The sequence below is a fragment of the Lucilia sericata genome, unplaced genomic scaffold, assembly GCF_015586225.1.
Source record: "Lucilia sericata isolate MDLA Ls3-8-SP2 unplaced genomic scaffold, ASM1558622v1 Contig000915F_arrow, whole genome shotgun sequence".
In the NCBI taxonomy this organism is placed as follows: Eukaryota; Metazoa; Arthropoda; class Insecta; order Diptera; family Calliphoridae; genus Lucilia; species Lucilia sericata.
The window spans coordinates 14,243-86,331 of record NW_023994902.1 but is presented as its reverse complement, the minus strand read 5'-3'; the positions used below and the strand labels follow the sequence as shown (position 1 = coordinate 86,331).

Genomic DNA, 72,089 nt, shown 5'->3' with positions numbered 1-72,089 from the left:
TCTCTCACACATAGAAATTATTTTAAATACAGAACTTAGGTTAAATTTAGTACGCTCTGTAACAGTCTGTTAAGTGGTAGTTTTGTTTTTAATTGCATATTGTATGGCGTAATAAAAGTAAGTCTAAGATATTAAGGTGAATTGGAATCAATCCATAAAATTTGATAATTTATGAAACCAGTTTAAGGTGGAGGGTATTTAAGATTCGGCAGAGCCGAATATAGCACCCTAACTTGTTATTATTACTATTTGCTAATGTGAAGCATTACTATTTACATCAACCATTAAATCAGTTGTTTGTTTATCTATTTTTTCTTTTTCGTTGTCTTCCGTCTTGGCGCACTTGAGAGAAGAGATCTCTCGTTTGTTGTTGTTTTTGAATCTGTTGTTTGTTTATTTATTTTTTATTTTTCGCTATTATCTACACAATTGTTTTGTTTTGGCGCACTTGAGAGAGGAGATCTCTCGTTTGTTGTTGTTCTTACACTTAAATAGTTTTTATGATTTTTTGGATCATAATTATTGTTGTTGTATGGTGAGCTCATAACAAAGTATGCATTTTTTCCATTGCTACTGAGCCTCCTCCTTTCACTTGTTGGAGAGTTAGAGAAACTCATGCACAATAACACAAACACTACACTTTATTGAAGGTATTGTTGTTATTGGTAGCCGTAGTGTCATTTTGAGTAACTTATTTCGGCAGATTTGTAATTTTTGATATGTGTCTTAGCACATGAGCCCCATACACGACATCCGTATATGATCATAGCTTAGAATATACACTTTGCAATTATTATATTATTATTTGTACTTGTTGAGATTTGCGATTAATTAAATGGTATACCAATATTAAACTTTCTTATAATGTGTGATACGTGATTTTTGAACGTTAAACGTTTATGGAGTAAAACACCAAGATATTTAAAATATCGCCAGACCCTGGAACTTCTATACCATTTATTATTAAATTTGAGCTAGGAAGATTACATAAACTTCTTTTCTTTGTAAAAAGGATGGATTGTGATTTTCCTGCATTAATTTTGATTTTCTTTTATTAAAGTAGTCACACAAAATATTTGGTCCAGTACAATAAATCGCGGTGTCATCTGCAAAAAGGGAGTAATTGCATGAGTCCAGAAAGGGGACATCGGCGCAGTAAATAATGTATAATAATGGCCCTAGTACCGATCCTTGAGGTACTACTGCTTTTACATTATACGATTCTGAATATACCCTATTTATAGATATGCAAAAAGTTCTGTTTGACAGAAAACTTTGTACAATTTTGATCAAGTGGATCGGAAATCCAAAACTAATCAATTTAAATAATAACCCCTGATACCATACGATGTCAAAGGCTTTTTCAATATTATGACATACCATAGCAACAGAACTCCTATCTTCAAACTTTTCCTTGATAAAGTTGGTCATACGTTTCACCTGCTGTGTTGTATTATGAGATGGCCTGAAACAAAACTGTTCCTTAGGGATAACGCTATTATTGTCTACACGTAGAGAAAAGACATGGTTCGGCATGGTTAGGACAACTATTATATGTTTTTTGTAACAATATTTTGTTGTCATAACCAAACAATTGTTATTTTTATTGAATTTCATCAATATTTTAACATTTATATATTTATGGCAATTATAAACTTGAGAATGATTTTCTGAAAAATAAGTATTTTTTAAATAAATAAACTGTTGAACAAGCGAAGTGTTGAAATAATTGTGAAAAATAAATAATATCTAAAAATATAATCGTAGACAACATTATAAAATTTAAAAGAAATATAAAATACATAAAATATGGTACAAAAAAATTAATAATTAAAAAAAATTTAAATTATCTTAATATTGACATGAAAGTGTAGAAATATTAATTTTTATTTATGGGAATACCGGTGCTTGGAAGTTTTGTGTTTGTTTAAAGGAAAATTAAAAAAATTATTACAATTTATGCCGAACACATTAGATTAACAATATTATGTTTAATATGTAACCATAATATGGTTACTTGAAGCCATGTGATTACTTGAAACCATAATATGGTTACTTGAAACGATAATATGATTAGTTGAAACCATTATATGAAACCATAATATGGTTACTTAATGCTATGGTTACTATGAGGCTACAACATCACATTATGATTAATAAAACTATATTATGATGAAATATTCGGAATATATTTAATCATAATATGATATTTTATTATATTAATAATAATATGATATTTTTTTATACTAATAGTGATCATAATATGTTTTAACTTTAATCATAATATGTTGCTCTTAGATTATGGTTACCAGAATCATATTTTTTCTCTGCATGTAGATACTGCCAAAATTCAATTTTAATGATTTTCTCGTATATTTTTGCTAATATTACTAAGAAGATAGCTAACCGCTGCGTCAGGAGGTTTGCCAGACTTCAGAATTGGAATAATTTTGGCTGCTCGCCAAGATTGAGGGAAATACTGAAATTTTAAACTTGAGTTTAAAATATACATTAGATGTTTAATGCCAATTGATGGAAGGTGTTTTAAAAATTAATTTTTTACATTACTTTTCAAGATATATCGCAGGAAAGATTCCGTTATATATTTAGATTCTGCTGTAATCGAACTAGTTTTGTTAAGTTGGTATATTTGAGAGCAAATAACACGTTCCGTTATACGACATCCAAGATCGTCTGAAATTTGGTGACTTTGTAAAAAAGTGTGTCCAAATAAGTTGGCTTTTTCAAAATAGGTGACAGTAATTTCGTCCTGATCGATAAGAGGAATTATATTTGAAACCTTGATCTGAAATGTGTCTATACCTCTGCCATTGTCTTCGATCATATTAGTGACAGTGGTGGCAATCGTATACAGTTAGTAGTTGCATTACGAATAAGTGGGGAACTCTCCTCAGAAGATCTTACAATAACCTTGGTGAAATTAGCTAACCTTGTATTAATCTCCTCAATATTTCTAAATGTTTCGCTATTAGATGAAGTATTAGAAAGTAGTGTCTACTTTTTGAGAAAATCTGCTCCAATTTATTTTATTGAAGTCATAACGTCCATTCATATTTCTCTCAACTGATGAGTTAATTTTAAACCAGATAGGAAGATGATCGGATGACAGTGCATTTAAAACATATGGGTGTGTTAAGAACTCCGTAGAACTTCGATGTAGGAATACGAGCTTGACTACTTGGATAAAGAATTGTAAATGGAAACTGATACGTTAGTTCGGAAAGAACATTCCCGAAAGAATTTGCCCTTGCACAACCCCAAGTCATTTCTAAAATCGGTTAGTCGTTCAAGGGTGTTACGGCCACCAGGGAAATAGACAGAGTATAATATAACTGTATTAGATCGATCAAGTATAATTTCTATTCCATCGTTTTCTATTACCCTCGTTGTCTAAAAGTATGGATTGTTTAATTGCTATCACAACTTCACCTCCTCTACCATTGCGACGATCAACACGAATGCAATCGTATAATCGACTTACTGTCTAACCATGTTTAATTTATCAAACAGATGTCAATATTTTTGGTAATTAAAGAATTAAAGAACTCGATTATTTTACCACGAATGCTCCTTGCATTCCAAAACATTATCTTTAGACAATTATTCATTATTACTAATGTTAGAATATAAATATTTTATTGTTAGTTGAGTAATTACATTAAATTGTTCCTCTTCAGTAGTACAATCAGTGTGACCAGGTCTCAAAAAATGTTGCGGCTAAATCAGATCCAAAATAATGCTAGAAAAAATGCTAAATCGATTTTAAAATGCCAAAAAAATGCTAAAATTTTTTAAGTGTTTTCATGAACAATTCGTATTAATTTGTAACTGTAATTCATTGTAATTTACAACAAGTAAGAAAGTATATTCTGCCGTGGTTGACCATATGGTAAACTAACCCAGATATGAGTATACAATTTGATTTATTTTTCGTAATAAAGCATTTATGTTGAATGTACCTTGGTTCCGATATATTTAAACTAATTTTCTGCGAAAGGCTTTATACATTTGTATATGTATGTGGGCTAGGTAAAATAAAGGACGGACTTTAACCAATTTTAAAAGGTTTTCATCAAATTATTTTAAAAATTTCAACCTGCACCAGACGGTCAGACTTACATGGCTTAATCAATTCAGAAAATGATTGCTAACCGATTAGTATACTCAAACGTAGTATAGTGGTGTACGATAAAAAAATAAGTTCAGTGGCATTAAGATAAAACAACAGAAATGCTAAAAATTATTTAAAAATTTTTGTAAATTTAGCAATTATGTAATGTCTCTAACTTTAAAATATTTCTGAATGCAAAAATTACATTAAAACTCTATTAATTACACTAGTTGCTCATGATATAAAACCGATTTGAGTTTTTGGAAGAAAAGTTTAATTTTTCGAGTTTTAGTTTTTTTTATATAAACAATATTATTTGTCTTCCCCAAAACATGTTACAAAAATATTGAAAATTCCGAAAATCTCGGTGAATAGATTTTTAAATGAGAATGTATGAAATGAATTGAGGGATAATTCAAGTAAGTTTGTAATCCTATATATATAAAACAGATTGTTTGTTTGTGTGTTTGTTTGTTACGCAATCACGGCAAAACTACCGAACCGATTTACATGAAATTTGGACCGCTAATAGGTCTAACCCCAAAAGGAACAATAGGCTACATAAGATCTTGATCGGATGCCGCGCCCCTTTTTACGGTCACTTTTTGTGAAACTAAACCGATTAACCTGAAATTTTGCATACCGATAGGTATAAGCTTGGAAAGAACTATAGGCTATATATAAGAACTTGATCCGATGCCACGCCCTTTCTAGGCCCACTTTTTATAAAACTAACCTTACCTATATCTTATCCTATAATTATGTGAAAGAGAAAGTCTGTTTGTTACACTTTCACGGACAAACTACTGAACCGATTTACATGAAATTTAGAACACTAATAGTTCTATTCTAAAGTAGAACAATAAAATAATGATTTGACGTCACGATTCTTCTTATGCTCACTTTTTTCTATATATGTAATTGTTATACAAAATTTTAATTCGAGACTTACAGAAAACTACTGAACCGATAGGTCTGATCTCAGGATCGGACGCCACGCCCCTTTTTACACCAACTTTTTGTAAAACAATCATAAAACCAAATTTACGTTCAGGCATACAAAAACTACTGATCCGATTTTCATGAAATCTGTTATAATGAATGTTGTGGAATGAACATTTTTAAAACCTATAATATATAATAATAAATATAAATGAAACTTTTTTACTTTTTCACTACATAACTAATAAACTTATTTACATATAATTTGGCGTTTTATAGGTCTAACCTCAGAAGTTAACAAGTTAGTGGTCTATATTCGGCTATGCCGAATCTTAAATACCCTCCACCAGCAAGCTACTTTTTATTAAAACCCATTTAACATCTATTTTTTAGATAACTTGACTTCATATAGGAGCTACGACCAATTACGGGCCTCTCCAGAAAAGTTTCGTAGAGTGATTCATATGTACATATGTACACAAAACATATTTGTGTTTAATTTTATCAAGATAGCTTTGTTTAACTAGGAAATATGTGAGTTTAAATGATTTTCGGAAGAGAGCCTTATATGGGAGCTATGACCAATAATGGACCGATCCGGGGAAAAATTGGTAGAATGATTTATACGTATACAAAACATATTCAAGTTGAATTTTATACCGATATGAAACATATGCGTTTAAATGTTTTTCGGAAGTGGACCCTATATGGGAGCTATAACCAATTATGGTCTTATCCGAAAAAAAATTTCGTAGAGTGATTCATATAAAGACGAAACATATTTGTGTCGAATTTTATCAAGATACCTTTATTTGACAATTAAATATGTGCGTTTAAGTGATTTTAGGAAGTGGGCCTTATATGGGAGCTATGACAAATAATGGACCGATCCGAAAAGAAATTTTGTAGAATGATTTGTATGTACACAAAACATATTTAGCTCGAATTTTATCACAAAAGCTTTATTTGTCAATGTGTGTGTTTAGGTGATTTTTGGAAGCGGACCTTTTTCTGTTCATATTATATTTGTATGTACAAAATTTTGTGTCGATACCGATATATTTCAGGGAGTTATTAACGATAAACTTATATCCGGGAATATACACCTTTGTATATGGGCTATGGGAAATATTGGAACAATTGTTATGAGTTCGAACATACTTGATCCCTGGCACAAACAAATAATGTGTAACAAAATTCATCGAAATATCTTTGGTAGTTTCTGAGAAAACTACTTAAGAATTGGGAAAAAAATTTATTTTTTTCGAGGAAATCTGAAATTTTAACTCATAACTTTTTACGTCGTGAACCGATTTTACTGATTTTCAATACCAACCATAATAATAATAAAGAATGTTTTGGATGAATTTCGAGAATTTCTACGGCTTCGATTGCAACTTTCATCCAATTATCTTGAAAATTGCGGCCTGTACCTTGCGCACAAGGTTTACATGGATAGCCAGCCAGACGGACGGACGGACATAGCTTAATCGACTCAGAAAACGATTCAAAGCCGATTGGTATAAAGACGAAACATATTTGTGTCGAATTTTATCAAGATACCTTTATTTGACAATTAAATATGTGCGTTTAAGTGATTTTAGGAAGTGGGCCTTATATGGGAGCTATGACAAATAATGGACCGATCCGAAAAGAAATTTTGTAGAATGATTTGTATGTACACAAAACATATTTAGCTCGAATTTTATCACAAAAGCTTTATTTGTCAATGTGTGTGTTTAGGTGATTTTTGGAAGCGGACCTTTTTCTGTTCATATTATATTTGTATGTACAAAATTTTGTGTCGATACCGATATATTTCAGGGAGTTATTAACGATAAACTTATATCCGGGAATATACACCTTTGTATATGGGCTATGGGAAATATTGGAACAATTGTTATGAGTTCGAACATACTTGATCCCTGGCACAAACAAATAATGTGTAACAAAATTCATCGAAATATCTTTGGTAGTTTCTGAGAAAACTACTTAAGAATTGGGAAAAAAATTTATTTTTTTCGAGGAAATCTGAAATTTTAACTCATAACTTTTTACGTCGTGAACCGATTTTACTGATTTTCAATACCAACCATAATAATAATAAAGAATGTTTTGGATGAATTTCGAGAATTTCTACGGCTTCGATTGCAACTTTCATCCAATTATCTTGAAAATTGCGGCCTGTACCTTGCGCACAAGGTTTACATGGATAGCCAGCCAGACGGACGGACGGACATAGCTTAATCGACTCAGAAAACGATTCAAAGCCGATTGGTATACTTTAAGGTATAGGACGAATATTTTTGTATGTTACAAACATAAGCACAAACCCAATATACCCTCCCCACTAAAGTGGTGTAGGGTATAACTACTGAACAAAAACCGCTTCTAAAATAGGGAAAATAATATATTCATATTACATTTTCACTAAAATTCGAATTTTAAATCGGCTGTGGTTCCTTCCTTTAACACCTAAATCTATCTATAAAATCATTCATATCTCCCATAACAGAATCTTTATTAGATCCTAAATGAATGTCTACGATGCCACATTTGTATGCAGAATAAAAACTCCTGAACAAAAACCGCTTCTAAAATAGGGAAAATAATATATTCATATTACATTTTCAGCCGTAGCACAAACATACATACATACATACATACATACATACATACATACATAATCATACATACATACATACATACATACATACATACATACATACATACATACATACATACATACATACATACATACATACATACATACACATACATACATACATACATACATACATACATACATACATACACATACATACATACTCATACATACATACTCATACATACATACATACATACATACATACATACATACATACATACATACATACATACATACATACATACCTACATACTCATACATACATACATACATACATACATCACATACATACATACATACATACATACCTACATACATACATACAACATACATACATACATACATACATACATACATACATACATACATACATACTACATACATACATACATACATACATACATACTACATACATACTACATACATACATACATACATACATACATACATACATACTACATACATACATACATACATACATACATACATACATCATACATACATACATACATACATACATACATACCATACATACATACATACATACATACATACATACGTTATATTTGAGAGCAAATAACACGTTCCGTTTTACGACATCCAAGATCGTCTGAAATTTGGTGACTTTGTAAAAAAGTGTGTCCAATAAGTTGGCTTTTTCAAAATAGGTGACAGTAATTTCGTCCTGATCGATAAGAGGAATTATATTTGAAACCTTGATCTGAAATGTGTCTATACCTCTGCCATTGTCTTCGATCATATTAGTGACAGTGGTGGCAATCGTATACAGTTAGTAGTTGCATTACGAATAAGTGGGGAACTCTCCTCAGAAGATCTTACAATAACCTTGGTGAAATTAGCTAACCTTGTATTAATCTCCTCAATATTTCTAAATGGTTCGCTATTAGATGAAGTATTAGAAAGTAGTGTCTACTTTTTGAGAAAATCTGCTCCAATTTATTTTATTGAAGTCATAACGTCCATTCATATTTCTCTCAACTGATGAGTTAATTTTAAACCAGATAGGAAGATGATCGGATGACAGTGCATTTAAAACATATGGGTGTGTTAAGAACTCCGTAGAACTTCGATGTAGGAATACGAGCTTGACTACTTGGATAAAGAATTGTAAATGGAAACTGATACGTTAGTTCGGAAAGAACATTCCCGAAAGAATTTGCCCTTGCACAACCCCAAGTCATTTCTAAAATCGGTTAGTCGTTCAAGGGTGTTACGGCCACCAGGGAAATAGACAGAGTATAATTTAACTGTATTAGATCGATCAAGTATAATTTCTATTCCATCGTTTTCTATTACCCTCGTTGTCTAAAAGTATGGATTGTTTAATTGCTATCACAACTTCACCTCCTCTACCATTGCGACGATCAACACGAATGCAATCGTATAATCGACTTACTGTCTAACCATGTTTAATTTATCAAACAGATGTCAATATTTTTGGTAATTAAAAAATTAAAGAACTCGATTATTTTACCACGAATGCTCCTTGCATTCCAAAACATTATCTTTAGACAATTATTCATTATTACTAATGTTAGAATATAAATATTTTATTGTTAGTTGAGTAATTACATTAAATTGTTCCTCTTCAGTAGTACAATCAGTGTGACCAGGTCTCAAAAAATGTTGCGGCTAAATCAGATCCAAAATAATGCTAGAAAAAATGCTAAATCGATTTTAAAATGCCAAAAAAATGCTAAAATTTTTTAAGTGTTTTCATGAACAATTCGTTTAATTTGTAACTGTAATTCATTGTAATTTACAACAAGTAAGAAAGTATATTCTGCCGTGGTTGACCATATGGTAAACTAACCCAGATATGAGTATAAAATTTGATTTATTTTTCGTAATAAAGCATTTATGTTGAATGTACCTTGGTTCCCATATATTTAAACTAATTTTCTGCGAAAGGCTTTATACATTTGTATATGTATGTGGGCTAGGTAAAATAAAGGACGGACTTTAACCAATTTTAAAAGGTTTTCATCAAATTGTTTTAAAAATTTCAACCTGCACCAGACGGTCAGACTTACATGGCTTAATCAATTCAGAAAATGATTGCTAACCGATTAGTATACTCAAACGTAGTATAGTGGTGTACGATAAAAAAATAAGTTCAGTGGCATTAAGATAAAACAACAGAAATGCTAAAAATTATTTAAAAATTTTTGTAAATTTAGCAATTATGTAATGTCTCTAACTTTAAAATATTTCTGAATGCAAAAATTACATTAAAACTCTATTAATTACACTAGTTGCTCATGATATAAAACCGATTTGAGTTTTTGGAAGAAAAGTTTAATTTTTCGAGTTTTAGTTTTTTTTATATAAACAATATTATTTGTCTTCCCCAAAACATGTTACAAAAATATTGAAAATTCCGAAAATCTCGGTGAATAGATTTTTAAATGAGAATGTATGAAATGAATTGAGGGATAATTCAAGTAAGTTTGTAATCCTATATATATAAAACAGATTGTTTGTTTGTGTGTTTGTTTGTTACGCAATCACGGCAAAACTACCGAACCGATTTACATGAAATTTGGACCGCTAATAGGTCTAACCCCAAAAGGAACAATAGGCTACATAAGATCTTGATCGGATGCCGCGCCCCTTTTTACGGTCACTTTTTGTGAAACTAAACCGATTAACCTGAAATTTTGCATACCGATAGGTATAAGCTTGGAAAGAACTATAGGCTATATATAAGAACTTGATCCGATGCCACGCCCTTTCTAGGCCCACTTTTTATAAAACTAACCTTACCTATATCTTATCCTATAATTATGTGAAAGAGAAAGTCTGTTTGTTACACTTTCACGGACAAACTACTGAACCGATTTACATGAAATTTAGAACACTAATAGTTCTATTCTAAAGTAGAACAATAAAATAATGATTTGACGTCACGATTCTTCTTATGCTCACTTTTTTCTATATATGTAATTGTTATACAAAATTTTAATTCGAGACTTACAGAAAACTACTGAACCGATAGGTCTGATCTCAGGATCGGACGCCACGCCCCTTTTTACACCAACTTTTTGTAAAACAATCATAAAACCAAATTTACGTTCAGGCATACAAAAACTACTGATCCGATTTTCATGAAATCTGTTATAATGAATGTTGTGGAATGAACATTTTTAAAACCTATAATATATAATAATAAATATAAATGAAACTTTTTTTACTTTTTCACTACATAACTAATAAACTTATTTACATAAAATTTGGCGTTTAATAGGTCTAACCTCAGAAGTTAACAAGTTAGTGGTCTATATTCGGCTATGCCGAATCTTAAATACCCTCCACCAGCAAGCTATTTTTTATTAAAACCCATTTAACATCTATTTTTTAGATAACTTGACTTCATATAGGAGCTACGACCAATTACGGGCCTCTCCAGAAAAGTTTCGTAGAGTGATTCATATGTACATATGTACACAAAACATATTTGTGTTTAATTTTATCAAGATAGCTTTGTTTAACTAGGAAATATGTGAGTTTAAATGATTTTCGGAAGAGAGCCTTATATGGGAGCTATGACCAATAATGGACCGATCCGGGGAAAAATTGTTAGAATGATTTATACGTATACAAAACATATTCAAGTTGAATTTTATACCGATATGAAACATATGCGTTTAAATGATTTTCGGAAGTGGACCCTATATGGGAGCTATAACCAATTATGGTCTTATCCGAAAAAAAATTTCGTAGAGTGATTCATATAAAGACGAAACATATTTGTGTCGAATTTTATCAAGATACCTTTATTTGACAATTAAATATGTGCGTTTAAGTGATTTTAGGAAGTGGGCCTTATATGGGAGCTATGACAAATAATGGACCGATCCGAAAAGAAATTTTGTAGAATGATTTGTATGTACACAAAACATATTTAGCTCGAATTTTATCACAAAAGCTTTATTTGTCAATGTGTGTGTTTAGGTGATTTTTGGAAGCGGACCTTTTTCTGTTCATATTATATTTGTATGTACAAAATTTTGTGTCGATACCGATATATTTCAGGGAGTTATTAACGATAAACTTATATCCGGGAATATACACCTTTGTATATGGGCTATGGGAAATATTGGAACAATTGTTATGAGTTCGAACATACTTGATCCCTGGCACAAACAAATAATGTGTAACAAAATTCATCGAAATATCTTTGGTAGTTTCTGAGAAAACTACTTAAGAATTGGGAAAAAAATTTATTTTTTTCGAGGAAATCTGAAATTTTAACTCATAACTTTTTACGTCGTGAACCGATTTTACTGATTTTCAATACCAAACATAATAATAATAAAGAATGTTTTGGATGAATTTCGAGAATTTCTACGGCTTCGATTGCAACTTTCATCCAATTATCTTGAAAATTGCGGCCTGTACCTTGCGCACAAGGTTTACATGGATAGCCAGCCAGACGGACGGACGGACATAGCTTAATCGACTCAGAAAACGATTCAAAGCCGATTGGTATACTTTAAGGTATAGGACGAATATTTTTGTATGTTACAAACATAAGCACAAACCCAATATACCCTCCCCACTAAAGTGGTGTAGGGTATAACTACTGAACAAAAACCGCTTCTAAAATATTCATATTACATTTTCACTAAAATTCGAATTTTAAATCGGCTGTAGTTCCTTCCTTTAACAACTAAATCTATCTATAAAATCATTCATATCTCCCATAACAGAATCTTTATTAGATCCTAAATGAATGTCTACGATGGCACATTTGTATGCAGAATAAAAAACTCCTGAACAAAAACCGCTTCTAAAATAGGGAAAATAATATATTCATATTACATTTTCAGCCGTAGCACATACATACGTACATACATACATACATACATACATACATACATACTAACATACATACATACATACATACATACATACATACATACATACATACATACATACATACATACATACATACATACATACATACATACATACATACATACATACATACATACATACATACATACATACATACATACATACATACATACATACATACATACATACATACATACATACATACATACATACATACATACATACATACATACTACATACATACATACATACATACATACATACATACATACATACATACATACATACATACATACATACATACATACATACATACATACATACATACATACATACATACATACATACATACATACATACATACATACATACATACATACATACATACATACATACATACATACATACATACATACATACATACATACATACATACATACATACATACATACATACATACATACATACATACATACATACATACATACATACATACATACATACATACATACATACATACATACATACATACATACATACATACATACATACATACATACATACATACATACATACATACATACATACATACATACATACATACATACATACATACATACATACATACATACAGACATACATACATACATACATACATACATACATACATACATACATACATACATACATACATACATACATACATACATACATACATACATACATACGTATATTTGAGAGCAAATAACACGTTCCGTTTTACGACATCCAAGATCGTCTGAAATTTGGTGACTTTGTAAAAAAGTGTGTCCAAATAAGTTGGCTTTTTCAAAATAGGTGACAGTAATTTCGTCCTGATCGATAAGAGGAATTATATTTGAAACCTTGATCTGAAATGTGTCTATACCTCTGCCATTGTCTTCGATCATATTAGTGACAGTGGTGGCAATCGTATACAGTTAGTAGTTGCATTACGAATAAGTGGGGAACTCTCCTCAGAAGATCTTACAATAACCTTGGTGAAATTAGCTAACCTTGTATTAATCTCCTCAATATTTCTAAATGGTTCGCTATTAGATGAAGTATTAGAAAGTAGTGTCTACTTTTTGAGAAAATCTGCTCCAATTTATTTTATTGAAGTCATAACGTCCATTCATATTTCTCTCAACTGATGAGTTAATTTTAAACCAGATAGGAAGATGATCGGATGACAGTGCATTTAAAACATATGGGTGTGTTAAGAACTCCGTAGAACTTCGATGTAGGAATACGAGCTTGACTACTTGGATAAAGAATTGTAAATGGAAACTGATACGTTAGTTCGGAAAGAACATTCCCGAAAGAATTTGCCCTTGCACAACCCCAAGTCATTTCTAAAATCGGTTAGTCGTTCAAGGGTGTTACGGCCACCAGGGAAATAGACAGAGTATAATTTAACTGTATTAGATCGATCAAGTATAATTTCTATTCCATCGTTTTCTATTACCCTCGTTGTCTAAAAGTATGGATTGTTTAATTGCTATCACAACTTCACCTCCTCTACCATTGCGACGATCAACACGAATGCAATCGTATAATCGACTTACTGTCTAACCATGTTTAATTTATCAAACAGATGTCAATATTTTTGGTAATTAAAAAATTAAAGAACTCGATTATTTTACCACGAATGCTCCTTGCATTCCAAAACATTATCTTTAGACAATTATTCATTATTACTAATGTTAGAATATAAATATTTTATTGTTAGTTGAGTAATTACATTAAATTGTTCCTCTTCAGTAGTACAATCAGTGTGACCAGGTCTCAAAAAATGTTGCGGCTAAATCAGATCCAAAATAATGCTAGAAAAAATGCTAAATCGATTTTAAAATGCCAAAAAAATGCTAAAATTTTTTAAGTGTTTTCATGAACAATTCGTTTAATTTGTAACTGTAATTCATTGTAATTTACAACAAGTAAGAAAGTATATTCTGCCGTGGTTGACCATATGGTAAACTAACCCAGATATGAGTATAAAATTTGATTTATTTTTCGTAATAAAGCATTTATGTTGAATGTACCTTGGTTCCCATATATTTAAACTAATTTTCTGCGAAAGGCTTTATACATTTGTATATGTATGTGGGCTAGGTAAAATAAAGGACGGACTTTAACCAATTTTAAAAGGTTTTCATCAAATTGTTTTAAAAATTTCAACCTGCACCAGACGGTCAGACTTACATGGCTTAATCAATTCAGAAAATGATTGCTAACCGATTAGTATACTCAAACGTAGTATAGTGGTGTACGATAAAAAAATAAGTTCAGTGGCATTAAGATAAAACAACAGAAATGCTAAAAATTATTTAAAAATTTTTGTAAATTTAGCAATTATGTAATGTCTCTAACTTTAAAATATTTCTGAATGCAAAAATTACATTAAAACTCTATTAATTACACTAGTTGCTCATGATATAAAACCGATTTGAGTTTTTGGAAGAAAAGTTTAATTTTTCGAGTTTTAGTTTTTTTTATATAAACAATATTATTTGTCTTCCCCAAAACATGTTACAAAAATATTGAAAATTCCGAAAATCTCGGTGAATAGATTTTTAAATGAGAATGTATGAAATGAATTGAGGGATAATTCAAGTAAGTTTGTAATCCTATATATATAAAACAGATTGTTTGTTTGTGTGTTTGTTTGTTACGCAATCACGGCAAAACTACCGAACCGATTTACATGAAATTTGGACCGCTAATAGGTCTAACCCCAAAAGGAACAATAGGCTACATAAGATCTTGATCGGATGCCGCGCCCCTTTTTACGGTCACTTTTTGTGAAACTAAACCGATTAACCTGAAATTTTGCATACCGATAGGTATAAGCTTGGAAAGAACTATAGGCTATATATAAGAACTTGATCCGATGCCACGCCCTTTCTAGGCCCACTTTTTATAAAACTAACCTTACCTATATCTTATCCTATAATTATGTGAAAGAGAAAGTCTGTTTGTTACACTTTCACGGACAAACTACTGAACCGATTTACATGAAATTTAGAACACTAATAGTTCTATTCTAAAGTAGAACAATAAAATAATGATTTGACGTCACGATTCTTCTTATGCTCACTTTTTTCTATATATGTAATTGTTATACAAAATTTTAATTCGAGACTTACAGAAAACTACTGAACCGATAGGTCTGATCTCAGGATCGGACGCCACGCCCCTTTTTACACCAACTTTTTGTAAAACAATCATAAAACCAAATTTACGTTCAGGCATACAAAAACTACTGATCCGATTTTCATGAAATCTGTTATAATGAATGTTGTGGAATGAACATTTTTAAAACCTATAATATATAATAATAAATATAAATGAAACTTTTTTTACTTTTTCACTACATAACTAATAAACTTATTTACATAAAATTTGGCGTTTAATAGGTCTAACCTCAGAAGTTAACAAGTTAGTGGTCTATATTCGGCTATGCCGAATCTTAAATACCCTCCACCAGCAAGCTATTTTTTATTAAAACCCATTTAACATCTATTTTTTAGATAACTTGACTTCATATAGGAGCTACGACCAATTACGGGCCTCTCCAGAAAAGTTTCGTAGAGTGATTCATATGTACATATGTACACAAAACATATTTGTGTTTAATTTTATCAAGATAGCTTTGTTTAACTAGGAAATATGTGAGTTTAAATGATTTTCGGAAGAGAGCCTTATATGGGAGCTATGACCAATAATGGACCGATCCGGGGAAAAATTGTTAGAATGATTTATACGTATACAAAACATATTCAAGTTGAATTTTATACCGATATGAAACATATGCGTTTAAATGATTTTCGGAAGTGGACCCTATATGGGAGCTATAACCAATTATGGTCTTATCCGAAAAAAAATTTCGTAGAGTGATTCATATAAAGACGAAACATATTTGTGTCGAATTTTATCAAGATACCTTTATTTGACAATTAAATATGTGCGTTTAAGTGATTTTAGGAAGTGGGCCTTATATGGGAGCTATGACAAATAATGGACCGATCCGAAAAGAAATTTTGTAGAATGATTTGTATGTACACAAAACATATTTAGCTCGAATTTTATCACAAAAGCTTTATTTGTCAATGTGTGTGTTTAGGTGATTTTTGGAAGCGGACCTTTTTCTGTTCATATTATATTTGTATGTACAAAATTTTGTGTCGATACCGATATATTTCAGGGAGTTATTAACGATAAACTTATATCCGGGAATATACACCTTTGTATATGGGCTATGGGAAATATTGGAACAATTGTTATGAGTTCGAACATACTTGATCCCTGGCACAAACAAATAATGTGTAACAAAATTCATCGAAATATCTTTGGTAGTTTCTGAGAAAACTACTTAAGAATTGGGAAAAAAATTTATTTTTTTCGAGGAAATCTGAAATTTTAACTCATAACTTTTTACGTCGTGAACCGATTTTACTGATTTTCAATACCAAACATAATAATAATAAAGAATGTTTTGGATGAATTTCGAGAATTTCTACGGCTTCGATTGCAACTTTCATCCAATTATCTTGAAAATTGCGGCCTGTACCTTGCGCACAAGGTTTACATGGATAGCCAGCCAGACGGACGGACGGACATAGCTTAATCGACTCAGAAAACGATTCAAAGCCGATTGGTATACTTTAAGGTATAGGACGAATATTTTTGTATGTTACAAACATAAGCACAAACCCAATATACCCTCCCCACTAAAGTGGTGTAGGGTATAACTACTGAACAAAAACCGCTTCTAAAATATTCATATTACATTTTCACTAAAATTCGAATTTTAAATCGGCTGTAGTTCCTTCCTTTAACAACTAAATCTATCTATAAAATCATTCATATCTCCCATAACAGAATCTTTATTAGATCCTAAATGAATGTCTACGATGGCACATTTGTATGCAGAATAAAAACTCCTGAACAAAAACCGCTTCTAAAATAGGGAAAATAATATATTCATATTACATTTTCAGCCGTAGCACATACATACGTACATACATACATACATACATACATACATACATAAATACACATACATACATACATACATACATACCATACCTACATACATACATACATCACATACATACATACATACATACATACATACATACATACACATACATACATACATACTACTACATACATACATACATACATACATACATACATACATACATACATACTAACATACATACATACATACATACTACTACTACATACATACATACATACATACATACATACATACCATACATACATACATACATACATACATACATACATACATACATACATACATACATACATACATACTACATACATACATACATACATACTACATACATACATACATACATACATACATACTACATACATACATACATACTACATACATACATACATACATCATACCTACATACTACATACATACATACATACTCATACATACATACATACATACATACATACATACATACATACATACACATACATACATACATACATACATACATACATACATACATACATACATACATACATCATACATACATACATACACTACATACATACATACATACATACATACATACATACATACTACATACATACATACATACATACATACATACATCCATACACATACATACATACATCATACATACATACATACTACATACATACATACATACATACATACATCATACATACATACATACATACATACATACATACTATACATACATACATACATACATACATACATACATACTACAGACATACATACATACATACATACATACATACATACATACTACATACATACATACATACATACATACATACATACATACATACATACATATACATCATACATACATACATAATACATACATACATACAATACATACATACATACATTACATACATACACATACATAACATACATACATACATACATACATACATACATACATACATACATACATACATACATACCTACATACATACATACATACATACATACATACATACATACATACATACATACATACATACATACATACATACATACAACATACATACATACATACATACATACATACATACATACATACATACATACATACATACATACATACATACAGACATACATACATACAACTACATACATACATACATACATACATACATACATACATACATACATACTACATACATACATACATACATACATACATACATACATACATACATACAGATAGATTCCATGAGCAAACAATAGGTATTAGTTTGTAAAATAGCGTTATTTACATACATACATATATATTTCAAAATACTGAACGTATTTGTAAAAATATATGAAACCTCTTGAATTATTTGTATGGGAGCAAGGTTATCACTGCTTGTATAAAATTTTGTTGTGCTGCTTTTTATCGATATACGGGTATATTTAACATAATTATGAGCTCAGAAGCCCTTTTCGGGGGCTAGGTGAAATAATGGACCGATTTTAACCATTTTCAATAGGCTTCGTCAAAAATGCGTGTGTACCAAATTTCATCCAATTATCTTGAAAATTGCGACCTGTACCTTGCGCACAATGTTCACATGGACAGCCAGCCAGACGGACGGACGAACATAGCTAAATCGACTCAAAAAACGTTTCTAATCCGATTGGTATACTTTAAGGTGGGCGTAGGACGAATATTTTTGTATGGTTCAAACATCAGCACCAACCCAATATACAATTCCCACTAAAGTGGTGTAGGGTATAAAAAGCATTGTGTTCCAGAAAAATATTTTAGAATACAACATTTTAATGTATTCACTTGTATTGGCGTAATTTTTAAGTTAATTATTTTCATGAACCTTTTTGCTTTATTGTGAATCACAGTGTAAATTATTACATTTCTCATATTTCTTGTTGCTTGTGTTTGGGTAGACATTTTTCCCGGTCAAACCTATTTCCAATATAAATTTGTTTGCAAACATTTTTCTTTTTTTGTTTATATACTAAAATTGCAAAAAATGCTAAAAATATTTTATAAAAATGCAAAATAAAATGTCAAATGCTAAATTAAATTTTTACAGCTATATTAAAATAAAAAATGCTAAATCTAGCTGCAAAAATGCTAAAATGGTCACACTGATTACAATCTCTTAGCAGGGCTGCCAGATAAATTTGTAGAAATATCGGCAATTTTTTCCCAAAAAATCGGCATTTATCGGCACTTACGTTTTGAAAATCGGCAATAAATCGACCATTGAAAGAAACACTATTTTGTACCAAAGAAACATAACACAAATAAATTCAAAAATCACAACATTGTTTTTACATACATGCATAACTCAGGGAATTTTTATTCAGAATAGGTCTAATAAAAGAACTCTTTGTAAGGGTACACCGAAACTTTGGTTTACTGGAATAAAATCTATTAGAATTTGTATCACTTTTGCAGAAAAATGTAAATGTATAATTATTTGTGGATTACTATACATTTACCTTGTAAAAAATTTTCAAATTTTGGTTATGAGTGATGTAGGTAGTTATTTCATACATCATACATACATGATGTAGTTATTTCATACATCACTTGACAGTGAGTGATCGTTATCAACAATATTAATTAATTTTTACAATAGGATTTGTAACCAATTGTCTAGAGCGTGTGTCTAATATGGAATTAGTTAATGGTTCTAATCCTAGTCAATATTAGAAGTTTTTTGAAAAAATATTGTTTTTTAAATTTTTAAATTCCAAATTGCACGATCAAATAGAATAGACTAATAAACACAGAAAATTACTGCAAAGCCGATTTTAAATCCAGGAAAGTGGGGTTATTACATTTGTTATTGGTTATCGTCGAACAAAAATCGGATAGGTAAAGATTTTGCTCAGTACATTTTTATAATGGGAAATTTTCTCCAAATTTTTTAACTTTTCCCCAAAAATGTGTAAATTTATTTTCGAACCATAAAAAATTTCTTAAAAATTTTAGCACCCTTAGATCAGACTTTTAGAACCTATTCAGGATTTTTATACATAAATTGTGTTTCCTTTTCATAATCGATCCAATTGACATTGGTGATGGAGCAAATTGTGTTCTACCGTACTGTAAATTTTCATTTCCCAATTGTTTTAAAAGCTCCATGTAATTTTTGATTATGTAAAGTTATAATAAATTCGTTAATTTGTTCGATTGGGTAAAAAATCGGCATTTTTTAAGCAAAAATCGGGAAATCGGCACTTTACTATTTTGAAGGTAAAATATCGGCAAAATGCCGATAAATCGGCAAATCTGGCAGGCCTGTCTCTTAGCTTTGAGATCATTTCCAATGAGAGTTGAGTGATTTCTTGTTCAGAGAACAAATTATTCCTTTGAGTGTTATGTATTACTATTTGGCTTTTATAACGGATGTTGGAGTATTATTGTGGGTATTGCTAATATTAATTTGATTTCTTGGTAATCTTGGAAATTGAGTGAGATCATTAGTATTAAAATTAGTAGAGCGACGGGAATTGACATTTTTGAGTTTTTATTTTTAATATTGTTTCTCAGTTGAATATATTGTTCCCTATTAAGGCAAGTGTGGTCAAATGACTGGTGGTTTGCACCACAGTTTGCACATTTAAAAATATTTTCAGTATTGCACTCAGATGTTTTATGTTTTAGAGAACAAATTAATATTAGCAATAGCCACAATAATACTCCAACATCCGTTATAAAAGCCAAAACCTCAAATAGTAATACATAACACTCAACGGAATAATTTGTTCTCTAAAACATGACCAGCACAATGAGCACATTTGGTTCTTACGTTACAGCCTTTTTCTCCATGGCCTAGCATTTGACAGTTATAGCATTGGACTATTCTGTTCTTCTTTTTTCTTTGGTACTTCCATCTTACTACAGTACGAAAGAGACATTTATGGTTTGTTCTTAGCTCATTTAATTTGACAGAGCCGTTCTCAAAATAAATAACATACAAAGTATCAGTATAATTTTCTATTTTTTGGTCAACTCGTTTGACTACACTGCATTTTACGTTTTGCACTTTGCATGAAGCAGAAAAAAATATTACTACGAAAACAGATGCAGAAAGAAGTAGCACTAGTATATATTTGAACGTCCGTTCTGTAAGAGAGGTACAGGAGAACTGACCGAAAAAATTAAGCTTTTTTTAACACATTCTAATACAATTTTCACAAAAACTATGCGATATAATTCCATAAAAATCAGCACACAATTCTTTCCATATGAAAGCTTAATTTCTGTTAAATGGGCGGAACCGGTCCACATCTTCATATAACTCCCATACAAATGTACATATTCCCGGAAAATGCATTAGTTGTTAATAATTTCCTGTAGAATGACAATATCTTCACAAACTTTTACAAGTAAAAGTTTTATGTCAATTGAGTTCATAGAGGAAAAATGTTCTGAATCGGTCCATAATTGGCCGTAGCTTCCATACAAAGTCCCCTCCCGAAAATCGGTTAAGCGCACATTGTACATTACCAAATAATGATATCCATACAAAATTTTGCGCAAATATTGCCTTTATATACAGAAATGATACTGTAAAATTTTTTCATGATCGGTCCATATTTGGTCATAGCTCCCATACAATATTGCTTTTATTTTTACTGTAAAATTTCTATGCAAAATTTGCTACAAATATTAGTTTTGTAAACCAAAATGTAATTTTAATATTGTTTCACAATCGGTACATATTTTGTCATAGCTCCCGTAGATCTCCTTCAGAAAATCACTTAAACGCGCATAAATCATTACCAAATAATGATATCCTTACAAAATTAACACAAATATTAATTTAGTTTACATAAATTATATTTTAAAATAATTTCACCATCGGCCCATATTTTGTCTTAGCTCCCATATAAGGTCCCCTCCCAGATATCACTTAAATTCACATTACTCATTACCAAACAATGATAGCCATGCAAAATTTTACACAGACATTACTTGTGTATACAAAATATTATTTTATATTTTTTTCACGATCGGTCCATAATATGGGTCCGATCGGTCCCATACAAAGCCTCTTCCGAAAATCATTTAGTGCACATCACTTATTACCAAATAGCTATATACAGAAATGTTTTTGTAAAAAATGTTAACCGTATATAATTAATTGTAATTTGTTTAGTAAAATTAATTTAGTATAAACAAATTCTGAACAACAGTATACATATCTAAACTTTCTTAAATATTTTACACACATGCATACCTGGAAGTTATTAAATATATTTAAAGCATATTTTAAGGCGCTATAAAATATTATAGAAAATAGAGCTTATAATGCTGCGAAAAAACTTGCAATTGTAACAAATTTAAAATATTTAAATCTTTGCTTGTTGTATTAGAAAAGATGAGAAACCCTATTTCCACAAATATTTGATTAACTAAAAGGTTATTAATATAAAAGAAGCTGGTGGAGGGTATTTAATATTCGGCTCAGCCGAAAATAGCTCTCTACCTTGTTATTAAATAATTTTGTTTAATTTTTATACCACCATCAGTGGTGACAGAGGGTATATATAACTTTGTCATTCCGTGTGTAACACCAAGAAATATTCATCTGAGACCCAACAAAGTATATATATTCTGGGTCGTTATGAAATTCTGAGTCGATTTAGCTATGAAATTTTTTTCCGATCGGTCCATAATTGGTCATAGCTCCCATACAAGGACCCTTCCCGAAAATCACTTAAACGCGCATAATTTATTACTAAATTAAGATATCCATATAAAATTTGGTATTTGGTATTTGCTCACATATACAGAAATATTACTATGAAATTTTTTTCCGATCGGTCCATAATTGGTCATAGCTCCCATACAAGGTCTCCTCCCGAAAATCACTTAAACGCACATAACGCATTACTAAATCAAGATATCCATATAAAATTTGGTACAAGGTCCCCTCCCGAAAATTACTTAAACACACATTGCTCATTACTAAATTAAAATATCCATATAAAGTTTGGTACAAGTATAGCTCTCACATATAGAAATATTATTATGAATTTTTTTTCCGATCGGTCCATAATTGGTCATAGCTCCCGTACAAGGTCCCCTTCCGAAAATCACTTAAAAGCACATAACTCATTACTAAATTAAGATATCCCTATAAAATTTGGTACAAGTATTGCTCACATATACAGAAATATTATTATGGAAGTTTTTTCTGATCGGTCCATAATTGGTCGTAGCTCCCATACAAGGTCACCTCCCGAAAATCACTTAAACGCACATAACTCATTACAAAATATTGATATCCATACATTTAGCACAAATATTTCTCTTATATACATAAATTACACTATAAAATTGTTTTGCAATCGGTCCATATTTGGTCATAGCTCTCATACTAGGTCCCCTCCAGAAAATCACTTAAATGCACAATATTCATTGCCAAATAATGATATAGATACCGAATTTTGAAATTTTGTCTTTATATACATAATTGGTCATAGCTCCCATACAAGGTCCTTTTACGAAAATCTCTTAAACGCACATTACTCATTACCAAATAAAGCTATTGATACAAAATTTGACACAAATATTAGTTTGGTATACAAAAATTCTATTTCAAGATTTTTTCACGATCGGTCCATAACAAGGGTGCCGTCGGTCCCATGCAAGTGTCCTTTCAGAAAATCACTTGAACACACATTACTTATTACTAAATTACGATATAGATACAAAATTTGACTGAAATATAGCTTTTATGTACAGAAATTTTGCTTAAAGAATGTTTTACGATCGGTCTATAATTGGTCATATCTCCCATATTAGGTCCTGCCCCTAAAAACAATTTGTGTAGAACAAAATTATATATATGTATTTTGAAAATCCTTAAATCGTTCACACACATGCATACATGCACATTATTAAATATCGTTAAAGCATATCTAAGGGCGCTATAAAAATATAAAAGAAAATGGGGTTTGTAATGTTCAACAAATCTTGGAATTGTAACAGATTTAAGCTGTTTCAATCTTGGGGTTTTTCTATTTAAGACATGAGAAAACTTATTTCTACAAATATTTGATCAATTAAAAAAGTATTAATATATGTATAAGTAGCTGGTGGAGGGTATTTAAGATTCGGCTCAGCCGAATATAGCACTCTAACTTGAGCCCTTTTTACTCAGTTTGTGGGATGCAAGGGGCACATGTGAAAAACCAGTAAAAAGTTATAGTCGGGCGAGGCCGACCATAGAATACCCTACACCTGTATACGAATAAAATGTAATTCAGTTTTCATAATAAAGCATTTAAGTTGAATTGTACCTTGCCTCAGATATACATAAGCCATTTATTATTTAATAAAACTGTGGATATTTAAGTAAAATTTTGATGGGGGCTTTTTATAGGGGCTAGGGTCAAATGAGGCCCTATAATTATAAAGTTCATCAGGATCATCAAGGCTAGTATAGAACTTGGTTTTGCAGCTCTTTGTCGAGATACGAGTATATTAAACATAATTATGAACTTAAAAGCCCTATTTGGCGGGTTCAGTTGTATGGGGCCTAGGTGAAATAATGGACCGATGTTAACTATTTTCAATAGGCTTCGTCTACAGTACCATAAAAGATCATGTGCCAAATTTCATTAAATTATCTCAAAATTTGCGTAGTAGTAGTTTGATTACAAGGCTTACAAGCCCTATTCGGGGGTACAGTTGCATGGGGGTCAGGGGAAATAATGGACCGCTCTTAACCACTTTCAATAGGCTTCGTCCCTGGAGCAATAGAATATCTTGTACCAAATTTCATTGAATTATGTTCAAAATTGCGACCTGTAGTCTGATTACAAGGTTTACATGAACGGACGGACATAGCTAAATCGGCTCAGAAAATGATTCTGAACCGATTGGTATACTTTAAGGTGGGTATAGGACAAATATTATTGTGCCTTACAAACATCAGCACAAACCCAATATACCCTCCCCACTAAAGTGGTGTAGGGTATAAAAATAATATTTATATATATATATATATATATATATATATATATATACATATTTATATTCATGTATATATGTATATAAAAATCCCACTAAGTAATCACAAAGCTCTTAAAGGCAATGGTCTAACTAAGCTTTTTTTTTTTGAGCAAAAAAAAAACGTTTTAGTTGTTTTTTTTTTTTGGAAAAATAGGGGAAAATTATTATTATTTTTGAGTTGAAAAATTATTTTTACTAAGGTTAATGAATATTTTTTTCCAAATAACGAATAGAGCGAATAATTTCTATCAATTAACCGATTTAAAAACTTACTATTTATTAGCAAAACTGATGTATATTTCATACAAAATTAATATTAATTAAATACATTTTCTTCCTTATTTATTATGTCATTATTTTTCAATGTACATACTTTAGAAACATTTTAAGAATTTGTTCTGATTTACCTACTTCTAGAATGGATGGGTTCATACAGAAACAGATTTTTGAACAGCAATTTTAGAAATAATGATACTGCCTTTTCTTCTGCAACCAGTTTTGAGGATGTGTATTTCTAAAGTTCTTCGGTAATAGTTATATGTACACTAGTTCATCGGAACGTATAAATTCTGGAACTAGTTAAAAAATCTCAAAAACATAAAATTAATTAACTTAATTTCTTTATATAGAAAAGGATTTCACATGAGAAGAAATAAGTTATAATATTTGAAAAAAATTTAAAAAATTATATTTTATGTTAAATTTTTTACTCAAAGAAGTTGAAAACTATAATTTAGTTTTGTTATAGAAACAAAAATATTGTAAAATAGCAATAAAATTAACAAAAAACATCCAATTTTCTTTTTTCGATTAACCTAATAATTTCGAATTATCCGCTTATTAACCGGCTAACATAAAACCACAAATAATTATTTGTCAAATAAACAGAATACATAATACAAAAACCCGAATAATTCAATACCCTAGTATTTATTATGGCATTTTATTATTACGCCTTTTAATACTTTATGTGGTTTTGCAATTGGTTTTCGGTAAATGTTTGGTAATTTTTTTTTTAGAATCATAATTGTTCATCTGGCAACACTGTTTATAAATTTGAGGAGCTGTATGTTGTAAGTAAGATCGCACTGTCGTGTTTACCTCTTGTTATTGGTGTATTAAGACGATCATTAAGTTGTTACTTTTCGTTTGCTGGCTGGCTTTACGGCTGCTTGTTCCCACTGAACTTAATTGAGAGATTGAATGGTTTGACGAAACGGTTGAAAGGTTTGATGGTGTGTATGTGTGTACAATGCTCAATGTTTGATCAACAAACTAAATGGTTTGACGTTGCTATTGATCAACGACTAGAAGACTGAGCGACAGTCGACTGACCGTCCGACCAACTAGCTTACTTTTTAGTACGTGTGTGGATTCTCGGTGCATTTCAATGTGTGCGTTTGTGTGTATCTACAAACATACATATTCATCCGTCCATATTTATGTTGTTTGTTCTCTGCTGCTCTAGCTACTTTAAGCAAACCATTGCAAGTTGTTTGCTCTTATGCATCCTTGATTAACACTTTAGTACGGAAATAACTTACTTACTAAACGCACGCGTTTATTGCTCGTTACATTATTACTTTTAACAATGTAAAAATACAACAAATAAATAAGAAATTTATAAAAATAAATGATTTTACTTTACGGAAAATACCATGTCGTTCCGTTCCGTGTGTATAGTAAAGATCAAAAAAGTCATAACAAGTTTAAATAAAGTCTTTAATTTAATAGATTTTTCTTCAGTCATTATTGTTTAAATTTAAAATATTATCACCATTTTACATATAATTATAAAATAATATATTACAAATAACATAACAAACAAATGTATCTATAAATGAAATATAATTTTCGAGTTCCATTGCTTCGTGGTACCTTGTAACCAAAACGATCTTCATATTTATGTGTAAGTTACTTACAAAACACAACGCCGGCGGTTAGTCAACTACAAGATTCTTTAACATCAACAACAGAAACAAATATGTATCGATCGAGAGTAATTAAATAAAAGGAATAAAAAAATATATGATGATGAATTTAAAATAAATAAAATGGTAGAAAACTAAAACGAAAACACAGAAAATAACAAATGAAATATCAATAAAATTAAAAACTAATTAAATTCAATCTCAACAAAACAAATAAAAAAGTTAAATAAACAAATTTTTACATGTGTACATAGAACTGTGTGTGTTTTTTGTGATATCAACAATTTCACTTCAGCAATTGAATTTCATTTTAAAACTAAATCCAAAGCAGACATGGATGCTTACGCTTTGCCGCCATACTTTCCCCTAGCGTAAGTTAACTATTTTATAAATAAATCAATGTAGCTTTTATTTGGCCAGAAAACAACTGCTGAAAAGTCCTAAATAAAAACATCACAGGCAGAGGCTTTCAATTGTTGTTTACTGATCGATCAGTTTTTAAACAAAACGTTTTATTTGTTCGGTTATTTTAGCGACGCACGGAAACAAAATTTTTTAATACTCTTTATCTTGGGAAAGGTTCTCTCTTCTAAGAAATTTTATTATTAAATACCTAAATGATTAAGTCATTTTCCACCTTTGCACTATGGAATCTATTGCAAAATAAAGATGTTAAAAATTTGCAACATTAAACTTGGATCACATACTTTAATTACTTTAATGCCTTGCTTTAAAAAGAACTTTTTATAGCAAATTTAAAATTGTCTTAGTTTTTATTTTTTATTATGGTGAATATTTTATAGATAAATTAGATATTATTTTTTAAAAGTATAGTGGACTTCGTTTTACTTGATGTTACATATGTATGTCATTTATGCAATACACTTTTTCTACCACATTTTCTATTTTTTAATATACTTAAAAATACGTCGATATCTATGATATTTTTTAATACCTCAATTAAAAACACGTATATTATTTATATGTTAAATAACATATAAGACTATAATGGGTGTAGGCGATAACTTTAAAATGAAATAAATAATCATAATAATAAAAAATCATTTAACTTTATTTAAAGACGTTTGAGCAATTTTAGAATATTAGCATATGAAGGCCTGTTGCTGTAATATGATAAGCCACTCGATGCTAAACTGCATTCCCACCAAAAATATTTTCATAAAATTTTAATGTAATTATTTTATATAACGAAAAATATAAGGCCTGAAATTTATACAAGTTTCATCTAATTTTAGAATTTTTTAAAATTTTAAAATCGTTTTTCTCAATATTTTATTTTGTGGCATACTGAGTTACAGCAATAAGCCCTTCATATGTATTTCTTTAATAACAACTTAAAAATCTTGACTTGTTTATAACTTGGGCAAATATGATGATTAATTTTTTTTTAATTTTTCTTTAAATAAGTAATACAAAAGTTTCAAATATTATTAACATTCATTTTGTAATCGTATATATTTGTATTGTATAAGTTTAACAGATTCATTAACATTCAAATTTCGTATATAACATTCAAATTTCGTATATAATGTTTGGTTAATTTCAATGGTTTTGATTGTTTTCGTTGAATAGTAATAATCTGGTCTGTAATTTCCAGGTAATTGTAAATCCATGTAAATAGAAATTCAATACTTTGAACAAAATAATAAATATGTTATAATATTTTAAATTTATATTTTAATCATTTCCCTTTCTTGTTAGTAAGAAGGCAAAGAAAAGTATACATTTTATTATGTAAATTGGGTAATCTTAAGTCCACACAAGTCCACTTAAGTTGCATAAATATACATTAGAATTTGACGCCTTTCTCGAAAAAACTTTTATTAAATTTAGTTAATATTTAGTATTCTTTATGGCGGCATGGAAGATATTGGAAAAATTTTTAATATTTAATTCGAAAACTTTAAAAGATTAAAAAATGTTTATATACATACATGTTTAGAAATAATAAATCGGATTAGGTTATGTTATATATAAAGTTAAAATAAAATTTCATTTAATATCTATGTGATATATTTTTTTTAATTTATGGAATACTTATCTGTAATATGTATATACTTAAATTATTTTTCAATGTAAAGGTTAAACAGTTATAACTGAGGTATTCTAGCAATAGCGGGCTGTAACGACACCCAAACTTGACGAAAACAATAAAATTATTTGATTGAATAATTGAAAATATTGATAAATTTTTAACCTCAAGACGTTGGTTAACTTTAGGTAAGAAGATCTAACAGAAGTCAAACGACTTCATAAAATGTATAAATAAAGATTTCTTCGAGCTGCTAAGATCTCATATATGGCAAAAAAGGAGTTTTTCCAAACACTGGTAGATTTGTATATAGTTAGTGTTCTAGTCTGCCACATCGGTCATGGTTTCAATTCCGATAGTGGCCTAGATTGTGATAGGACATAAAATCTGTTTTTAAACTTGACGTGATGGAGAAATTCTAAGGCCAGACTGGGAGTCAGCGCTGCTCAATCCTTTTAAAGTCGTCACATCGAATGATCTGATCGAATTATTTAAATGGAGTATAACAGTTGATTTGATTCTATATGTATGAAATCTACACGGTTTATCAGAAAATGGCATAACTGAAAAAAATTGCGCAGCATAAAAACGTTTTCGTCTCCATCAGTTGCTTTTGTTTACTTTTAAAAACCTTTACTAGCTCGAGATCTGAAATTTGTTAAAGAATAAATTTTTTCAAATGTTTATTAACTAGATTATTAACAACTAACACGTTGAGGGAGAGAAACCTCTAAAGTAAATACATATTGCAATAATTAAGCTTTTGTTCTTTAGATGATAAACCGTCTTTTTTCTTATGGAAAACTTCCGGCTATTTATTAAATATGGATTTTGAACCTCAGACCGAATAACAGAACAAAATATCAAACAGTAAATGTTTTTTTAATGCGAGTTTGGTTGTTTGGTAGTCAAAAATTTATTTACATACATACACTGTATGTAAATAAAAATGCATGTAAATAGTGATGGAAATTTTATTTAAAACAATAAATAAAAAAATTCTGAATTTGATATACATATAAAATGTAAACTATATTCCCAAAAAAACAAAAAAAAAGTTACCCTAATATACATATTTACTATAGGCAAACAAACAGACCGAAAGACATGCGTAAAATTATGGAGAATTTGCAATGTGTCAAGTTATTAGTTGACACAATCGAACGTCGCTTAAACACACCAACTACAGACGCACTAATTATCTGGCCGTCTGTCAATATTTCTTTACCTTTACTTTTACATGCCTTTTCTTATTTATTTATTTAAGTTTCTATTTTTCTTCTGTATTGTTTCGTTGCTCGTATTGTATGTGCAGAAATGTCTGCTACTTAATTTGAATCGCCCAGTAGTGGATTAAAAGAATATTGTATATCTGGATGTTTAGATCACATACAGAAAAATACGTACATACATACATACCAAATACAACTAGGCCGCGTTTTACTCTACAAATTTTTAATTTGAATAATTTGTAATAAATATTTACACAATGGTTGACGTTTTCAACATAAGTACATGTTATAGATAATTTAATACAATATCACCTAATTGGGAACGTTTCAGAAATACTTTCAGAGCATAAGCGAAATAGTTATGACCACATACTACGTTCTCTACATGAACAAAACTTAGCCTTTTTCTAAAAAAATTGATAAAAGTCGGAACTCATCAAGATCGCACAAATTTTTTTTTTATCAAAATTAAAAGAACTAAATTTTGATACATTCTTATTCAGAATAGAAATGTTTTCCTCACTCAAACTTGTTGTAACTTTTACATAAACGATCTTTTACGAGTAAAGGGAGGATCAGGTGTATATGTGTATACACTATATTGTACACACTATATTGTACACACTATATTGTACACACATGCATAAACGTTGTTCATAAATAAACTTATTTTTATTTTCTTTACAAATTTCATAGAATTGTCAGCAGTATGTCTTTTTTCATATATATAAATTACAACAAAATAAAGAACAACACAAACAAAAGTAATGAAGAAAACAAAAATAACAAAAACAAAATAACTCTAAACACATTTGTTTGTAGTGGAAACAGGTACCTTTCCTCAAACCAACACAGTCATCATCCATCCCTATTTCGATCATATAGATGTTTTCAAATTACATTTATATACATGTATTAACATACAGCCATGCCTATTTTTTACATGTGAATATATGTGTATACATATGTACTTATTATGTTAAAAGCATTTTATTTTAAACAACACACAAATAAATAACAAAAAACTAAAATAAAACGAATGAAAGCAACACATTTAAAAAATCTATAAAATTTGAACTACCTATATGGCACTAACGAGCGGGGAATGTATTCCAAGTATCCGAATTGAAAACTAAGACATTCAGAATATATCATTTATACGGCGTTGTCCGGGATTTCTGAAGAGTACAAAAAGTTCCATTACTGTAATTTTACCTTGTTTGTAATCATTTAAATTGCAGACCTTTTTTAGTAAACACATAATATTCAATTACCCAACATTTCAATAATACTTCTTTGAGGTATTTTGGCATACTATGCTATGCTATGTATGTCAGAATCAGATAATTTATTTTAATATTTTAGATATTTCTTCTATGGTGAGATAATGAAGCATGACGAAGATCTTTACAGTGCATCATCAATATCATTTACACATGCAAACATACATACATATATAAATTTGGGAAAAATTAACGTTGTGTTGTAGGAGCCCTTCTGTGTTTGTTTTTACACTTTTCTTTTCATTAACCTGCAGAGAAGTGGTGTTGTCGGCTGCTGCAATGTGACAGACAAACGGACAGACAGAAAGTAAATATTCTACGGGTATGCTCGGAACAACTCTCTGTCGAACTGATAAAATTGTGCTCTTGTATTAATGAAGTTTAAAATTTATCTTTGCGCACACAGACTCCAACACAACACATTTTATATCTTAGTGCGTCCCGTTGTTATACGTATTCCGTATTTCGTGGAATGTCTTAATAAAAATAACAACCATACAAAACTATGATTGTCATAAATTTGACCATCAATAACAAGAAACACAAAATTGAACAGAACAGAGGAAAAACAACCAATGGAGTTTTTTTTTTCAAATTAAGAACACAATTCGATTTGAATTTTCATGATAAAATAAAAACATTAACACATCACTTTCCGAATCCGAATCAGCATCATATTTTTCCATCACATTAGGTTTTCAATATATTGATTGATCTTTAGAAAAGTAGACCATCGACTTTTTAAAATTTTTGTCCTGCGTTATTTGGACCTTTCAATTATTGCGACATTTAATTTAATTTTTCGGCATATAAATTAAATGCCGAAACTTAATATTCAGGTAATAATTGGATAGAAGTAAACCATTTGATTAGTTTTTATTCTGTCACAAAAGGTTTAATAGCGCTCTGTACGCATGTTCGTTTAAAATTTCATATAATATGGTTTCACGCGCATTCTGAAAACAACTTAATTAAGCATTAAACTTTTTGCTATTAATCATCAACAGGGCAAAGATTTGTATGCAAATGCATGTTTGTAGTCAGTTACTCAAAATACAATTAAAAAAATTTTTAAAATAAATAATATAAAAGAATAAAAAAATGTTTGGTAAACAGTAAAGAAGCTATCTAAACTCTTTTGGAAATTGTATGTAACTCAAAATAACTTTTAAGTAGTTTTCTTTTCGAATCAGAGAATTTGCAACAAAATGGCATCGATTTGTTGTTGCATATTTTGTTATAAATTCATAAATTACATATTTTGCTTTAAAATGCATACATTTTGCATATTTTTAACATTTTCACAGCATAATTAGCATATTATTTGTATTAAATATTTTTAAAATTAAAAAAATAAATTAAAAAAAAACTGTTTACAATTTTAAATTTTAAAGAAATATCTATCTATACTGCTTTGGACAATTTTTCCAGGACCAATAGATGAAAAGTTACACTCATTTGAAAAAAAACCCTGTATGACCAAAATGTCCAACTTTGATCCCTTCTAACTGCGGTAGTAATTGGCCGATAAAGTTCTTGACCTATGTGTCTGGCCTACTATCCATAGTACTGGTGCAAATTTCAAATTTCACGAGATTGACACGAGATTGTGATTCTGTTAAATAGGTATTAGAGTACATTAAGCGGTGCCTCTGTCATCAAGAACCTATGTATTTATTGTCAAAAACTTAAGTTTTAATTATCTATAAAAATTTACTTAAATTCAATAAATGAAAAATTAGTGTCAATAAATAAATTTCAATATTTTTTGGTGCATATTTTCAAAATTTTTAGTGCATATTTTTCAATTTTATAGTGCATGTTATAATCGCATATTTTTCATTTTTTAGTGCATGAAAATCCTTGCCTTGGTGATAACAAATAAATTTCACAAGAAAATATTTTATTTTCCACATTTTTTGTGCATATTTTCCCATTTTATAGTGCATATTATAAGCGCATATTTTTAAGTGCATGAAAACCCTTGCCTTGATCATCAACATCTCAAGCACACAAACGTTTCTTTGTTGTTTACTCTTTTTATACCCTGCAGTTCGTGACAGCTGTCTCCAACTAGTGATTTTACCTATTGACTAAGGGCTACAAAATATGTGTATGTGGTCAATTGATCTTGAACATAGCTGTTTATGCGACTACCAAAATATAATTTTTATTTATAATTTTTCTCGGAGAATTTCTTGTTTTTTACAATTTTCACATATCTAAATGTTTTCTGTTTATCAAAATTCTATATATGTATGTAGTTTATATATTATTTTAATTTTGCAAAACACATTTTTGTCCTATATTATGTTAGCTATTTAATCAAGAATAATTGAAATACATATATGTATTACGTATACGTAATTTAACCTAAAAAATGTGTTTCTTATTGTGCTTTCTATGTAAATAATATTTTGAATGTTGTTCATTTATTTAAGTCAATAGGGTTTGAAAAATTCTGATACTCCATTGGAAGCTCCTCTTAAGGACCTTTCATATATCAAAATTTCATAATATTCCTTTGCGTGAAGTATTAAAAAAGATAATATACATACATAGTATGTACGATTCATAAATTCAATTCAACGAATTAGTTAGACATCTGAGAAAAAATACTGCCTAAAAGAGATAAATTAAATCCTTGTAAAACTACTACCACTCATACATACATTTTATATACGTACATTGAAATTAATACGTATATAGTATACAGTGTAATTAAGTTATTATAACAGTATACTTTGACCTTTATTTGCTTTAAATATATCTTTTTTATAAATTCTGCAGTTTATTTAACGCAGGTATTAAAATAATGCAAGAGAGATACCGACAAATTACCTGTACTACAATTTGAAGTAGATCTGTAAACATTTTTTAAATACATACATCCCTCTTACAGCTTTGTTTTAGTATTTAGTACAACTGCATTTTGTGTTTTAATTTATCGTAATTGGAACATTGTGTTCTTAAAATAAAATCTTTACTAAGAACGAATCAATTACACTGGACTGATATCCCCTTTTAAATTATAAAAATTATAATAAAATTCGACGTGCTAGAAATATTTTAGAACCACATCTCGATTCTAGAGCAATTAAGCTATCATAATCAAGCTCTAAAATTCAAAGAAGGAAAAAAATATTTTTTGCAGACCAGTGTTATTTATTATAAAATGTACGTAATTCTAATATAAGTTTAATATTTTCCTGAAAAAAGAATATTATACAATATATAGTTTATTCTAAATTATACCAAATTCATACTTGTGTTTTAAAACATAAATATTAACTTGCCCATTATTAACTGTAGCAAAAGAAAGAAAAATCTTTTTCTGTTCTTAATTATTTTATATTAATTTAATGTTCTCCTGAAAAATGTTTGAAATTTGTTCCACCGCCACAAATAAACATATAGAGATACAATATTATCGAAGTCACTGTAGCCACTTCAGAAGACGAATATTGCTAAATCAATTTTTCTATTCAGGGGCCGAATTGTAGCATACGTAATCAAGTAAAACTTATCGTAATTTATTTTTTTTGATGATAACATTTGATATCATCGACCGACGGTACTTGCAAGTACCGGGTCCTTTATTGAAATATATCTTTAAAGTGTCATATTTTCCACGAAATACATGCAGAAATACCTACAATTTTAATCCTTTTTCCGAAGAGATGCAGTGCTTACAGGTACTTGTAGTTTTTTTAATTTTTAACATGATCTCTAATTTGGTTATAATAAATTGAATATGAATGTGTTACTTTTTTTTATACTCAACATAAAAGTGACTAATTATTGGCATTAAAGAGCAAATAAGTGTAATATTCCAGTTATCTAAATGCTTACCATGCGTACTATATATCCTTCCAGGTCTGTCAAAAGCATGAAACTTGTGTTTCCAGCTTAATTTATATCGTGAACATAAAATACGTAGTCCACAACTGGTAAATTCGATACCGAAATTTAAAAATTTTAAACTAAAGTTATAAAAACTCCCAATCTTTAAATTAACAGCTTTTATTTTCTTAAACGTTTTAATCATTTAAATTATTCTAAAGTGATGGGATTCGGTACACCGGACTTTTTTAACAAACACAACAACAATAATTCGTACCATTTTGAACAGTCAATTATAAAAGAAAACAAGCCATTACCTTAAGAAGTATGTATGTATATATGTATGTAGTAGTATGTAGATATGTTTAACTTCAATTCAGAAACATGGACAACAGAAAATCATCTCAAAATAAAAGGGAAAGACTAAAAAGTCTTTTAGCCAGCAAAACAACCAACCAAACCATACTACCTACAAATCAGGCTAACTGCCATTTGTCGATACCCATTCAATGGGAATGAATGGTAACATTGTTAAACTTACACGCACATAAAACATCTGAATGCAATGTATATGTATTGGTTGGACAAATACATCCATCGAACCATCCACATACATTAAACGAACATGCACCATAAGTATTATACTTAGATATAGGCCTTAATGATGCTGAGATGCTCAAAAACAATTGGTGGGCTTTTATTGCTGCAACACAAACTCGATTCGTAATTGGTTGATCATCGATCTACCACAGAGCTAAAAAACAAACTAAAATACAAACAAAGGTTTAATAATGGAAAAATGAAATTTGTTTCCAAAATCTGATCAGATGTTGGAATATAAAAGACCATTCTAATAATACAATACACGTTATAATTAAGTTATCAAACGCAACAGCACATATAAAAGATGTTTAACAAATATTTTATGTATTTCTTTTTTAATAAAAATTTTATTATACTTTATGTGTATACATATGTATGTACATATATATCTGTATATGTGTATATAAAAAGGTATTCTTATATTGGTACATGTAAACTATGTAAGATTTTATGTGTATATTTGTGTAGGTTTTCTTTGATATTTTACCGTATAAATTTACTGATTGAGATCTCAACAATAATCACATTGAATTTTTGAACGTAAACGACTTAATCATCTTCTAAATTATCATGCATGCCCAGTCATTCAATCAACCAACAACAACGACAACATCAGCCGCAACAGTAATAAAAAACACACAAAAACCAGGCCTACAGTAAGATATATGTACAAGTATATCAAAAGATATATGGACACACAATCATACTTACCTACATATAACCAATGATAACCCAGCAAACAAATTCTCATCGTTTTTTGTGATGAAAATAGACATAAATTTTTTTCAAAAAAATTTTAACAGCATAACTTAAATATATGAATACACTTAGGGACTAGTTTGCAGCTAGATATGTATTTACAATTGGTTTAAGAACTAAAACATCACTACAACAATACGAAAACAACATGAAGTTATATTGTTTTTGTACTAGAATTGGCTTGCTGTTTAAAGCAGCTGATATAGTTATAAAAAACAATTTCTAAACATAATCGTAGTCAAACACTAAAGTCGGTTCTTTTTAAAAACAACTTTAATATTTAAACCTGTTACTTACTAACTGCTTCTTAACTATTGTGGAAATTAATAATAGTTTTAAGTTGAACCAGCTTTAAGTGGGTGCTTACCCAGGAAAAACTTACGTTGAAAAGTAGTGAGTTGAAAAGCTCTTTTCACTACTTCTTCATTAGCATTTTAAGTCATTATTTTAACACGGTGATGTCATTGGAGGCAATTACTTCCACGCTCGCTTACAAATAGGTAGTTAAATAAGTACTTGCAATTTCTCTTACAAAACAGTTGTTGAGTAAGTTGTTTTATTTTTTTATAATAAAAAGAGCCAGCTAGAATACGAACCAGGGCCCAAATTACGGCATACGATATCGATCGAAATCTCAATAGAATCTAAATGGAGATTCCGATCGATATCGTATGCCATAATTTGGGCCCAGGGACTTCGGTTTGTTAGTCAAATGTTCTACTCACTGCACCACTGCTTAGCTATTTGATTGCGCGTCAAATAATGGTTTTCACATTCAAATAATAATAAATAACAAAGCATTTAAGTTGTTTACCTTAATTCCGAAATATTTCAACAATTTGTTGAAAAAAATGATTTTCTAAAAGACGGGTTATATTGGGGCAAGGTTAAATATGGGCATATCCTTATAAATTTTGGTACATGGCTTTACGTTTATGTATGCTGGATTTCATCGTGATACTAGTGAATTATTGACCTTCAATTCATTTTCTGAAGGGGACTTTGTATGGGGGCTAGGGTCAAATAAAGTCCGATAATTACGAAAATCGGTAGTATTATTAAGACGTATATAGAACTAAGTTTTGCCGATTTTCGTAGGGATACTACAATGTTTAACATAATTATAAACTCAAAAGCCCTTTTCGGGGGTAGGGTTGTATGGGGCCATATTCAATAGGCTACGTCGTTGGGCCGAAAGACATGTATGGTCCAAATTTTATCAAAATATCTTGAAAATTGCGACCTGTACCTTGCGCACAAGGTTTACATGGACAGCCAGCCAGCCAGGCAGACGGACGGACGGACATGGCTTAATCGACTCAGAACTTGTGAGTCGATCGGTATACTTTAAGGTGGGTGTAGTACCAATATTTTTGTGCGTTATAAACATCAGCACAAACGTATAATACCCTCCCCACTATGGTGGTGTAGGGTATAATTAACATAATTCATACAACGTTTGTCAGCCATGCAGGACTATACTTTCCCACTTGTTTTTGGTTTGATCTGGAGTTAAGGTGATGTTAACTTTAAATAAATAAATGATGTTAAATTAAAATAATAAATATTTATACGTATGTCTTTTTAAATGTAAACAATTAACAGTCATAAAGCAGAAAGCATAAAATAGTCTGCTGCTTCATCGCAATCACCTGTAAAATTTTGCAATGAACATAATGTTCAAATTTAAAATAGGAAATTTACCAAAAATCGAACAATATATCAAGCAAATTTCATCAAATTTGTTCAAAAATCTTATTAGATCTGGTAATTTAACCCAATCATGTTCACAGTAACATTAATGTACATTTTACTTCAAATACATAAAGGTAATAACCACTGTAACGTCTTCTAAAATCCAAACCAAAATCAATAAGCAAAATTTAAAATTTTTTCACTAAAATCGGTCTGTATACACAATTATACTGACATATTCAAATTTTACATTTCTGCCATTTCTGTGGGCAAAAATGGGTTATTACATATTTTGAAAATTTTCTAATTCTTACTAGTTATAGTTAATTTTTCTGCTATATATACAAATGTCTGCTGGGTTATACTACAAATTTATAAATTCTTAATCACAAAAACAATCATACATACATATGTAAATGTACAATACAGTCAAAACGATTTCAACAATTAACAGCGTCATGATCAATTTTTATACTTTTTTATTTAGTTTTAATTTTATCCAAATAACCTGTTTTTGTTTAGTGTGCTGTAGCAGTTGTTTCATTGTACTTCATCCAGGTACACAAATGTATCAACTTGATCTCAACATGGGTTAGTGTATCTTCCAAAAACGACAGACCACGCTGAAACTCGATCGAGTGTGTAGCTAAACAACGGAGAGAAAAATAAAATTATGTTGATAATGTTTAATGAAACATTCTTCAACAAAAAGGAGAGGTCTATCGCAATGTCCTGATACGTTTCCCCAGATTAGACCTTTCTCTCTCATTAACATCCCTCAAATTTGTTTATTTATTACAGTTTAATAGTTTAAATAAAGTTTACTTAATTAATTAAATAAATCGCTAAAAATAATTATATATATATATTTATATATATATTGACACTAAAGTTGCTCCGACAAAATTTGAGGATTCTAAATGTTATATGATCTCAAATATACGGATTTTATATTTTCTTAATATGGGCGTGGCTCCTCGCCCACTTGGAATTTCAAAATAAAAAGTAGCCTATTACCTATTCCAGACATACAGGAATACGCTGTATAACGTTCAAACATACAAATATACATATAAACATAGAAACATTCAATTTTATATATATAGATTTGCAGTCCAATAGTAAAACTACATTTTAATGATATTGGTCGAATTATTTCTGTGATTTATTTTATATTCCTGATCAATAAATAGAAAATGTGTGTGAAGTTTCTGAATTTGTGGTTAAAACAGATTCTAAATCACATTTGCTGTAGACTTTAAACGTTTTTGAGTCCTACCCCTATTTTTTTTATGTCTGTATCCTAACAAAAATTGTTTTCATACAAAATGTGTTTTGACCGGCAGTATATCTACCGGTTAAATGATAAACGGAGGTTAAGATAATGACACTTAAAGTGTGAATTAAAGCTCTTGCTTCCAAATGTATTCTATAAAATTAAATATAACTTATTCAGTAGTTTTTGCTCTGTTAAAAGTGGCGCTTTAAATTAGTGATTTAAGCAGCAGAAATGTTGATTAAGGAGTAGGAAATTTAAGAAAAAAGTATTACAATGTTATGATCGAGGATTCAAAAATGCATACAGGATTCAAATATACATACATATGACAAATTTTCATTTATCTGGCAACATTTTTTATAAATTTTCGATATTGACAGGCTTATATTAAGACCTGAAATATTTGGTACACAAGAAAATTTTGGTTTTATTGTCCCTTATTCAGTCAGCTACAACAACAAACCATATAATGAAGATATTTAAAGTTTTTTACTGTTGTCAAAAAAGTAAAATAACACACACACAAAAAATGGTCAGACAGACAAACATCTGTCTACAGCATGAACCAATAAAATCAAAAGGGAAGAAGAGGAGATTGAGCAACAGGTATGGATGGTATGACTGAATAAGACACAATAAAATCCCTATAACATCACCAATTAACTGTGAAAATTATGTTGTATGTAGCAAAACTGAACATTTTGGTATTTTTTGGATTTTGTTCTTAAGCAACTTATGTAGCTATCTGTTGCAAAAATTTTATGATAAGTTCTAGATAAATTACAAACAATGAAAACTTAATTTAACTTTTAATCTAGGATTAAGGACATTGGCACAGAACTAATAGGTCGACTAGTTCTTTGGGGTATAGAGTGATAGTATTGATTAATTATTTAACAAATTCGAAACATTTTTCTCTTTAGTGGAGGTCATTGTTGTAATAACGTCAAAACTCATAGATGTTATAATAAGTGAGATATACAAATGTTTGTGCGTTTCGGCGTCTAATCAGTTAGCATATATTTCATTCTTAATGACTTATTTAGGATGTCAAGACGGCCCTTGTGTCAATATTTAAGTGCGATAATCATGTCTGTTCTGTAATTCGTTTTGGTTTCAAAACCGAATTATGTGTTCTGCAAATCGAATTTTAAATACCCTTCTTACTAAAACCCATTTAACTATTTAATTTTTAGATAACTTGACAACATTTTTGTTTCCGTAGTGAGGGTACTAACATTTATTGCATGTGTGGAACTAATTTTGATTAGGTCCAGAAAAATTTATATTAATAGGCCAGTTCGAAAACATTTTAATAGAATGATTTATCTATACACAGAACATACTCATGTCGAATTTTATCTGGATATAATCATTTAATAATAAATTAAGTGGTATTAAGTGATTTTCAGAAGTAAAATTCCGTATAACGATTTATAAATACAAAATACACATTTATGTCGAATTTTATCCCGATAATTTTGATTGTTAATGTGCGTTTACGTAATTTTCAGAAATGGTCCTTATATGGGAGTTGTGACCAATTATGGACCTAGGCTTACCAGACGTACTGTTTTTAGCAGTACGCGTACTTTTTTAAGTAATTGTACTTTTAACTACATAACCCCTAAAGAAGTACGCAAATGTACTTCTTTTTAGTATTTATACTTCTTTTTGTACTTTTTTTTTTGTATTTTACTATAATTTTATAGATGTAAGCTTGACCATAGACAAATGTTCCATAGAATCGCTATTTAAGGACTTTATAGATAATTTGAAAGTGAATTTATTAAGCTCAAAAAGGCAAATTCTACTATAAGAGGTTGGGATGCCTTTGTCATGTATAAAATAATGCGCTTCTTAAAAATGCTTTAAAGTTATTAAAATTTGAAACCACTGTAATGAAAGTTTTTAATGAATTTTTGACATAAAAAAGACTAAAAATGTGAAGGAAATGTTTTAACCGTCTTGTCCATACCCGAGCAAAATTACGTACATCAATACCCAACATACCCGGGTATGTCATACAATTTATATGGCTATTTCATCTTTTTATACATTTCTAGTGTATAATTCAGATAATTATTAAAACTAATTTAATGAAACGTCTGTATATATATATTAAATAGACTAATCATAAACCATTAAATTTTAGCAATTTCTTTTATAGTTTTCTTATTTCTTTCCTATTAACAAAAATATCATATGTAAAAAACCTAAAGAAAAACGCCTTCATAAGGTATAATGTACATTATGCAGAATTTGACTTTGTAAAATTTTGACTTCAAGAAGCTATTACTCAGTGACCAGCTTTATCCAGCCCCGCTGTGGAACGATTTTTAAAAAACTATACTGCCATTCTTATTTTTCGTTGCAGGGTGGCTAATTTCTTAAAAAATGAAGTATCTGAGGATGTTGGAAGAAAGTAATAATTGATATGTTTTAAATAATAAATAAAAAATAATTTAAATAATAATAGATTTAAAACACAAATTCAAATAACAGAGAAGAAATTTTAATTTTTTTCTAACAGAGATAGAAAATTTTACTGGATATCTTCTCTTTAGATAAAGATATCAAACATATGTTCACAATAAATGGTTGATATTTAAAAATGTAAACAAATGAAACAAAAATTTGGTGAATTTGACGTTTTCTAAAGAAAAAAATATAAATTAATAGCACAATAATATCAAAAATTTTGATACATTTTTGTCATAAATTAGTTTTTAAATGACTTTGTTGTGAAAAATCATCACAACCAATGTCAATCTAGTGTTTTTAGAACAATTTTTTTTTTTAAATAAACAATTGTACTTTTTAGTTCAATTGTACTGCTTTTTTAACTGCGATGTACGTTTTTTTTTTGATTTCAAATCTGGCAAGCCTATATTTCGTATAAGAATTTGGTAGAATGATTTGTATGTACACAAAACATATTCACCTCTAATTTAGCACAATACCTTTATATGTGCGTTTAGGTGATTTTCGGAAGTGGGCCTTATATGGGAGCTATGATCAATATATTTGAGGGAATTATTAACGATAAATTAATTTCCGGGAATATACACCTTTGTATGGGGGCTATTTAATTTACAATTATGTTAAAAAACGCAAAAAATAAATTTTTAATTTATTTGAATAAAATTAAAATCAATTTAATTTCGACGAAATTTGTGTACTCGGTTTTAAAACGAGAAAAATTATGAGAATTCGTTTGTAAAGAGAAAATTACTCGGATTCGGTTTACAGAACAGACAGGTATTTCTTTCTCTACTTCGACTCGGTCTTTCTTTTTTTCCTTTGGGAAATAGGCAATTTTGATTATAAATGCATAAGATTTCAAAGAGTTTCCTAAAACATATCAAATACTAACCACAGCAGGCATGGTAAATTTTAATGTGAGCAATAAAAAATTCCACGAACCTTCGCACATTTGCAATTGCATTCACTGGAGTCAACAATTCATTCCCTTTCATTCCCTATTAATACACTATAACAGAAATTTTTAAACATAGACGTTGTCGCGTTTGTTTCTGCTTGAATCAAATAAATATGTACGTACAGAACAGAAATGAAAAATTAAAGAGAAATCAAACGTGTAGTATTTCAGGAACATAAAGTAAATTAACGAGACAACATTTTAAAAGCTTTCATTCGATTCATTATACACTATTTATCCGATCATTGTAGATTTTGAATAACAAAGTTTATTATTTGTGGTTTATTTAAACAATTTTTTTCAAACATGAAGATTTTTAATATTAGAAAGAACAATTTAAATATTTTCATGTGTAAAATAATGAAATTTATGTAATTTCGAAATCCCATAAAATCCCGAATACCAGTATTTTTAAAATACAGTCCCGATTGGCATCCCTAATAGATACCCTGCAGTTCTAATAGCTATTTTGAACTTTGGATTTTAACTATAACTAAACTAGTTACTGAACATGTAAACACATAGTACATACATATATTGTACACTTAACTACTTTCGAAGGTATAATAAAGAAAAAATGGCTTAAAATGAGTTTTCTCATATATTTTTTTAAATATGTGTATGTATGTAAATATTTCTCTGATAAAAGGGATGCATTGTTTCCGAGCAAAACTACATGGTATGTACATACATATATACGTATTACTCCTTTACACCAACACAGCTGCCTTCAGAGTAAGTAAATTAAAACCTTAGACTCCGTCCGCTTACTTCCATTGCTGCAACAAACAAAATTCAGCAACAAAATAACAAAAACAACAACTGAAACCAACTCTGATTGCAGAATAAACATATAAACAAACGAACAAAGAATCATCGATACAGCAGCAACAATATTATAAAATGACTTTATTAAATCATATACTCACTGCTAGAAGGGCCGTTGAAATCCTTATTTTTAAAATGCAAGATAGAGAATTTAAACTGATGAAAAAGTTAAAAAAATAAAAAACACGAAAGTATAAGAAACAGCAATAAAAAAGCAGACACAATGCATTAATTTGCGTTTGCCACTAAAATTCTTCTTATTTTAGCCTTCTGCGAAATAAAGAATACTGACTTGTGCATACACTGGGGTTCATAATTACAGAGCCAAATTTTATAAATCTGTTGCTGTCTGGAATTTTTTATTACTTATTACTGTATTTGTTTATTAGAATTTTTGTTCTTGAATTCATTCTACTTATACGAGTTGTGTTGATTTATTTTAATTTCTCTGAAAATTGAAATAAGATATTAAAAATTGCAATGAAGAATTTTTGTCTAAATAAACAATAATAATCTTGGAAAATGATAAACTAGTTTTTTGTGTTAATTTTTAAAATTTTACAAAATTTTAAAAATGAACACTGTTTGTAATACAATACACAATCTCCACCGATCTTTAAAAGAATCGATCCATTCTACAACCCTTTTTGTTATTATATACTCTAAGATCGTAATTATTTTTAAAAATTCTGTAGAGTTCGGTCCACAACTGACTCAACTCCGATGAAAAGCCCATCTCCGAAAATTATGTTCTTGATGTTTATTATATTATTATCGATATATAAAATAAATCTAATAAATGAGTAACTGCCGATACGATCGATTTATAAAAACCTAAGTATATGTATGGGTACCGCCTTCAGAAATAAACTTTAAATTTACAAAAGCTTTGATGTTTTTTATATGAGATTCAGCATAGCCGAGTATAACACTCCTTTCTTCATTTATTATTTTTCTGTTAGAATGTTTTTATATCTGTGGAAAAAACATTATTTTTGCATATTTTGAGATACTTATGTAAACTTTCTTTGTTACTTATATATATACATGTGTACATATATTCGATGATAGATAACTAGATTTTCTATTAAAAGCAATTAAAAAATTTCAGTTAAAGGAAATCAAGAAAAACATCTGTATAAGCAATATGACAATAAAGTTTATATTTTTTTATTCTTACTTGATTTTCAATGAAAGAAACTTTGTACATATAACAAAATTGTAAAAACAAGCCATTGTTAAAGTTCAATATATAAATTCATGACACAAATGAAAACAATGACACAAATATTTACATAAATAAACAATACAATTTTTCGGTTGCTGTATTTACGCATGTACAACAGATGTATCTTAATTATGTATTAAAACATATGGACAAAGAAGTAAACACATTAATATTTACCCATTCATGTACATACATACATTCATGTACATACATACATACATACATACATACATACATACATACATACATACATACATACATACATACATACATACATACATACATACATACATACATACATACATACATACATACATACATACATACATACATACATATATACATACATACATACATACATACATACATACTACATACATACATACATACATACATACATACATACATACATACATACATACATACATACATACATACATACATACATACATACATACATACATACATACATACATACATACATACATACATACATACATACATACATACATACATACATACATACATACATACATACATACATACATACATACATACATACATACATACATACAAACATACATACATACATATATAGAACTAAGTTTTGCCGATTTTTGTAGAGATACTACAATATTTAACATAATTATGAACTCAAGAGCCCTTTTCGGGGGGTAGGGTTGTATGGGGGCTAGATGACTCAGAAAGATTCTGAGTCGATCGGTATAATTTAAGGTGGGTGTAGGACCAATATTTTTGTGTGTTACAAACATCAGCACAAACGTATAATACCTTTCCCACACATAATTAACGCTTTTTGCCTGTTTAGTTTTAATTCCCTACTATTTAAGATCTTATGTTCATAGAATATTTTATACAGAAAATACAGAATTCCCTTTTTTACCTGTTTTCCAATCTAAGGGCGGGCTTTTGAAATAAACACATTTCTGAGGCTATAAAAATCATAATCTATAATATTTTGACTTCAAAACAAAAAAATCACTCTTAAAAAAATTGCCCCTTTTTTTCGTTGCCCTATTTTTTGTCCCTTTTTGGTCAAATTTTCGCAACGGCACTTTACCAAAACATATTTCTGACACTTTAGAGAGATTTATCGAAAATATTTATGCTTAAATATAAAAAATAATCAGTTTTTTCGCTCAAAAGAACTACTTTTGCACGTTTTTTTATCCATTTTATACCCTTTTTGTCCCCTTCTAGTCCGTCCAATTTTTTAAAAATAGAATAGCCTATTTTTTTTATATACATATATCCCACTCGCATCCCATAATGGGACTATAAAGCCCTTCAAAGAAATTGTATAAGCTTTCTTTTAAGCAAAAAAAGGCCCATTTTGAAATCTATCAAAAATAAAATATTTTTTAACTCAACAATTGCTGTGTTTTTTCGAAATTTTATCTATAAAATTTAATATGAATTATTTGACAGCATTCCAATTTTTGCTAAGTTTGGACATAAACTAATTAAAAGAAGTTAGAATGCTATATTTGGCTCTGCCGAATCTTAAATACCCTCCACCTGCAAACTACTTTTTATTAAAACCCAATATAAATATGTTATAAATGGTTAAAGTTATAGGGCCGAATTTATAATTTATACCAAAGAAATAAATTTTACTTAAGTATTAAAATACATATTAAGTACTAAAGTACTTTATTTCCCTTATGGAGAACCAAGTCCATAGTTTTGATTCCTGTTTATAAATTGTCAATATGTACAAAATTTTGTGTTGATACCGATATATTTGAGGAAGTTATTAACGATAAATTAATTTCCGGGAATATGTACCTTTGTATGGGGGCTATTGGAAATTTTGTATTATGTATAATTTTAAACATAATTAATCTATAGATGGAAAAAATAATCTGTGACAAAATTTGTCGAATTATCTTTGGTAGTTTCTGAGAAAACTACTCAAGAATTAGGGAAAAAAACTTAATTTTTTTTAGGTAGTCTGAAATGTTTACTCATAACTTTTTACATTGTGAACCGATTTTGCTGATTTTCAACACCAAACGATTTAGCTATGTCCGTCTGCCTGGTTAAAACACGCTCACGGTAAAACTAAGCAAATGACATCAACCAAATTCACTGAGAATATTCATTGTTTTCCTAAGCAGTTTGGGATTGAAAATCAGCAAAATCGGTTCACAACGTAAAAAATTATGAGAAAAAATTTCAGACTACCTAAAAAAAATATATATATATATATATATATATATATATATATATATATATATATATATATATATATATATATATATATATATATATATATATATATATATATATATATATATATATATATATATCCATATATAGGGAATTTTTTCAGAATCGGTCCATAACTAGCTCCCATATAAGGTTCGCTTCTGAAAACCACTTAGTGCAACATAATTTATTATTAAACTGGACATGAGTATGTTCTGTGTATAGATAAATCATTTTGATTATTTTTTTTTTCGAATTGGTCCATTATTGGTCATATTTCCCATATAAATTATCGGCAGCATCGGCCTAATCAAAATTAGTTACATACATACATGCATTAAGAAGTTACAAAATGATAAATAGTATCTTAATTAAGGAAACAAATCATATGCCGGGTTTTACAGTTCTCCATAAGGGAAATAAAGTACTTTGGTACTTAGTATGTATTTCAATACTTAAGTAAAATTTTTTTCTTTGGTATAAATTATAAATTCGGCCCTATAACTTTAACCATTTATAACATATTTATATTGGGTTTTAATAAAAAGTAGTTTGCAGGTGGAGGGTATTTAAAAATTCGGCAGAGCCGAATTTAATTACTAATTTTTTAATGTACCATATTTTATGTATTTTATATTTCTTTTAAATTTTATAATGTTGTCTACGATAAAATTTTTAGATATTATTTATTTTTCTCAATAATTTGTTAAACACTTTATTTAATCCGATCTAGTACAGATAAACCATACATAAACTGATATAAAAATGGCAATACCAAAATATTTTTAATAGTAAACGTATTTTGCTTATATCTTACATGGGTAAACATATAAAAACCTACTATTTAATGGTTGTTTGATAGTTTAAATAGTTCTAAATAATATATGTAATATGTTTACATAGTTATCATTATTTATTTGTTGTAAAAATAATTATTTTTCAGAGAATCATTCTCAAATTTATAATTGTCATAAATATATAAGTAATTACAGTAACTAAAATATTGATGAAATTCAATAAAAATAACAAGTGTTTGGTTATGACAACAAAATATTGTTACAAAAAAACATAGAATAGTTGTCCTAACAATGCCGAAACATGTTTTTTCTCTGCGTGTACTTAGTGGGGTGCGAGAGGAATATATACATATATAAAAAGTAAAAATGAATGAATTAAGAATAGCTATCTGAACTCCTTTGGACAATTTTTGCTAGGACCAATAGGTGAAAAGTTACCCTGTATAACCAAAATGTCCTATCCCATCTGACTCCAGCAGTTCTTGATCGATAGAGCTGAAAGTTTGCGTCTGGCCTATTAGCCCATAGTACTAACCTTGGTGCAAATTGTATCCAAATCTGAAGACATCGATTTTTAAAGTTGGGTCACTTGACACGAAATTCCCCATATATATAATCTTCTGTAATAATAATTTGTCAATATTTAACTAATTGATTAATAATGAAAATTTTCTTTTATCACCAAAAAAATCATGGTTTTTATGCGCCAACCTAATGAACATGTATGTATATAAATGCAGATATTAATATGCATATTATGCGACCAACCATTTAATTTTTTTCTGTGAAAACTCTAAATCGAATCCGAAGCACGTACTAACTCTTAACGATTATATATAAAATTTATGTTTTCTGCTTATTTATTCTCTTTTTAAAAAGTTTATTAACCCGTTTGTAACACAATTGGTTTTTATTTTTTCATAATACTTATTTCAAATGTTTCCTACTATCGCTGTCAAACGCAAATGTTCTGTTAATTATTCGCAAGTTCCTAATAAAAACCAAGCTTGAATTATCATTTCTGTATTATACAAACTAATAATTATTAAGAAAACCATGACGCAGTTAGCTTGTCATTCATTTTAGTTTTTATAGTCTAATGTAGCAGATTCAGATGATACACATGTAGTTTCCTTTACTACTTTTTTATTCGTTGTTTTTTAAGAAAAATATTAATATATTTTTTATGAGTTTCTGTTTTAAATGAAATTTTAACAACCAATAATCATTGCTTGTATATTTCATTTAAACTCTTTATTGTTTTAGGAATAACAATTCAATTTGAATTCGAAATATGTATGGCATCTTTGAAGTTTTGAGATTAATATTAGCTACCACATTTGTATGTTATATTTACATTCGAATCCAAATTGAGTAAGAAGTCGTTTTCAAAAATCGTGTATGTCATAACGGTGTCTTATTTTTTTAACTGTACTGTTTCAAATACCTAGTTTTTTTCGTTTTTTGGCATTGTAACTTGTATTTAAATATTTAAGAAGTATACATTATCCATTTGTATTTACTTTTTCTATATTATAATATGTATGTACCTTTTTATACCCTTCACCTTCGTGCGAAGGGTATATATAAGTTTGTAATTTTCCGACCCTGTATAGTATATATATTCTGGATCCTTATAGGTTGATTAAGCCATGTCCGTCTGTGTGTCTGTTGAAACAAATTTTATGAAGACCCCAGATATCTTCGAGATTCAAATTTAAAAAAATTCTGTCAATCATGACTTCGAGAAGTTTCCTATTTAAAATCAGCAAAATCCGTCCATAAATAACGCAGATATTGTTGTTTTCTTGTTTCGTCATTGCTAAAATAGTGGTAAAGTCGGGAAAAATTTTATAAAATTTAACTTTTTTATATAGACTATGGTGAAGGGTATATAAGATTCGACAATGGTAAATAAAAACTCTCATTTGTTTTAATTGCTACTTATTATAATTATTGTTGTAGTAGATTTTTATAACTTTATATTACTTATAAGGCTCAGTTATAATAAATGAAGAAATAATATACTTAAACAATAATATACCTAAATATCGAAATATTTTCTATTTTAGATATTCAGATTTACAATATTTGGCATCTCGAAGAGCAGCAGCCGTTGCTGCTGCAACTGTATTACCACCACCAACCCAACAAGCTACATTAAATGGTACTAATAGTGGAAATGGTATAGACTGTGTGTCAGCAATTGGGACAAATGGAACACATACCTCAGAAAATGATAGTAATGCACCGCCTGTACAAAATGCCAATAGTCAGAGTCCTATGATGACCGCACATAATACACATCTTGGTCATGCGGTACATCACCATGCCAATCATGCTGGTTTACATGCACCACCACCTCCACCACATCCTGTTGCTTCTCAAGCCCATGAATTCCATCCAGCCTATCGAATTCCAGGTTATATTGAGCATTTATATTCTTTGCAGCGTGTAAGTCCCACTTCTTCGTTTCACGGTTAGTATTTAAAAATTATGGTAAACCTTGAAAGAGATTTTCAGAGAAATATATAAAAAAATAAATATACTTAAAATACAATTGAAAAATTTTAATTTTCAGATCCTTACTCCAATTGTGCCACAGCGTTTCACTTAACTGGCTTGGGACTTAATTCTGGAGATTATTTGGGTGCTCGAGGCGTTGGTTCCTTAGGTGAATTGCATCCTGCAGCAGCAGCTGCTGCGGCAGCTAATTCCCTAGCTAGCACTGATTTTCACTTTAGTATTGACAATGCCAGACTCAGTTCGTCACGTACGGGCAGTATAAGAGCAAGCATTAGCCGCAAAAGGGCTCTTTCATCCTCTCCCTATTCAGATTCATTCGATATTAATTCAATGATTCGTTTTTCACCCAATTCCTTGGCCACCATAATGAATGGTTCGCGTGCTAGTAGCGCTGCTAGCGGCTCTTATGGTCATTTATCAGCTGGCGCCATGAGCCCAATGCATAGTGCTATGTCACCGCATATACAACAATTGCAAGCCCATTTGCTCAGAGCTAGTGCTGGACTTCTGCACCCACTTCCTACACACCAAGCAGCAGCTGCTAACATGATCTCCATGGGTCATGTACATACTTTGCAATCAGCTGTTGCTGCTGCAGCTGCTTATAATGCGGCAACCGCCGCCAACGGAAACCCTAGCAATGTCAGTGCCAACAATTCTCCTTTCCATCCCCCGTTGAATGGACACACAAATACCCATGCCGCTAGCGTAAATAGCAATCAAAACAATATGATTAATAGTACCACTAAACAAATGGTAAATAGCCCGAATTTTATCTTGTAATGAGATTGATTAATTTTTCTTATTACTATATAGCATTATGAAGAAGTATGTACGGAACGTTCTAAGGGTGAACAGCCCTCTTCCACCTCGCATAACGATATCACTCAACAGGAAGCGGATAGTGCTTCTGCTAATTCGGCAACTGCTCGAAGACAGCAGCGTCCTAATAAAATCACTACATCTAGTAATTCTGCTACGCCAACTACTACCTCTACGAAAACGCAACACCACCACAGCAACAATAATCATGTGCAATGTGGACCACCCACTACTACTACGCCACACAGCGATTATGACTGTGCCACCGTGGATACGACTGACATAAAAGATGAACCAGGAGATTTCATCGAGACCAATTGTCACTGGCAAGATTGTGGTATTGAATTTATGACGCAGGACGAGTTAGTAAAGCACATAAATAACGATCACATACAAAGCAACAAAAAGGCATTCGTCTGCCGTTGGGAAGATTGTTCACGCGGTGAAAAACCATTTAAAGCTCAGTACATGCTTGTGGTACATATGCGTCGTCATACAGGAGAAAAACCACATAAATGCACGGTAGGTAAAAAACAACGTACATGCAGGTACTCAAATTTAGTAGATTACAAGTCGCAGTCCCTGTAATATGAATGAACCACAATGACAACATGTATTTATTGTATTATTCTCCTTTTGATTTATTACAGTTCGAAGGATGTTGCAAAGCGTATTCTCGGTTGGAAAATTTAAAAACCCATTTGCGTTCGCACACCGGTGAAAAGCCGTACACTTGCGAATATCCAGGATGTAGTAAGGCTTTTAGCAATGCTAGCGATAGAGCTAAACATCAGAATCGCACACACAGCAATGAGGTAAATTGGCTAACATTAATTCCTCCTAGTTTGTTTACATTTAGTTCATAAATATGATTGTTTTTACTTGCAGAAGCCATACGTTTGCAAAGCGCCTGGATGTATTAAACGTTACACTGATCCTAGTTCTCTCAGAAAACATGTAAAGACCGTACATGGTGCCGAATTCTATGCCAACAAGAAACACAAGGGCTCTATTCATGACAACGATAATTCCGGAGGCGCTGGTAATGGTGTGGGTAAAGTAGACTCTCCTGATGAATATCGTTCGAATAAAGCAACTAGCTTATCAAGTCCCAGCATTAAGTCTGAATCAGAAGCGAATTCACCACCACAGTTATCAGTACATAGTCCGACCATTTCGCAAACCGCAGGCAACCAGGCAGCTCATAATCAAATGCAGTTCAAACCTGGTAGTGGTATTCGCATGGGGCCAGGAAGTGAGATGGGTGATGTTATGGGAACGTATAGTAATCACGATGATTATGGAAACATGCCAGCAAACGACGATGAATCATGGCTTTATGATGATGATGTAGATGCTGCAGATTTGCCCATAGTTCTAAGGGCTATGGTCAGTATTAGCAATAGCCCCAATAATAGCATGGTGACAAGTGGTGGTGGATCATCCACGATATCTGCGGGAACTATGCGTCAGCGTTTTCGATCGCGCTTACAAGCCAAAGGTATTAATCTTAATGCGCCTGCTTTATCTAATATACCCGAAATCAATCGCAATATTGGTATTGGTGACCTAAATCAGCGCATTACGGAATTAAAAATGGAACCAGGCACGGTTAGACTACCCCCAGCAAAACATACCGACACGAAGAATCCTTCATCGACTAACTTGACCGATTTGCAAACACGCTTATACTCTAACACAAACACTATGATCAGCAATTATGGTGGTTCAATAATGCAAGCTAATTTGCGACGAGATAGTCAGAATTCAAATGCTAGCACATATTATTGTAGTATGCAGAGTAGACGTAGTAGTCAATGTTCCCAATTGTCGTCAATTTCGACGATGCGTCCATGCTCGTACAATGCTGGATCATTGTACGATCCAATTTCACCCGGATGTTCCCGCCGCTCAAGCCAAATGTCCAACGTAACGGGAGGAGTATGTTCCCCTGTTGCAGCGCTTGGTAATGGAACCAATAGAATTAGTGCAAATTCAATTTGTGGTGGCAATAACTCATGCTTGGGAAGTGCGTTTAACACAACAAATAACCCAAGTCTGCCCCCACCTCCATCTTCACATTTAATTTCCACACATTTGCAGCGTTTACAGACATCTTCTTCGTCTTCGGCTTGTTTAAAGCATCCTCACGAAAGTGGACGTTTTTCGATTCCAAACGTTCTAGCCATGACGCAAATCGGAAGCCATATACCGCAACAAAATAGTGAGCAAAACAATAACAAAGCTTCTGGGCGACGACTTTCGGAACCTGTACGACAATCGTATGAACGTCTCTTACCATCGCCATCAGCATTAACGAGTTCTTTCAAAAATGTGGGCTTAAATAACACGAAAAAACCAAACACACCAAACAGTATTGCCTTAGAAGAGGTCTGCAAAGAAACTACAGAAACTTCTTTGGATCACCATCCCAATGAAAAAGTCAACCTTGATGAGGTAGAGGAGGATGAACTTATTGAAAATAAACTTGTATTACCCGATGAAATGTTGCAATACCTAAATCAAGTAGCAGACAAGACAAGTAATAACATCAACAACAACTCAGGCAAAGAGTCTGCACAAGTTATTTGTCATCCGCCCATGTCTTCGCCTAATATTTATCCCAACAGCCCAGAGAGTCCATCAACAATTACTCAGGTTATGTCGCCCCAATCTGGCCATACCATGTCTGCCTTAGGAAGTCCCTATTCTCAGCGAAATTACGATCAGCGCTCTCAAGTAGATACTCAACGTCGCCAATATCCCGTTTATTACGATTACTGTCATGAACATGCTGAAAACGCAAATGGCCAAGGTATAAAGACTAATAATTATTTCTGTTCTCAACAGCCAACAACAAAACCAATTCAGGAAGTGAACTCAACATTTACTCAAAATATCACAGCTCCCGCTGATAGTTCAATGACCAGTTTACCAGACATTTCTAGTAATACAATAAAATCCAACTATTTCGGCAATGCTTCGACTCAAACTCAGCCAACATCCCACACAAAACCTGCGCCACCCAGAAACACAACGGTGCATAACGAAATACAATGTCAAGATATCACCCAATCCCAAATGTCACCAGCGACAGTCAAACCATCTTCAGGGTCATGTAACCATAACATGGATATCAGTTATTCACAAAATCAATTGCCATTTAACCAGTACATGCCACCAGCAGCAGCATGCTACAATAACAATAACAGCGCCAAAAACAATAATACAACGACAAGCAGCAGTAATATGTGCACCGATGCCTATCAACGCACCTTGGAATACGTACAAAACTGTCAAAGTTGGTTACAAACTAAGAAAAATCCAAATCAAAATTCTCCAAGTGGTGAATTTGTCATGCCTTCAGTGCCAAATACCAATCGCCTACAACCAGTCCATCCACAACACCAACAAGATGTTACAAGTTCTACCCATCCATCTCCAAACATGGTCATTAATGATATGACCACATCACTTAGCTCTCTACTTGAAGAAAATCGTTATTTACAAATGATTCAGTAGTCCAGTACAACATCTTCCCCCATTTAGGTATACTTGCACCATTCATATTTATACACTTAATAAGTTTGGAATAGCGTAACTGAGAATAAAGTTACGCTATTTCAAAAAATCTTTAATCTCTGAATGCTGTTACGGAAAGATAAAAAGTAATAGCGAAAAGTCTATCAGCTTAGGTAACAAAATCATTGCCATTTAATAAATAATTACTATAGTTTTCCTGTTGCCCATACTTGGGACCATGTCTTTTGTAAGTACAAAGTTGTATAACATACATTGAGAGTGGAAAATAGTACATACATTTTTTAAGGTTTATTTTAGTACAAAGTTTTCCAATAATTTTTTATCATTTAGTTTTATTATTATTATTATTTTGTAAGCAATTTATTTATAAAAGAAACAAAACTTTATAATTTAAAAATTTGTATATTGTCACCGAAAAAAGTCGCAGTTGCCTTTTACTTTATTCTCTTGTTCTGGTGGCAATTTAAATTTAAAAGCACTGTCACTTACATAGTTATACATACATCTATTTTACGTACAAAGATCTACACCAGAGAATGCTGACTCATAAAATTTAGCGAATTAAAAAAAAATAACATAAATAAACATGAATTCAAGTGAAGAAAATTCACATATTCGAATCTGGAAATTATTTCTTAACTTTAGAATTCCACAGATTTTTTGCATTTATATATTTTTGACGTAATTTCCCAATTGAAAAACATACTTAATAAATATTGACTTTAATTTCTACACATGTAATCTTGTACATTTGTAGATATAATTACATATTTCAATTACATTGAAAGTCAAAAAATGCATATGGGCAATTCCACTAAAAAAACCATGATTGACAAAATAAACACCCTTTAAATTTTTGCTTTTTTATGACAATTCAACAAAATTCAACGTATGATCTTTTGGTTGCAGCAAAGACGAAGGCTGTTAAAATCAGTCCATTATTAAACCTAGCCGCCACACAACCGGACCCGCAAATATCACAAATTATAATACTATTTCATCAAAAATCCATAAAAATATAATCATAAATAATACTGCCGATTTTCAAATTGATCGGACCTCATTTGGTCCCATACAAAGTTTAATATCAGAAAAAAACATTTAAACGTCCATAACTAACTTATAAGCACTAGTATTATGATAAAATTTTATATAAATAAATTGAGATATAAAGAATGAGATATATTTTTTCCGTATATAGTAATCTCTGAATGAAATAAAATGACAAAATTAGTTTATTTTTAATCCTATTTTTGCAAAACTTATACCATTCTGAATGCGTACAATGGCACATACAATGGCATGACTTCTGTACGTTAAATAATATATTTTATTCATTATTATATTTAGATACTTAAACATTAAAATATATACAAATATAATTTCAAAGATAAATTAAACGACTTTCTGTAAAAGGTTTTATATTGTGATGAAATTTTAAATATATTTCTCATATTTATAGAGATAATTGAGGAAAGAACTGAAATAAATTAAAGAACTCAAATTTTTTATGAAAAAGATTTTAAAATATACATTTTTCTTAAAGTATGTATATACAGGTGCGTTTAATATGCCTTCATTTCTGTTATTAGAATTATTTATTTTTTAGTATGTATTATTTTAATATAACTGTTTAGCATTTACTTAACGACTTACTATATACAAATTGTTAGATTATATGATCGTTTTACATGTATATGATGATCAAATAAAAATTCAACCCACCCAAACCTCGTTCAACAAGGTTCTCAGAGGTACAAATATTTACTTTTACTGCGTATAAAATTATATTCAAATGCTACTGTTAAGATATATATTTTAAATATTTTTTTATGAACGTGCTTCCATAAGTAATTATATAATATTGCTAATGTTAAGTATTTTTCATCATACTACCATTTAAATTCATATACTCCAACGTAATTATTATTTTTAATTTTTTTACATTATATTTTTAGTGATTCCATAAATAAAATTTTTATTATTTTCGTAACATTGTATTTAATAAATGTCTTCCAATATAATAAAAATACATGCAAAATTTTAAATATTAATTGAGTTATTTTTATGCCCTCCACCACCATCAGTGGTGATAGAGGGTATATATTAGTTTGTCATTCCGTGTGTATCACCAAGAAATATTCATCTGACACCCAACAAAGTATTCCGGCTCCTTATCAAATTCTGAGTCGAATTAGCTATGTCCGTCCGTCTGTCTGTGTAAAACACGCTCACGTAAAAACGATGCTAAATAAATGAATGAAATTCGGCCAAAAGATTCACTATTGTCCTAGGCAGTTTGGTTTTGAAAATGAGTAAAATCGGTTTACACCGGAAAGAGTTATGAATCAAAATTTAAAAAAAACTCCGAAAAAATTTAGCTTTTTTAACACATTCTAATACAATTTTCACAAAAACTATGCGATATAATTTCATAAAAATCACCACACAATTGTTTCATATACCTCCCATATAGGCTTGCCAGATTTGAAATCAACAAAAAACGTACATGGTAGTTAAAAAAGCAATACAATGGAATAAAAAAGTACAATTGTTTATTAAAAAAAAAAATAAATTAAATTGTTCTAAACACGCTATATTGACATTGGTTGCTATGATTTTTCACAAAAAACTTATATAAAACTAATTTATGAAAATAAAATGAATCCACTTACAAATACTTTTTCAATATTAGTGTGCTATTAATTTATATATTTTCTTTAAAAAATGTAAAATTCCCTAAATTTGTGTTTCGTTTGGTTTGTTTACATTTTCAAATATAAACCATCTGTTGTGAACATATGTTTGATATATTTTCATGGAGAAAAAATATCCAGTAAAATAAAAACAGTCGCTATCTCTAACTGTTACAAAAGCGTTACAACTTTTACTCTGTTATTCAAATTTGTCTTTCTTCAAACATCCTCAGATACTTCATTTTCCAAAAATTAGCCACTCTGCTACGAAAAATAAGACTGGCAGTATAGTTCTTTAAAAATCGTTCCACAGCGGGACTGGATAAAGCTATCGAATAGCTACCTACACAACGGAGCATTATGGACCATTTTAACATTCAAACATGTCCTTCACATTTGCAGTCTTTTTTTATGCCGAAAATTCATTAAAAACTTTCATTACAGTGATATCTTAATCAAAATTTAATAACTTTAAAGCATTTTGAATAAACGCACTATTTTATGCATGACAAATGCATCGAAACCTCTTATAGTCGAATTTGCCTTTTTGAGTTTAGTAAATCCACTTTCAAACTATCTTTGTGGTCATTAAATAGCGATTCTATAGAATATTTGTCTGTGGTCATGATTACATATGTTTATAAAATTATGGTAAAATTAAAAAAAAAACAAGATAGAGTGCTATATTCGGCAGTGCCGAATCTTAAATACCCTCCACCAGCAAGCTATTTTTAATAAAAACCCATATAACTATCTAATTTTTAGATAACTTGGCAAAATTGTTGTTTCCGTATTGATATGCATATGTCAATCTAATTTTAATTAAGTCCACAAAAATTTATATTAATAGGCCAGTTCGAAAACATTTTAATATAATGACATATCTATACACAGAAAATATTCATGTCGAATTTTATCCGGATATAATCATTTAATAACAATTTAAGTGGTATTGAGTGATTTTCAGAAGTAAACCTTGTATGGGAGCTAAGACAACTTATGGACCGATCCGGAAAAAATTCCGTAGAATGATTTATAAGCTCACAAAACATATTCAGGTCGTACTTTATCCCGATAGCTTTATTATTCAAAGAAATATATACGTTTAAGTGATTTTCGTAAATGGACCTTATATGGGAGCCTATCCGGAAAAAATTTCGTTAAGTGATTCATATAAAGACAAAACATATTTGTGTCGAATTTTATCATGATAACTTTATTTGACAATGAAATGTGTGCATTTAAGTGATTTTCGGAAATGGGCCTTATATGGGATCTATGACCAATAATTTACCGATCCTGGAAAAAAGTGGTAGAATGATTTATATGTACACAAAACATATTCAAGTCGAATTTTTTCCTTATCGCTTTAATTTTATGAAATATATGCGGTTAAGTGATTTTCGGAAGTGGACCTTATATGGGAGATATGACCAATTATATGCCTATCCATAATTGTAAAGATTTCGAACATAATAAATCACTGCCTTGAAAAAATAATGTTTGACAAAATTCATCGCAATATCTTTGGTAGTTTCTGAGAAAACTTCAAAAGAATTAGGACAAAAAAAAAAATATATTTTTCGAGGTAGTCTGAAATTTTTACTCATGACTTTTTACGTTGTGAACCGATTTTGCTGATTTTCAATACAAAACTGCTTAGGATAATAATAAATACTTTGGGTGAATTTGGTTGATTTCCTTTGCTTGGTTTTAACGTGAGCGTGTTTTAGGCAGACAGACAGAAAGACGGACAGACGGACATAGCTAAATCGACTCAGAATTTCACAAGGACCCAGAATATATATATACTTTGTTGTCTTAAATGAATATTTCTTGGTGTTACACACGGAACGACAAACTTATATATACCATCTATCACCACTGATGGTGGTGGAGGGCATAACAAGTGAGAGTTCTATATTCGGCTGTGCCGAATCTTATATACCCTTCACCTTGATGTGTTAAAAAACAGTCAGTACGAATTTTATCAAAAAATACCAATTGTATCCCATTTTATACGTTCTAACTTAATCCGGGCTCTACATGCTTAATTTCATATTTCTAGGTTCAATATTACAGAAAATTCAAAAAGTACCTTTTGCAGAACAAAAAAGTACCAAAAAGTCCCTTATTGTTAGTTCTTACCTAGTCAAGGCCCAATATGCTAAATTTCATGTTTCTAGGCTCAATATTATAGAAAATTCAAAAAGTACCTTTTGTAGAACGAAAAAGTACCAAAAAGTCCCCTTTTATAGGTTCTTACATAGTCAAGACCTTTTACGTACCTAATCCGGGCTCTACATATTTAATTTCATGTTTCTAGGTTCAATATTATAAAAAATTCAAAAAGTACCTTTTGTGGAACGAAAAAGTACCAAAAAGTCCCTTTTTATGTGTTTTGGTCTAATCCGGGCTCTACATACTTAATTTCATGTTTCTAATATTATAGAAAATTCAAAAAGTACCTTTTGTAGAACGAAAAAGTACCAAAAAGTCCCCTTTTACGTGTTCTGGCCTAATCCGGGCTCTACATATTTAATATCATGTTTCTAGTTTCAATATTATAGAAAATTCAAAATGAACCTTTTGTAAAACGAAAAAGTACCAAAAATGCCTTTTTATAGGTTCTTACCTTGTCAAGGTCCTACATGCTAAATTTCATGTTTCTAGGTTCAATATTATAGAAAATTCAAAAAGTACCTTTTGTAGAACGAAAAAGTACCAAAAAGTGCCCTTTAATGTGTTCTCGCCTAATCCAGGCTCTACATACTTAATTTCATGTTTCTACATTACATGATGTTCATTCTTTGCTCTGTGTTTATAAACAAGAATTACAATAACAAATAACAAAAAAAATTACCGTTTGATACTGCGTTTTGTTTGTGTTTGTTTATTGTTTTGTATAAGTATGGACGAAAAAAGTAAATTTTTGATGAAATTTTCAGAGGTGGTCTCGGATTTTTGCTCATATCTTCGTTATTTATGGGCCGATTGGGATGATTTTAAATAGCGTTCTATTCGATCGTGTTTCCGATAGAATTATTGAAAATTCGGATCTCATAGGATCTCATAAGGATCCAGAATATACATATATACTTTATAGGGTCGGAAAATTATATTAGCAGGATTTTTTAAACTATTGGTAAATTGGTAAAAAATATTTGCCATCAATTGGAGAATAGCAAAATAAAAGAAATTAATTTATTTTAAAATTATTTTGGTTTTGTTCTATAAATACAAAGCATTGCCATATTGAAATTAGCAAAATCCAACTATTTTTTTGGATTTAATAAATCCAAATAAGATTTACTTCTTTTAGCTGCAAAACCTCAATTTTTACACTAAATTAATTTTTCTTGACCTTAATATTAGACTTATATAGTGTATTTTCCTATATACAAAAATACATATATATAGTATAATAATATATATATATATATATATAATATAATTATAATATATATATAATATATATATATATATATATCTTATATATATAGATATAGATTCTCTCTCTATATATATTAAAATATATATCTCTATCTATCTATACATGATTCTCTATCTATATCTATTAGATATTCCATCTTCTCTCTCTCTCTAGATCTTCTTTCTTCCTCTCATCACTACTATTATAGCTATAATATCCTCCTTATCTCTCTCCTAATATGTCTTCTCTATCTATATCTCTATCTCTCTCTCTCTATTATCTCCTCTCTCTCTATCTATCTCTATCTATCTATCTTGTCTCTTATCTATACTTCTATGTCTCTATATACTTCTCTCCCGTAGTTTTCGTTTATTGTCATCACTGTTATAGTTCACATTAGGATGAAATTGCTCAATTTTATTACATTTAAATGTCTCTGTCGATCAATTACATAGTCCTTATATAGTCAATTTTTACTTTCTTATTACTTTATAGTCAATTTTTTGATATAAGCACTTTTCACATATATGCCATCTATCCGTGGCTATTAAAAGTCATGTTATATGAAAAAACTTCACGATATTGTCACATACGAATTTTTTTAAAATTATCGTGAATTAAATTAAAAAGTTTTTGTTGAAGAAAAACAATTTACGATTAAAGAAATTTTACATGCAGTAGATATTTTGCGACATTTTTGCTTAGAGCAAGATATAATTAAAATTTTTTGTTTGAAAAAAAAAGAAGATAAAACTGTAACCAACATCCTCAACCTAAAAGAGACTAAAATTGATGATTTTTTTTAAATAATATAAACAATATTTCTTTAATGTAATGAATTTATGAAAATAATTTTTATTTCTTTAATAAACATGAATTTTTATACCCACCATCGAAAAAAGATGGGAGGTATATTGATTTTGTCATTCCGTTTATAACACACCGAAATATTGGTCATAAACCCACAAAAGTATATATCGTCACCTAAAACGCAAACGGTCTATCTAACATTTTTAAAATTTTACAGGAGAAACAAAAAACAATTTAAATTGAAAAGTTGTTTTCTATCGACGCGATTTATTTGTAGTAAATAAACAAATTATTTTATAGTGAAACGTATCAGTTTTTCTGATAGCTAACAATGCACAGTGGGGCAGAATGGAAATTTTTTGGAAATAAATCTGGCATTTCTAAACGGCTGATCCGATCGGGATAAAATTTGGCGTGAGCGTAGCCAAGGAGTATTCGAGTTTAAGTTTTGAAGATGAACCCTGCAGATGCCCCAGGGACGGCGCTGTGGCGGCTCAAAGTAGGGTACCTACGACATGTAAAATTTTTAAACTCGTGCCATTTTTTTGTTTTTCACCCAAATACAAAGATTTTTATATTTTGTGAAAGCGCTCGACGAGATCTTGAAAAAACATGCTTGGACATACTACTTATCTCTTATAATATCCGAGTTATAGGATATTTAGTGATACAAAATTTACCATACCTTGGTCCGCCTTTTTTTGAATACCGGGCGTAATTTTGGACCAAATGGACTAAATTTTTTTTTGTTAGTTAGACAACAAAATTTCCAATAATATACAAAAAATTTCAGATCAATATCGTTTACAGATCCAAAAATATACGTTTTTTAATTTAAAAATTCAAAAAATTTTAGATTTTTGGCGTTTTTTTGCCAAAAATGTGTCTTAACTCTTTTATTAATAAAATAAAATTTTTATTAAGAACATATAACAATTTTATAGTTTTCTAAAAGGTATCTTTACGCAGAACGCTTTGGCGTAAAAAACTTGTCCTATTTTTTGAAAATGTTGCCACTGCGTCCTTCCGAATATGACCTATTTTTTATCAAAACTTCAACTTTGGGCGACATGTTCTAAAATCCCAAAGCTGGGATCAGAAAACTGAAAGCAGTTTTGGAAACCTCAATATGTTTTCTATTTACTCCAAAAGTATTTTCCCAGCCCTGAAAGAAATGTGGACCCTATGGGCAAAAAAGTCAAAAATCCCATTTTTGGGATTTTCATTCCTATTTTTGGGAATTGCGGGATGCCCTTTGACCTTTTCAATTTTTTTTTTTTGCATATTCTTATTTGAAATGACAAATTTAACAAGCGTTGAAAATTTCATTGAGTTTTGTTCATAAATAAAGATTTTGTCATATATTACATATTTGTTTAATTTCTAAAACTATGATTTATATCAAAATTTTATAGGATCGCAGATAGCTACAACAATTTAGTCCATATTTATCCCTTAATATCATTTTTTAGTTAGATATGGAAATTCTCGACCCTTTACAAAAAATTTCAAGCCAATATCTCAATTACATTCAAAAATATGTTCATTTAAACCTGTGTCCTTTAATTTCATCTTTTTCATATTTTAGTATTAAGTATGACAGAACATACATTTGGTGTTGAATAAAATATTTGGACAATTTTTAAAAATTATTTAGTTAATTATTTTATTATAATATTGTATATAAAATAAAAAAAATTATAATTGTATTATGAGCCACGCACAACAACACCTAAATCACCCCACACAAATTACCTTTCCCGCCCACCGAAATATAAAACACAATTTAATACAATATCATCAGTTAGTATAATAGCTTTTTTTATTTGAACTGTTTATCTTAAACCTACTTATATAGTTAATTCCTAGCACTACTTATTTTCTATAAAATAATCTGTCATATCGGTATACATATCCAGAAGGTAATATAAGTCCTTTAAATCTTCCTTGTTTTGAGATGATAGAGTTTCATAACAAATCCATCTTTTTCGCATAGTTGAAAGAACAGGATCAGAAGATAGAAGTAAACTATTAAAAATATCTTCATTCTGTGATTGCCTGGAGCATTTTCTTGAGCTGAATAGTTGAACATGCTTAAAATCTCGATTCCTCGCTTCCTGGGCTTCTTCTGTTAACTCTCCAAGTGGAAGAATATTCGATTCAATTATTATTTGACCATGACACAATACTTTGTGTACTGTTGGTGTTAGTTCCCTCCATGGATACAGAGATACAAGTAATTTAGAAATTTCAGATGTGTATTCCCCAAATCGATTTTCATTAATTTTATGTTTACTATTCAGTGCCATTAAAATAGTTTTAACTCTTCGAAGCAACTCCTTGTCGATTCCAGTTATTTTTGAAGTAATTTCAAAATCACGAAAAAACCTTCTCGACGTATTACCGTCATTTGTACTACCGCAACTTGAAAGTGGTTTGTCGATGTTTAATCCCATCTGAACTTTAAATTCTTCTTGGATTCTGCTTTTTTCCGCAGCTCTCAGTTCTTTCAATTCTTCCTATTTTTTGTTGATTTAGTAGGATAGTTTGTTTTTTTTTTTCCTGGATCGCCTTGTATGATGGTAATATATTGTGTCCTTTTTCATGCAGAGCTTTCCTTAATATTTGGTACTTATTTCGACTGAGACCCAGTTCCAACATAAGCGCTATTGCTTCCTCTTCAGTAAAATTTGATTATGATGTTGGAGTTGGTATACTTTCCACAATTCGCTTAAGTCGTTTTGGTGATGCATTAGGAAGAATAGTTGCAATATGTACGACATCCATAGGTTGGTTTTCCTTTTTCAGCATTTCGTTAAATGTATCAGTAATTTCCTCATTTGAGATTGAAAAAAGTTTTTGTGTGACCCTCTTTTTTTTTACCTTGAACATAAGTCTTCGTATGACTTGCAAGGCGCTCCTGTTGATGTGTTGTAAGTTGAGATTTCCGTAGTAGTTTCCATCCAACTACAAAATTTTAATCGAAATTTCTTTTGATTTCCATCCACAGACTTACTTTTTACATCAAAAAGTTTTAAAAAGTTTTCAATTTTTGATATGCCTGTTTTGTCTACTTTTCTACTATATGTAGTTTTTATATAATTTGAAATGTCTTCAATTCTTTCTGGCCCTTTTGAAGATATACTCCATAAAACGGAACACAACTCTTCGTACTTTAATGTAATCTTCATTGTAGATTTATTAAATATGGTACTTAAAATCTGAGAAGTTTACTTATATACCAATTCTTGTCATTTCCGATACAGGTATTCCAAAGTAAAAAATTACGAATTGTCTACCTATTAATATTTAGGACTATATTACTATAACCTGTAATTCAGTCATTGATATTTCTTATTAGTGAATGAATCGAAATTATCATTACCTGTATATTTTTACCTACATGATCATAAACGAAACAGAACGAAATGATCTGTCGAAAAAATTTAGGTAAAAAATAGTTATAAATTTTTGAAAATTTAAGCATAATAGGACCTTTCAATTATAAAGATAAGCAAACAAATAGAAAATAGGTAAATATAAGATTTAAATATGTGCTGTCATACTTAATACTAAAATATGAAAAAGATGAAATTAAAGGACACAGGTTTAAATGAACATATTTTTGAATGTAATTGAGATATTGGCTTGAAATTTTTTGTAAAGGGTCGAGAATTTCCATATCTAACTAAAAAATGATATTAAGGGATAAATATGGACTAAATTGTTGTAGCTATCTGCGATCCTATAAAAATTTTGATATAAATCATAGTTTTAGAAATTAAACAAATATGTAATATATGACAAAATCTTTATTTATGAACAAAACTCAATGAAATTTTCAACGATTGTTAAATTTGTCATTTCAAATAAGAATATGCAAAAAAAAAATTGAAAAGGTCAAAGGGCATCCCGCAATTCCCAAAAATAGGAATGAAAATCCCAAAAATGGGATTTTTTACTTTTTTGCCCATAGGGTCCACATTTCTTTCAGGGCTGGGAAAATACTTTTGGAGTAAATAGAAAACATATTGAGGTTTCCAAAACTGCTTTCAGTTTTCTGATCCCAGCTTTGGGATTTTAGAACATGTCGCCCAAAGTTGAAGTTTTGATAAAAAATAGGTCATATTCGGAAGGACGCAGTGGCAACATTTTCAAAAAATAGGACAAGTTTTTTACGCCAAAGCGTTCTGCGTAAAGATACCTTTTAGAAAACTATAAAATTGTTATATGTTCTTAATAAAAATTTTATTTTATTAATAAAAGAGTTAAGATACATTTTTGGCAAAAAAACGCCAAAAATCTAAAATTTTTTGAATTTTTAAATTAAAAAACGTATATTTTTGGATCTGTAAACAATATTGATCTGAAATTTTTTGTATATTATTGGAAATTTTGTTGTCTAACTAACAAGAAAAAATTGAGTCCATTTGGTCCAAAATTACGCCCGGTATTCAAAAAAAGGCGGACCAAGGTATGGTAAATTTTGTATCACTAAATTTTTAAATGCCTATAACTCGGATATTATAAGAGATAAGTAGTATGTCCAAGCATGTTTTTTCAAGATCTCGTCGAGCGCTTTCACAAAATATAAAAATCTTTGTATTTGGGTGAAAAACAAAAAAATGGCACGAGTTTAAAAATTTTACTTGTCGTAGGTACCCTACTTTGAGCCGCCACAGCGCCGTCCCTGGGGCATCTGCAGGGTTCATCTTCAAAACTTAAACTCGAATACTCCTTGGCTACGCTCACACCAAATTTTATCCCGATCGGATCAGCCGTTTAGAAATGCCAGATTTATTTCCAAAAAAATTCCATTCTGCCCCACTGTGCAATGGCGTATATAACAAGTAAGAGTGTTATATTCGGCTGTGCCGAATCTCATATACCCACCATCAAACCGTATGCCGTAAAAGGAATGCCCCCATATAAACATCAGGGTGATGTTTGGAATATAGCTTAAGACAATTATGGACCGAGCTCTTTTGAACTAACAAAATATTAATTTTTAATATTTTGTACTGTACTTGTAATTATCAGAGTTTTCTTCATCAAATTTTCTAAAGAGGATCTCATATGTGGTGTATGGTCAATTGTTGACCTATCCTCATAACTTTTTGTAGACTGATTTTGGTTCATATAAAACTTGTTTACATTCGCTGTTCTCGCATTTTTATGCCGGCAATTAGCGTTCATGTAATTTTATAAAGTGGCTTATATGGGGGGGTAGGGTGAATTACCGACACATTCCGCATGAAATTCGGAGCGAATTTCATAACCGTATTTCATAACTCATATTTTTAAGCCAGTAATGATCGTTTAAGAAATTTTCTAAAGGGGACCTTGTATGGGCGGTAGGGTAAATTATGGACCGATCCTCCCTAAATTTAATGGAGAGATTTTGGCACGCATTAAACTTATGTGCGTCAATTTTCGTCACTACATTAATATTTTTAAGCCAGTAATGAGCAGTATATTTATTTGCAGAGGGGGCCTTATATGGGGGAAGGGTCATTTATGGGCCGATCCAAAAAAAAATTGGTACTGAGATTTTGGCTCGTAAGAAACTTACGTGTGTAGCATTTCATCGCTTTACTCTTATTTTTAAGACAGTAATGAGCGTTAAAGCTATTTCCTGAAGTGGACCCAATAGGGGGAGAAGGGCCAATTATGGACCTATCCATATTAAAGTTATTAAAAAGATTTTGGCTCGCGAGGAACTTAATTGTGTAAAATTTTATTGCTATATTCGTATTTTTTAGCCAATAATGAGCGTTAAAGTCATTTTCAGAAGGGGACCTTATATGGGGGGTAGGGTCATTTATGGGCCGATCTTAAAAAAAAATTCGTAGAGCGATTTCGGTTCGTAAGAAACTTATTTATACCGAATTTCATCGCTATACTCGCATTTTTGGACCAGTAATGAGTGTTAAAGTAATTTTCTAAAGGGGACCTTATATGAGGGGTAGGGTCAATTATGGACCGATCCTCAAAAAATTTGGTAAAAAGATTTTGGCTCATATGGAACTTATTTATGTCGAATTTCATCGCTATACTTGTACTTCTGAAGCAGTTATGCCCGTTGAAGCTGTTTTTTGGAGGTCCACTTGTATGGGGGCTATCCGAAAAAGTGGACCGATATTGCCCATTTTCAATACCAAACAAACCTTAACAATAGAGAATATTTATGCAAAATTTCAACTGCCTAGCTCCTCTCGTGTGGTCCCTATCGTGATTTCAACAGACAGACGGACAGACGGACGGACGGACGGACAGACGGACAGACGGACGGACATGGCTAGATCGTCATAGAATTTAATAGGGACCCGGAATATATATACTTTTATGGGTCTATGAGCAATATTTCGATGTGTTACAAACGGAATGACAAAATCAATATACCCCCCATCTTTTTTGATGGTGGGTATAAAAATGGATAAATTTGACTTTTTATAAACTCCACCACTATCAGTGGTTATAGAGGGTATACATATATAACTTTGTCATTCCGTGTGTAACACCAATAAATATTCATCTGAGACCCAACAAGGTATATATATTCTTGGACCTGATGAAATTCTGAGTTGATTTAGCTATGTCCATCCGTCTGTCTGTCTGTCTGTATGTCTCTCTGTCTGTCTGTATAAAACATTCTTACGTTAACACGAAGCAACAAAAATTAACGAAATTCACCAAAAATATTTATTATTGTCATAGGCAGTTTGGTATTGAAAATAAGCAAAATCGGTTCACACCGGGAAAAGTTATGAATCAAAATTTGAAACAATCTCGGAAAAAATAAGCATTTTTTACACATTCTGATGTAATTTTATCGAAAACTATGCAAGATAATTCCATGAAAATCACCATACATTCGTTTCTACACAAGAGCTTGACTCCTGCTGAAAATTGCCAGAATCGGTCCATAATTTCATATACCTCCCATACAAAAGTACATATTCCTGGAAAATGGGTTTTTATATCCTCCACCACCATCAGTGGTGATAGAGGCTATATATAAGTTTGTCATTCCGTTTGTAACACCGAGAAATATTCATTTGAGACCCAACAAAGTATATATATTCTTGGTCCTTATGAAATTCTGAGTCGATTTAGATATGTCCGTCTGTCTGTATAAAACACGCTCACGTTAAAACGAACCAACGGAACTTTATGAAATTCACCCAAAATATTCATTGATATCCTAAGCAGTTTGGTATTGAAAATCAGCAAGATCGGTGAAATAGGTTCAGAGTTATGAGTAAAAATTTGAGACAACCTCAAAAAAAATTTTGCTTTTTCATATATTTATTTGTATTTTTTACAAAAACTACTGCATATAAATTGATGAATTTTGTCAGACATATAACTCTTGGTGCAAGGATCAACATTGTTAAAAATCGGTTCACAATTACATATACCTCCCATACAAATTTACATGTTCCCCGAAATTAATTTATTGTTAATAACTTCCGAAATAATGCCGATATCTTTACGAAATTTAAATTCTATGCCAATATAATTCATATAAAGCAGAGGAGCGCAAGATTGCCATTACATAGCACGCGTGATAGGGTAAAAAAATTCTGCTGACGCTACATACACATACACTATAGGTTTAATTGTTCTTCTTTTTATAGTGAGCAATATCAGTTGGTTTGCTCTCAACTTGAAAAACAAAATCAAATCAGTTGCTGATCAGCACTTGTCGAAGCAAGGTCTGTACGCGACGTTTTTTAAATACACACAGAAATACAACAACAAAATTTTGAGAAAGCCGAATTAATGTAGGAGAACACGAGAGAACAGTTGATAGCTTTTTATATATAGACTTTGATATACGCTGGCTGTCAAAATCCATAATAAATATTTGACAGTTAGCATATGCTTTATAGTTTATAGTCATTTTATTAGTATACTTTTATTTTGAATTGAATTCTGTTCTATGCTGCTTTACCAACACAAATAAAACCATGGTAGTCTATGGTAGTATGTGTTTGAACAACACTGATATAAAGAAACAATTTTCTGAATCGGTCCATAATTGGTCATAGCTCCCATATAAGGTTACCTTCCGAAAAACTTTTAAACGCACAAAACTTTGGCACAAATATTGCTTTTATCTACAGAAATCCTACTGTACATTACATCGTAGCTCCCATACAAGGTCTCCTTTCGATAATCACTTAAACGCATAAAACTCTTTGCGAAATAAAGATATCCATAGAAAATTGGCACAAATTGCTTTTATCTACAGAAATCTTATTATAATTTTTTTACGGTCGATCCATAATTGGTCATAGCTCCCATTTAAGGTCCCCTTTGGAGAATAACTTAAACGCATTACCAAATAATGATATCCATAAAAGATTTGGCACAAATATATATTTTTTAATTTTGTCATACATATAGTTTGGGAATCCACTGAGTTGAAAATCTAAATCAGTCCACAATTTCTTGTACCACCCATAGGGATTAAAAAATTGATTATTTTTCGCAAAAATTAAATAAAAACTGTCCAAAAACAAACAGGATTCGAACTTAAAATCCCCCAGTTGCTAGTTTTACGCCACTCCCACTACACTATTAACTAGCTTCGTAATTGTTTGCAACTAATGTTCACATAGAAATTCTCTTTCCTGTTTGTGTAAAAAATTGTTTTTAACCCAAGATCAAATAAAATTTGCACATTGAGAAAGTGTAACTGTTAATTTCTTATGTTATTCAGCAACATCAGTGTTGATAAAAGTTATTCAGCAGCAATGTTTTGTACAAACAGAAAATAACATGGCATTTTTATATGAAAAATATTAGTTAACGAAGGACAAAATAATGAAGTGGTGTAGTGGATGGAAGGGAGAATTAACAACCTGAGCATTGCAGTTTCGATTCCTGGTCGATTTATGTTTTTTTGTCATAACTATTTAATTTTTTTTTGTTAATCAAATTAAGTGTCAAAATTCGGTTCAACAATAAAAATTTAAAAGCAATTTTTTTTTCATAGGATCAACAACGTTGAAAATCTATTGTACCTTCCGTACAACATTATATAAGTTTTATAACTATTACCATACATTTCTCCATAAAATTTGAAAATTTATGAATCCAGTTTAAGGTAGAGGGTATTTAAGATTCGACAGAGCCGAACTTGTTTGTTAATAACTTCCGTCACAATGTCGAAATCTTTACAAAATTTTACAAATTCAAATCTTATGTGAATAGAATTCATTCAGAGAAAAAATTTCCTGGATTGGTCCATAATTGGACATAGCTCCCATACAAGGTCCCCTCCCGAAAATAACTTAAACGCAAATAATTCATTACTAAATTAAGATATCCATAT

The 72,089-nt window shown here is 30.2% G+C and overlaps 1 protein-coding gene across 1 annotated transcript; it reads left to right on the top strand.

Moving 5' to 3' along the window:
• The first annotated feature begins 26,824 nt into the window (after nucleotides 1-26,824).
• Nucleotides 26,825-57,821, top strand: LOC119609028 (transcriptional activator cubitus interruptus). Its single transcript, XM_037963701.1, has 6 exons — nucleotides 26,825-28,013; nucleotides 50,989-51,395; nucleotides 51,498-52,198; nucleotides 52,259-52,786; nucleotides 52,915-53,079; nucleotides 53,153-57,821. The coding sequence occupies exons 1-6, from the start codon at nucleotides 27,976-27,978 to the stop codon at nucleotides 55,784-55,786; spliced, it is 4,473 nt and encodes a 1,490-aa protein (XP_037819629.1). The 5' UTR covers nucleotides 26,825-27,975; the 3' UTR covers nucleotides 55,787-57,821.
• The last annotated feature ends 14,268 nt before the right edge of the window (nucleotides 57,822-72,089 follow it).

Coding starts and splice junctions, on each gene's coding strand:
- LOC119609028 (XM_037963701.1), top strand. CDS start 27,976: ATGGATGCTTACGCTTTGCCGCCATACTTTCCCCTAGC. Junction 28,014..50,988: donor CCGCCATACTTTCCCCTAGC/GTAAGTTAACTA, acceptor TTTCTATTTTAG/ATATTCAGATTTACAATATT. Junction 53,080..53,152: donor ATCGCACACACAGCAATGAG/GTAAATTGGCTA, acceptor TTTTACTTGCAG/AAGCCATACGTTTGCAAAGC.